The sequence below is a fragment of the Agelaius phoeniceus genome, unplaced genomic scaffold (assembly GCF_051311805.1).
Source record: "Agelaius phoeniceus isolate bAgePho1 unplaced genomic scaffold, bAgePho1.hap1 Scaffold_390, whole genome shotgun sequence".
Taxonomy (NCBI): Eukaryota; Metazoa; Chordata; class Aves; order Passeriformes; family Icteridae; genus Agelaius; species Agelaius phoeniceus.
The window spans coordinates 2,011-71,187 of record NW_027509980.1 but is presented as its reverse complement, the minus strand read 5'-3'; the positions used below and the strand labels follow the sequence as shown (position 1 = coordinate 71,187).

Here is a 69,177-nt window from a genome sequence, read left to right as displayed (position 1 = left end):
GCTTGGCTTGGAAGGGACATTTAAAGGCCATCTAGTCCAATGCCCTGCAGTGAGCAGGGACACTTTCAAGTAGGTCAGGTTGTTCAGAGCATGAGCTTGAATGTCTGCAGGGATGGATGTTCACCTCTCCGGGCAACCTGTGCCAGGCTTTCAAAACCTCCAGTGAAAAAAATGGGTTTCTTTTGTCTGGTCTGAATCAACCGTCTTCTAGATTAAAGCCATTCGCCCTCGGTCTGCTCACAGAAGGGTCTATTAAAGTTCTGTCCCATCTCTTTTACAAGCCCCCTTAAGGTACTAAAGGCAGCAATCAGGTCTCCCTGGAGTCTGCTCTCTGCCAGGCTGAACACCGCCCGCTCTCCCAGCCTGTCTCCAAAGCAGAAGGGCTCCAGCCCTCAGAGCATTTTGTCCCTCCTCTGGACCAGATCCAACAGGACCATGTCCTTCCTGTGTGGGGAACCCAGGGCTGGATGCAGTACTCTGTCATGGTAGAGACGGAGACAAAACAAAGCAACACCCTCTGTTTCCAGAAGGCTTCAAACCCTGTTTTTATTCTAGCATGCATGCTTGTTCTACATTCTTACAAAGCTCATAAATTTACACTTTACTCACTGGTCACGAGAGACAAGCAAAGTGGTTCTTGGAATAGGCAGTTGCGAGTTTCACTTATTTATCCTGCTTTCCTTCTTGGTTTCTATGTCAACAACCTTGGTAGGGAATTTCAGGGGTAAACATGGATCCTCTTGTCAAACTTCTCAATGGCTCCCAGAGGTCTCTGTAAAACCTCTTCCACAGTACTCCAGGTGGGGTCTCACCAGAGCAGAGGGGTGGAATCACCTCCTTCAAGCTGCTGGGCACTCTCCTTTGGATGCACATGGCTGGCTCATGGAAAATCCGCGTCATCAACAAGTGGCTAAAGGGTTGGTGTCATTGGCAAAATTTTGGGTTCTTTGATCATGGGGAAACTTTTACAGCATCTGCTCTGCTAGAACCAGATGGGGTACATCTCTCTGTTAAGGGCAAAAGGTTTTTAGCTCATGAACTGGCAGACCTCATTGAGAGGGCTTTAAACTAGGTTTGAAGGGGGAAGGAGAAGCAGCGGAGCTATCTGGAAGCAGGCCCAAGGGTTGCAAGGCTAAGTCAGGGGTGAAGTCAGTAGCCCAGCTGAGGTGCATGTATACCAATGTACACCACTTGGGCAACAAACAAGAAGAGCTGGAGGCCATGGTGCAGCTGCAGAGCTATGATGTAGTTGCCATCACGGATACATGGTGGGATGACTCACATAGCTGGAGTACTGCACTGGATGGATACAAGCTCCTCAGAAGAGACAGGAAAGGAAAAAGAGGAGGAGGGGTGCCCCTTTACATTAAGCAGACTTTCGCTGCCATAGAAATTGAAACTAAGGAAGATGGAGTTGAATGTCTATGGGTAAGAATTAAGGGGAAGGCCAACAAGGCTGACACCCTACTGGGAGTCTGTTATCGTCCACCCAACCAGGAAGAAGAGGTAGATGACTTATTCTGTAAGCAGCTAGGTAATGTTTCAAGATCATCAGCCCTTGTTCTTGTGGGTGACTTCAACCTGCCAGACATCTGCTGGGAACTTAATGCAGCAGTAAAGAGGCAGTCCAGGAAATTCTTAGAATGTATGGAGGACAACTTTCTGTTGCAGCTGGTGGGTGAACCCACCAGGGGAGGGGCTATGTTAGATCTGCTGTTTGCAAATAGAGATGGGCTGGTGGGAGATGTGGTAGTTGGAGGTGGCTTGGGGCAGAGTGATCATGAAATAATAGAGTTCTCAATATTTGGTGAAGTCAGGAGGAGCACCAGTAAGACTCTCACACTGAACTTCCGGAGGGCAGACTTTGGCCTGTTTAGGAGACTTATTCAGAGCGTCCCTTGGGAAACAGCCCTTAAAAACAAAGGAGTTCAGGAAAGGTGGGCATGCCTCAAAACAGAGATCATGAGGGCACAGGAACAGACTGTCCCTGTGTGCCGAAAGATCAGTCAACGGGGTAAACTTGTCCAGCCTGGCTGGGCAAGGAGGTTTTGGAGGTACTTAGGAATAAAAAGAGGATGTATCAGCGTTGGAAGGAGGGTCAGGTCTCTAAGGAAGTATTCAAGAAGGCTGCTGGAGCATGTAGAAAAAAAAATTAGGGAGGCCAAAGCTCATTTTGAACTTAGAATGGCGACTTCTGTAAAGGATAATAAAAAATGTTTTTACAAATACCTGAATGCTAGAAGGAAGGGTAAGACCAGCCTTTGTTCTTTATTGGACAAGGGAGGGAAGTTAGCATCTGCAGATGAGGAGAAGGCAGAAGTGCTTAATGCCTACTTTACCTGAGTTTTTAGTGGGAAGATGACTTGCCCTCAAGACACCTGCCCGCCTGGAATGGTTGATGGTGTCAGGGAGCAGAATGGTCCCCCCATTATCCAAGAAGAGGCAGTCAAAGAACTACTGAAATGCTTGGATGTTCATAAATCTATGGGACCAGACGGGATCCACCCCAGGGTAATGAGAGAGCTGGCAAATGAGCTTGCCAAGCCACTCTCCATCATTTACCAGCAGCCCTGGCTCACTGGTGAGGTTCCGGATGACTGGAAGCTGGCCAGTGTGATACCCATTCACAACAAGGGTGCAAAGGAGGATCCTGGTAATTATAGACCAGTCAGCCTGACCTCAGTACCTGGCAAGATAATGGAACAGTTTATATTAAGTGCCATCAGACAGAATTTACAGGATGGCCAGGGTATCAGACCCAGCCAGCATGGGTTTAGGAGGGGTAGGTCATGTTTGACCAACCTGGTCACCTTTTATGACCAGGTAACCCGCCTAGTGGATGCAGGCAAGGCTGTAGATGTTGTTTATTTGGATTTCAGCAAGGCCTTTGACACTGTCTCCCACAGCATACTCCTAGACAAGCTGGCAGCCCGTGGCTTGGACAGGAGCACTCTTTGCTGGGTTAGGAACTGCCTGGATGGCCAGGCCCAGAGAGTGGCGGTGAATGGTGCTGCATCCAGCTGGCGGCCGGTCACCAGTGGTGTCCCTCAGGGGTCTGTGCTGGGGCCAGCTCTGTTTAATATATTTATTGATGACATGGATGAGGGTTTAGAGTCTTTTATTAGCAAATTTGCAGATGACACTAAGCTGGGAGCGTGTGTCGATCTGTCAGAGGGACAGAGGGCTTTGCAGAGGGACTTGGAACGGTTGGATGGATGGGCGGAATCCAATGGGATGAAGTTCAATAAGTCCAAGTGCCCAGTCCTGCACTTTGGCCACAATAACCCCCTGCAATGTTAGAGGCTGGGGACAGTGTGGCTGGACAGTGCCCAGGAGGAAAGGGACCTGGGGGTGCTGCTCGACAGCCAGCTGAACGTGAGCCAGCAGCGTGCCCTGCTGGCCAAGAAGGCCAATGGCATCCTGGCCTGAATCAGGATTAGTGTGGCCAGCAGGAGCAGGGAGGTCATTCTTCCCCTGTACTTCGCACTGGTGAGGCCACACCTTGAGTATTGCGTCCAGTTCTGGGCCCCTCAGTTTAGGAGGGACGTTGAGATGCTTGAGCTTGTCCAAAGGAGAGCAACAAGGCTGGTGAGGGGCTTGGAACACAAGCCGTATGAAGAACAACTAAGGGAGCTGGGGTTGTTCAGCCTGGAGAAAAGGAGACTCAGAGGTGACCTTCTCACTCTCTTCAACTTCCTGAAGGGTGACTGTGGTGAGCTGGGGGTCGGTCTCTTTCTCCGGGCAACAATAGACAGAACAAGAGGACACAGTCTCAAGCTGTGCCAAGAGAGATACAGGCTAGAATTAAGGAGGAAGTTTTTCACAGAAAGAGTGGTCAAATACTGGAATCATGGAATCATCTACCCAGGGAGGTGGTGGAGTCACCATCACTTGATGTGTTTAAAAAAAGACTGGATGTGGCACTTGGTGCCATGATCTAGTTGAGGTGTTAGAACATGGGTTGGACTAGATGATCTTGAAGGTCTCTTCCAACCTAGAAATTCTGTGATTCTGTGATTCATCTAGCAGCACCCCCAAGTCCTTCTTGGCAGGGCTGCTCTCCATCCCTTCATGGCCCAGCCTGTGAGATCAGCAGGGCTGGGACTGTGTCACAGCCCTTGGACACAGCAGCTGGGCAGGATGAGCTCCCTCCCAAAGAAGGCAGATCCCACTCCCCACACAACTCCACCCTGGCCATGAGGTCCCACCAGGCTCTGAGGTCACAGAGGTGCCACAGCCCCATGATTGCACAGCAGCACGAGGAGCGAGCAGTCAGTCCTTGAGCACAACTGTTGCGGCAGCAGCGGCGGTGGCAGCAGTGGTGCTGGCATTGGGACAGTGGTGTCAGGACAGCAGTGGCAGCAAGAGCTGCGGGACTGGCAGAGGGCAAGGCACCATGGCCCTTGCTCTGCGCCTCTTCCTCCTGCTCCTCCTGGCCGTGGCCCTGCCTGCCAGGGCTGCCCAGGCTGCTCCGCTGCAAGCGCGGCGAGCAGGTGAGCCGGCAGCCTGGCTCCCCTTTGCCGGGACAGCGCTCCCTGCTCCCCGGGAAGCGCTGGGGATGGTTTTCCCCAGGCCTTTAGGGAGGGTTTCCTCTGGGGGAGGGAGAGAGCCCCCATGGGCCCTGGGCAGCCCCTGTTTCCTCTCCAGGGATGTGTCACACGGCTGCCAAAGAGTGGCCAGGAGCCAGCCCAGAGCTCCCCAGGCCCCTGTGCAGCTTTGGCCTCCTCCATTGACATCTGGCTCCCATGGCCTTACCCAACCCCCTTGCAGTGCCCAGTTCCTATAGGCAGAGGGGGATCCCAGCACAACATGGAAAAGTTCTGATCTTTGTTCTCTTCTAGACTGGGACCATGACATGGCTTATATGGAAAAGCTGGTGAATGACAGTATGAAGATTCTAGGGCATGTTGGAGGCAAGTTCTCTGTGTGCCTATCCTGACAAAATAATGTATGTTCCTGAGGAAAGAGGTCGCTCGTGTGCCCTTTCCCGTAACATGATCTCAGTGTTTAAAGAAACTTCAAAACTTGCTCTGTTCCCTTCTGGAGCCCCTCTATGATCCCACAGGGTCGCTGACAGTGGGAGGAAGGAGCATTTAGCTGTCCATCCTCCTCCCATGGGCAATGGCAGTGTGTCCTTCCCTGTGCTCTCTGCAGCCACGGAGAAGAGCAGAGAGGGAAGGGGCCAGGCCCAGGGCTGTGCCCCGAGGCTGAGCCTTTCTCAGCTCCTTTGCCAGCCCCAGGGAGCCTGAGCTGCTCCTGCTGCCACTGCCAAGCCCTGGCCCTGCCTGGGGCTGGGTTTGGAGCTGCTGGCAGCTCCAGGGAGTCCTTTCTGCCCCGACTGCCCCACAAGGGGCTCCTTCCATCCCAGTGTGGGGCCACTGCAGGCACGTGGTCCCCCTGGCTCTGCCCCTGAGTTGAAGGCAGAGCTGAGGGAGTGCCTTGGAGGGCACCAATCACCCAGGTGCCCTCACTGCCACTCGGGCCTGAAGGAGAAATGGAACAACTTTCCATTAAGGTCCTCCTAAATGGAAGAACCAAGACATAGACAAGAAATCCCTGGAGGCAGCCAAACATCTGGACCAGATGCTGAATGACCTGGAGAGACGCCGTGGTGGGTGCATTTCCCTCAGTTTTCCCCTGGGGCTCAGCAGCCGGGGGCTTTGGCTGCACATCTGGACACGCCGTGCCCGGCACAGCGGGAAGGGATCCATGGCAGCCTGGCTGCCCCGCTGCTGCTTCCACGCCCTGCAGGGCTGTTTCCCAGCCTGGCCTGGCTGCAGCTTCTGCCCAGACTCTGCAGGAAGGCATTTGGGATCAGCTCACAGGCAGCCCAAAGAGCACCATGGGCAGCCATACATGCCCTGAGATCCCCTGCAATTTCCCAATCTTCAGGCAGATCAGGCTTAGGGGCTTTTCCGATGAGGGAGGGCCCTGGCCCAGCCCCTATAACCTGGCCATTTTCTTGATCCTTATCCATGACTTGACAATTCTTGTCTTTTGAAGCTGCCACATCCTGGAATGCTGAATTGTTCCATTTGAAGCATTTGTCCTTTTTCCTTTCTCAAGCGATGGAGCAAAAATCCATGCAGATGGGGCCATATCCTATAGGAAGCATTGGCTTTGGGCCAGCCTCTGATGCAGAAAAGGAGGAGATGCCAGACATGGGCACAGGTACAGGAGATAATTGCGGTGCCATTCTCATCCCTTGACAGGGCTGTGTGGCAGCAGCTCTTCCCCCAGGGCCTGCCCTTGCACGGCCCGGCAGCAGCCAAAGCTGGAGGAGCCGCTGGAGGCTTGGAGGCCTCTGGAGCTCGTTCACAGCCCCGGGGAAAGGGGACTCGTGCACCAACGTCCCTCCCGCTGCAGCTGCTCCGGAGCCGGCCCTGAGTGCCCAGAGGCCCAAGGCACAGGAGCAGCCCCGAGCAGGAGCCCTGCCGCGAGCCCAGGGCCAGAGCCAGCCTTGGCTCCCGACTGGGCAGGGGCTGCACTGGGTCCTGACAGGGCCTGACTCTGTGCCCTGGAGCTGGGGGAGCTGTCACGGGGCAGGGAGGGCCAGGGCTGGCAGTGGCTGCTCAGGGATGGGTTTGGTCCATGTCCCTCCAAGCAGTGACTGCCCAAGCAGCTGTGCTGGCCCCGGGCTCCCCTCCTGGCCTGCTGGGCTTTGTTGGGGGCACAGCCTGTGCCCAGGGGCGGCAAGGTGCCTGCAGGCCCCAGCTCTGGGGGAAAGGGAGAACGTCCTGCCCGCATGCACCGTGCTGCCAGCTCAGCAGTGCAGCACAGCACGGGCTCACGCTCCCCTTTGCTCCCACAGAAGCGCTTGGCAAGTCAGACAATGCCCAGAATCCATGGAACACCCCAAGACTTTTCTGCCCCCAGGATGTGCGCAGGTCCTGCATGATAGGCACGGTAGTGACACTGTTCACTGTGCCAATTTCCATGGTGCTGTGCTGTGTTGGGTTCCAGTGGTGGAAGGGAAAGAAACGGTAAGTTGTGCTTATCTCTACACTCCAGCTTCTTTGAAGGCTGCTCAGAGGCAGAGAATATTCCTAGTGAAGCGGAGTTGTTGCCGGTCCATGGTTGTCCAAAGAACTCTGCTGAGGGTTCTGCTGCTGCCCAGAGCTTTTTTTGGCCTCTTAATTGCTGGGCCTTGTCCTGGGGGCCCCGCTGGGGCTGCAGCCAGTGCTGGCTCCCACTGAGGCTGCCTGGCCCAGAGCAGCGCCAGGGGCACAGGGCAGAGGCACAGCAAGTTGGGGAGAAGAAAGAGCAGGGACGAGATTGCCCATGGAAGGCAGAGGCGCTCTGGGGCCCGCTCCTGGCCAGGGAGCCTGCCCAGAGCCGTCCCCTGCTGGCCGGGGCCTTGAGGGACAGCTGTGCAGCTGGGCCAAGCTGCGCCAGCAGCTCCAGCCGTGCTGGGGAGCCTTGCCAGCTCTGGGCCCTGCTGTGCATGAGGCTCCCTGTGTGCCACTGGCAGCTGGGGCCTCAGCCACCTCCTCTCTCCACAGTCGCGCTGCTGCCGCTCCAGCATCCCGGCCAAGAAGGCGTGCCTCTCCCTCGCCCCCAGAGAGCCCAGAGACCGTCGGCTTTGACAGCTCTCACGCGAGGCCTCGGCAGCAGCTGTTGCCCAAGAAAGCAGAGCACCAGCCCTCCGTGCCTCCCCCACGGCCCCCCAGCCCGGCCGTGAAGCGGAAGCCTTCCGAGATCCCCCCACCTCCTCCCCTCCCGAGCCCGCCGCCCTGGTCCAGCTTGGACTGCAACTGGGCCAGCCACGCAGGGCTTGGCCCACCAACAGCTTGGGCACCTGCTCTGCTCTACAATTAGCACGTGTTACCTATGGGCAACAGCCAGAGTCAGTTTTCATACTCTTGGGCCTTCAACAGGAAGGGCTAAAGATTCTTCCCATGCCCTTTCTCATCCTTTGATGAGATTTGATTTTCATACAGTTGGGAGCTGGTTGCATCTCTTAAAGACTTTATCAGCACTGCATGCTTTAGCTTACCTGTCAGGGAAAAAAAAATAAAAAAAATTCTTCAGTTTAGATTTCATTTTTAGTGTGGTTTGGCCTCTCACATTTTGAACAATTAATTTTCCATGGTACTTCTTCCCTTTTCCTTACTATCCAGAAAAAGTTCATCTGGACATAAAAATCACCAGAATTACTGAGATTTACCTCAAAGCCCAGAGGGGAATCTAGCACAAAATATTCTCCCTGTGTACTGCACAACAAGAAAGATTCAGAGGAAAATACAGTGGCAGCTGAGGCTCGTGGCCCTCCCAGAATACTGAGCCTGCAGAGGAGGCAGACAGCCCTGGCAGTGGCTGAGGGGACTTTTCCTCACAGACTCCTCTGAAAGTGTGTCACTCCAGGAGGGGAAAGCCTTTAAACCTGTGCCTTACCTTCCTCCTGTGCTAAAATGTAAGGCTCCTCCTGAGCTACAAACAATTCTCCAGTCCTCAACAAAGTTACTCATGTTCTTGACTTCTCTTAAAGAGCAAAAGCAAATGTGCTCATCAGAAATTTCTCATCAAAGCCTGTTTGCAGAGAAACCCCACCATATGTGAGAAAATAGTTCTTAGCATCAGTTCACTCAAAAGAAAGGCAACCCTGAATTGAGCAGCGCTTTAAATCAACTGGAATTCTCTTTCCTCACCTATCAGTTGGATTTGCTCCTTTTTTGTCCTAGAGAGAACATTAGAACAATTTGCTCTTGACAGGATTCCTTGGATGGCTCCCAAACTGGTGGCTGCTCACCACGCCTTGCCTGGGCTCTCAAAGCAGCCTGTTAGCAGCACCTGACTTTGCCACCCTGTTCAGCCCTTGGGCAAGGCTGGTGCCACAGTCCCCTCTGGTGCCACGGTCCCCTCCTGGCTCGTGGCATGTCCCTGCTGGTGGAGGAGCCCTGCTCGGTGCTGCTGCCTGTGTTCAGCAACGCCTGCGGGAGCTGGTGGAGGACATGCGCGCCGCCCTGCAGAGCAGCGATGCGCGGTGCCTGGTGCTGCAGGTGAGTCCGGGCCGGCCTCTGCACCGGCCTCCCGGGGGCGGCTCGGCTGCCCCGAGTGCTTCAGGAGAGATGCTGCTCCCGGAGAGTCTGTGTTTATAACCCCTCCACTGCCAGACTGAGACCGAAGCTGCTCCTTCATCCTCGGCATTAACTTTTTAACAAACCTTAGTTACAGGGAGGCCTTAAGGAGAAATGTATGGCACCGGTCTACCATTAAATATAGCTGTGATGAGCACTCTTGTTAAAAGTGTAGGGGAGTTCACCTTAACAAACCCACGCGTACAATGCTGCTGCTTCTACTGCATGTGCAGTCAGCATGTGCTGATACCGCATGCTGGATGTGCACCAGTGCAGGGTTTTTCCTGAAGTGAGAAAGAACTTTTGGATTGCCACCTGCACAAGCACAAGCAGTGTCTCAGTCAGAAGTGCCTATAGGAAATATTAGAAGGATGTTTTCCTCAGAGTGTGGTCACGAGAGTTCAGAGTTGGAGCCAGTTCTGCAGGCAGGCTGATGAATAGTCTGGGGCTCCTCTGCACAGCCCCATTAATTCCAGGGCTGGATTCTGCTGGTTCTGCCGTACTGGCTCGAGTGACACACATACACACTTAACAGCAGTTCAATTCCTCTGGCATGAAATAGCTTGGAACAGGCAGAGCAGGGAAGGGCAGCATGGACCCATTGTGCTGGCAGGGCTCACCAGTTGTGATTTGATACTAACACAGCACTCCCAGAACTCTGCTCCACCTGTGACACTTCCACCTGCAGTAGATGACTGTTGCCTTCACAATGTCCAGCAAGGTAGGTCAGAGACATTTTTACCATTTTCATCTAAAAAAGGCAAAGGAAATCAGCAGCAAACACAAAGTCACCACTCAGAGGTCCCAGGAAGAATGAAAATGACAAAGAGGAGAGCTCCAGAACACCCCCAGCTGCTCCCTGCTCTCTTCCCCTGAACACAACTTCATTGGAAATATCTTTTGCAGCACACTGCCTGACTCCTGAGTACAGACCCATAGTAATGACATGAAAGCTACACAGAAACTTGTGCAATAACATAAGAAGGGTGTAGTTTGAAAATTAAATGCATAGCTAGGTATTAAAAACAACTTTCCAGAGATTGTTTCCTTCTCTCTGTATTTGGCAAAGGTCAAGTAGCTTTAGTTGCTGATCAACTCTATGGGATTGAAAAAAAACCAAACCAACAAAGCACAATCCAACCACTTTCAGTCTTCATTAAAACCCATCATTTTCTCCCTGCTTTGTGCTCCTGGTCATTACAGGTGGGACTGCGGAAGAGCCATGCCAGCCATACAGGAGAAGGACCCTGCTTCATAGGGAGGAAGAGACCATTAACACAGAAGCACTCCCAGACCAAGTGCCTCCAAGATGTCCTGGAGGAAATGGAGCTCATGCGGAGCTCCAGGGATGGGCAGATTGAAGAAGCCATCAGGTTCAGCCAGGAGCTGGAGAAGGAGCTGAAGAGCTCTCAGGAAGCTCTGGTCAGCCTGGAAGATTGCAACTGTAACCTGAAGAGGGAGCAGGCAGAGATGCGGAGGAAGGTGGAAGAGGCCAGACACGCTGTCCTGAACAGTCTTGGCAAAGTGAGGGAGCTGGAAGTGAGAGCTAAGGAGGTGCCACATCTGCAGATACACATCCAGCAGCTGGAATCACAACTGCAGCACTACAGGTAGGTTGGAGTCTGACAAAAAGTGCCTATAAAATCACAGTCTTGGGGCACAAGTGAGTTTGAGAATCTCTGGTTGGGGCTTATTAGATGTCTCCAAAACTCCTTGTAAAATCTGGCCAGAGGGAAATTAGAAGCTGCTCATCCATTTTCTTGGTAGGGGTCTTTAGGAGATCTGGGAGTCTTCCAGGCCAAAGTCAGGGTGCTGATCTACAGAGAGCTGAAGATACTCCTCAGACACACAACAGCTGAACTCAGCATAGTAATGCTTCAGGAAAGCCCCAGCACAAATTGCTGACAGTCCTTCAAAAACCATTTCCAACACACTTTTTTTGCTGCCTTTCCTGGTCCTTCGGTCCCATCCCAAGCCAGCTGTAATCAGATGGCTGACTCTCCATTCTGTATAAAAGCTCTTCAGCCTGTCCTAGGAATTGGGGGAAAGCACATAAGGACAACTTCTGGCCAGTGGTTTGAAACTTGCTGTGACTTCATTGCTTCTCCACTGAGAGAACAGGTAATAGAGGAGAAAAGCTGAAACATTCCTAAATCCACAAAATAACAGAGTGGGAATCTCAAACAAAAAACATCAGCCAACTAAACCCCACTTTTGTAATAGCATAAACAAATCCCTCCAGAAGTCAGAGAGTTGGTCACAAATTTAATAGTCCACTGCTTTTGTTGCTTCTTATCTCAGACCAAACGTGGACTCACCGGTGGGTATTAAGTGTTAGTCATTTCTGCCCAACTTTCAGACTGACCTATGGAATAAAATCTAGTTTACATTTTCACTGACCCAAAGCAAAACCAGTATTTCTAGACATATTTTTGCTTAGACTACTAAATCTAGTATTTTAATAAATTGCATCTTCTGAAGTCCTTGCCTCTTCCTAAACTCACACTTCCTCTGTTTGCTTTTAAGAAGAATTCATAGTGAGTTATTTGAGGCATCCTAGCTATTGTAGTGTTTTATGAAGTGAGGAAATTCTAAAATTAACCATTTTATCCAGTGTCTTTCTGTCAGCATTGTGTATGTTAATACATGCATAGTTGCAGAAGATCAAAGAAAATAGAAGCATTTCTAAACATCTATAGGATATAAAAAGCACTGCGAGGGCACGTAACATTCAAGGTGACTGTCAGGGGTCTCTGGATGAATGACACAACTCCTGGTGCTAAAAGGGATCACACAGCTTGTCAGGGCTGTCACCTTCTCCTTGGCATGAGCCCCAAAGATTTAAGATGGATTTTTGTCCTATGGAATTGCTTTTCCAAAGTATGATGAAGGATAAAAAAGATCACCTTGAAACAGGTTAAAGGCAATAAACAATGTCCACTGGCCTTGCAGAGCAGGAACTTCATGGGTTGCATCAAAACAAAGACTGTGAGCTTAGAAATGTAAATTATATCTTCCTTGTAAGATAACGTTCATTTGTAATACTTCTTTTTAAGTTGCATGCTAATTTAAAGTGAGTGTCAAGCTCAGGAATGGTGCTGGACTGACCATTTGGGAACTACACCCCTTTTTTAGCCCTGTAGCACATTTAGCAGAGGCCCAGGCCAGCTTCCACCCTTTGAGATTCTCTGTTGGCCACAAAGCACCTGCACCTCCCCATCCAGTGAAACAGCTCTCGGTGTAAAGAGTTTAACTTAGAGGTGCATAATGATAATTGGGACTTGCATGCCTGGGCTCATATTCCATAACACATGGAATCCCATCACTCCACGTGTTCCCAGAGTGGCACAGAGGTGGTGAATAAGCAGTGCAGAGCTGTGTGTTAGGCTGGGGAAAGGGTTCAGCAGCAGCTCTGCCCCACACAGCCTTGGCTGTCCCAGCTTGTCCCACTCCCTCTGCTGGCTCACACTGGTGCTCAGGCAGCCCAAAGGCCTCCTGCTCCGAGAGAATCACCTTCTCCTGACGTGCAGGAGCCCCCATCCATGGGTGTGGCTCGGGTGAGCTGCTGCGAGTGCTTGGCGAGGGGAAGAGATGGGTTGGCTGAGGCGTGGAGAGGGAGGGACAGCTGGGAATCCACAGGGTTCTGTCTGTCACTTGGCAAGAGCGTCACTTGTCCTGTGGCTTAAGTCAGGTTGTGTTTCAGTTTGTGTCACTTGCCCTGTTGGTTTAAGCCTGGCTGTGTTTCAGTTGCTGTTACCTGTACTGTTTAAGTCTGCCTGTGTTTCAGTCACCTTTCCAGTGAGCAGTTTTCTCCCCTGCCAGCTGCCACCCAGAGTTTGTCAGCAGGGTCTGCATTTGGCAAGAGCTAATGCTGCAAGGTAGTGCTAGAGAGGAATGGGGAGAATTTGAGTGTTTTGCAGAAGGCACTGACAATTGCAGATATCTCTCCTGAGAATTCACCCTAACTGGCTTGCTGAGCCACAGGTTTCCTCCAGCTAAAGTCCAGTTTCTTCCAGAGAGGATCATGTTCAAGAATGAGTCCAATCTATGAGCTTTGCACACTGCTCCTGTTTATAGCTTCATATTTATCAAGGAAATGCTTTCTTCTTTTAGGTTCAGATTTTAAAAGCTCTTTTAGCATCTAAATCCCTCTTCTAGACCTTCATCTGAGACCTACTTGCAATCACTTAGATCTGAAATCCCAACCATGACTAATTTGGCCTCCTGCTGGGTGCAGATTTGCTCCCGAGCAGGCTGCACGGGCCGGATAGCTCAGTCCTTTATGGGGACAGACTGCCCGAAAATCCAAGCTCTTAGTCTCTGGCAACGTTAGCAAGCTTAAGGGATATCAGCTCTTTTAGTGATTATCAGCTCTTTGTGATTCCAGCTCTTAGCTTGCAAGGTGCAGAGGCACCCTGGCAGACGCAGGGCGAGAGAGGAGAAGGCCATACCAATAATCCGCAGCGATGTCCTTATTGGGTGTTCTGCAAAGGGTTCCAGCAACAGCTCTTCTGCAGAAACAGGCTAAAGCAGCCCATTACATAGGGTATAGGGGGATCAGAAATTGTCCAATAGCAGGGGTTAAGGAGAAGTGACCTATGGGCTTACAGAGAGATAAGCAGGGTCCAAAAGGCAGAACACATGGGCTTCTAGCTAATCACCGTGACTTGGCATTTCCTATCTTTCGGTCTCTGCTCTCCACGGGGCCTTTGCAATCCCTGTGCCTCTACACATGACCTTAAGTTATGATCCCTAATTCAGGAAACAACAGTTTGCATTTAGTCAAGAAAGTGTTTAAGTACCTGCAAGTGATTAAATGTTGTCCTAAACTGGAGTGTGTAATTATAATCACCTATTCCTGATTTCATATTCCAGATTCATATTCCTGCAACCTGTATGACTTGAACATGAACTTTTTCTGCATGCACAGGTTCCTGTGCCAGGGTTTGAACTGCCCCTGTCACATCACTGGCTTCCTAAACCAGCCTAGTTGACCAAATAGTTCATAATTCTTTTCTTCAGGTGCCCATCCTGATCTTCCTACTCTGATGAATGTCTCAGGTTTCTGTCTGGACTATCTTTCAGCTTTTCTTTTTGAATCCCTGTCAAGTTAGTGAGTCAGCTCAACTTTAAGGGTAAATCTCAATAAATTCCTTCCTGGAAAGCTTGAGTTCAGTTCAATTCAGAGGAAAAAGCCATCACAAGAAATTGTATACTTACCATTGGTATTGTATCAAAAGGGTGTAATTGCCAGTGCCTGATGACAGGAGAGTTTAGGAAGTCAGGCAAGTCCCATTTGTATGCAGTGCCCAGGGAGCTATTCCCAGAGGACAAATCATTAACCACTATTCCCTAAACTCCCTTTTTTCCCCCACTAAGTTCAGATGCAGCAGAAGGTGACACCATCCATGTATTCTAATAAAATCTCATGATTTCTAAGCATTATTTCTAAAAATACCGCACATTAAAATATTACTACAGTAAAAATGTCACATCTACTGCTTCTTTCAGCCATTGAGCCATTTGCCCTGTCAGAAAAGGAAATTGGATTGGTTTGACATGAAATTGTTCTTGCCAAATATGAGTTGGCTTTGTTTTCTATACTAGATTGGAGGTGGCTTAGAAATTGATTACCTAATAAAGTGTCCATATTCTTTTTAAGAGCACTGGAGGTGTCTTGGTTTGAAAAGACAGGTGTTTGCTAAGGGAAGCAGGAGCCTTCCTTGAAATGGAAATGTCGACCCCTCCCTTTGAATTATTATAATTTTGAAATTAAAAGGCTCTCAGGTAAAAATATGGGAATAGGAATAACAGTTCTTTACCGGGAAAAATAAAAATTCAAATGTAATAGTACATTAAAAAAACCCAAAACCCACTGCCAGAGTCAGACCATGCCCTGACCCCTGTGTGTCAGGGAGGTGGCACAGCCCCATCCCATGGGGGCTCAGCCCTCCTGCAGTGCCAGCTGTGGCTCTGCTGGAGCAGGGATCCTGCACAAGGGGGGAGTTTTCCTCTGCAGCTCCAGGGCTGCTGGAGATGGGCCTGGGCTCCCTCTGGCAATGCAGTGGAGAAGAAAGCTGCTCCTCTGGGAATGCAGTTGGAAAAAGGCTGCTATGCTGTTCCTAATCTCTGATTCTATATGGATAGGAATGCTTGGCTCCTCCCCTGGGCAGAGCTTCTCCCTATGGGATGATGGAATTTGATCAGCCATGAAGGGACACTCACTGGCCCATGAACAGAAAATATCTCCTGGAAGAGATAAAGAAAACTGCCCCATGAACAGCAGATACCTGCCCCACCTCTGACAGATGGCAAATAGAATACCCACTTATCTTACAACCAGGACAGGGAGGCACCTCCAGCTCTCTTGTCCAGCAGCACCATCAGGACACTGAGTTGCCAGTGTCCAAGGAGGTTTTGCTGTCACCCTGAGGGACACCACTGGTCACTGACGTCCATCGGGCCTCTGAGCCATTGACCACAACCCCCTGGATGTGACCAGCCAGGCAATCCCTCATTCTCCAAACTGTGCCTCCATCAGATCCACAGCTCACCAAAGGAGGGACAAGGATGCTGGGCAGGGCTGATGTGTCCAGGGCATTACACAAGTCCAGAGTGGTGGCATTTCCAGCTCTCACCTTGTGCACTGAGGCAGCCGCTCCATCATGGAAGGCCTCTGGCTTGGTCAGGCAGCACAGACCCACCCTGTGCTCCTCAAGGTTTCCTTTGGCATATCCAAACATTGAAGAGGTTGGGTGGTTTTACCCCCCTGTTTTATTGACTGTGTCCTTTGAGGACCACAAGAGGAAGCAGAGCCTTAAATTGCACAAGAAGAGCAAATGGTGAAGTAAAGGTTCCACCTTTCCTATGAAACCAAAGGGCTGTGTTAGCCATGGCCTCCCCAAGGTGCCAAACTTCCAGCTGGGAAGCTGCTGACAGGAGGGAATGTGGCACTTGTTTCCAGCCAGAGATCACTCACTCCCCAGCATCCTGGGCTGTGGCTGACTGTTGTGTTGTGTTATAATGCTCCCCCGGTTTAAGCTGGAATGTTCTGTTACCCCCTTTTTCTGTATAGTGGTTCTGTCTGGAATTCCCCCTCTTTCCCAGTTATCTGTCCATCACTGGTTACCCTGGAAACCCGTGCCCTTTCTGTCACCCCCAAATACCCCCCTTTTATCCAGAATCTTCGATGCTATACATGGAATTATTGGGTCGGGGACCGGGGTCCCACCTTTGAGCTCTCTCGCTTGGCTACCGGTTCTGTCACTCTGATAAAACCCGCGCTCACGGTGGGCCCCCATTCGCTGCCTGTCTGAGCTCTCCCCATCCCGTTTCTCCTATGTAACACGTGTATTCCCTCCCCCCGGGCCCTTCTGTCCGGCGGCTTCCCCTGGGTGTTACCCTGCGTTCTGGAATAAAACTTGGACTGGCCCCGGTGAGGGGAGGCTCTCCCCATCCCTGTCTGTGGTCCCGTGCCTTTTTGTCCACCTCTGGCAGAGCGAGCCGCCGAGCCAGCGCGCCACTGTCGACGGAGCGGCTCCCGCGCGCCGAGGCGAAGAGAAACCACGCACTCCTCCCGCTCCGTCTGCTGGCTGGCGGGGACGGCGGCTCAGGCGGGACTTTTAAAGCCACGGCTACCACAGCTGACAGTGCCTGAGGAGCCCAGAAATCCTTGGATGTGATCTCCTGTGCCAGTGCCCAGAACACAGAGCAGTGAGCTCAACTTGGGGACGCAGGCCCAGCCCTTGGGCACAACTACCAGGCAGGACGAGCTCACTCCGCAAGAAGGAAAATTCCAGCCATGAGGTCACAGCAGGATTGTGAGGTCATAGCAAGCTCTGGGGTCACAGCAGGATTGTGAGGTCAAAGGAGGCTCTGGGGTCACAGAGCCCTGTGGTTCTACAGCATCACAATGTCCAGCCCCTAAGTCCTGTCGCTGGCATTGGGACAGCGGTGTCAGGACAGCGGTGGCAGCAAGAGCTGTGGGACTGGCAGAGGGCAAGGCACCATGGCCCTTGCTCTGCGCCTCTTCCTCCTGCTCCTCCTGGCCGTGGCCCTGCCTGCCAGGGCTGCCCAGGCTGCTCTGCTGCAAGTGCGGCGAGCAGGTGAGCCGGCAGCCTGGCTCCCCTTTGCTGGGACAGCGCTCCCTGCTCCCCGGGAAGCGCTGGGGATGGTTTTCCCCAGGCCTTTAGGGAGGGTTTCCTCTGGGGGAGGGAGAGAGCCTCCTTGGGCCCTGGGCAGCCCCTGTTTCCTCTCCAGGGATGTGTCACAGGGCGTGCAAAGAGGGTGGAGAGTGACCAGGAGCCAGCCCAGAGCTCTCCAGGCCCCTGTGCAGCTTTGGCCTTTTCCATTCACATCTGGCCCCAACGGTCTTATCTGAACCAGTCTCATTAAGAGAACTACCTTGCTTTAAGGTCCTCTAAGAGCTAGTGTCACGATCCATCCTTACGAACAGGGCTCGTCATGGTTCGTGGATTTGATCTCAGGAAGCAAAAATCCGACACGGCACAGGGGGTTTGCAGTAGTAATCAAAAGAAATGCACCTTTATTGAGTGACCGCAGCAAAATGCGATAGAGGGGTTAAGGGAGAGAAAAATATAGAGAAAGAGAGAGAAAAGAGAGAGAGAAAGAGGAGGATATATAGCTACCAAACCTAGAGACAAAGTCCTTTGGTCCAGTGCAGTCGAGGATCCGCCTGTTACTTTGGGGAATCTCTAGCTAACTCAGAGGTTTTTATTATGATAATTCTATTGAAAATTGTGAGGCGGGGGGGAAGAAATACATTAAGGAATAGATGTAACAGGTAGTCCATGTTCTCAGCAGTAAAGGAGAACCATTGTTTTCGTGGTTCAGTGGTCACAACCTGCAGGCAAACATCTCGCTTTGGTCAGCTTGCCTCCCCCACACACCTCCCCCAGACTGGGGGTTTCTGTCCCAGTCCTTGGAAGGAGGAGAGGGGACTTTTCACATAGAGGTTTCATGTCTCAGTCCTTGATGGAGAGGCTTCTTACATCTCAGTCTGTCTGTCACGGTGGTTGTAAAACAGGTGAGGGTCTTCTGTGGGAGACCACCCGAAACTCAGGAGAAGTCCAGCCAGGCCGAGAGGTGGGAGAGCTTCCAAAGCTATTGTTGCAAAAAGGGCACGGTGCCCCCTTCTTTGGGCTCAGTGTAGCATACAGCAAACAACACCTGTCAAAACAGTAACTTAGCACTGTGCTCTCAGGTCTCAGGGCCTTTGGTGTGTGACATTCTCCTACACCGCTAGACAAGGGGGGGTCTTCTCTTCAGTGGTCCTCAAATGACGATCGTGAGGCAGATGAGGGAAAATTCAGACAGACTTGCACACCTAGAAGGAAGTCACAGAAGACAAGAAATCCTTGGAGGCAGCCAAACCCATGGACAGGATGCTGAGTGGCCTGGAGAGGCGCCGTGGTGGGTGCATTCCCTCAGCCTTGTCCTGGGGCTCAGCAGCCGGGGGCTTTGGCTGCACATCTGGACACGCCGTGCCCGGCACAGCGGGAAGGGATCCATGGCAGCCTGGCTGCCCCGCTGCTGCTTCCACGCCCTGCAGGGCTGTTTCCCAGCCTGGCCTGGCTGCAGCTTCTGCCCAGCCTCTGCAGGAAGGCATTGGGCATCAGCTGACAGGGAGTCCAAACTGCACCACGGGCCTGAGATCCCCTGCAATTTCCCCTGCAATTTTCTCTGGGTAGATCAGGAGTGGTGGCGGTTTGGAGAAGGGAGGGGACTGGCCAATCCCAAAAGCTCCTCTGATTTCCTGATCCTTGTCCATGATTTTCACCAGTATTAGCTTCTGAAGGTGGCACCTCTATGATGGGGAATGCGGAAATCCATTAAATTCGAGGGTTTTGGGAAAGCTGCAAAAGGCAGGCCTCAGAGACAGCAGAACTGTGATTCGAGCTAAGCAGTAGCCATAAGATTGGTCAGCAGAAAAATTATGTAAAGTAGAAAAGTAAGGACAAATAGAACAATGGTTTGTGTATTAACGCTTGTCTAGAATAACTCCCTAAGATGCTGAAAAGTATATCTAACAAAATAGTAGGAAGTTCTAAGCATCATAATGGAGCTCTGTGCATTGTGTTTTCAGGCTTACAAGTGGTTATTGCATTAGAAATAAGCAAGTATTGTTTTAACCAAAGGTACGTGTGCTTATAGTGGCTGGATGGAACTACTGTCAGTATGCTTTTGCTTTGTGTGATTGGTCAAAAAGCTTTTAAAGTAAGTTTGTGGGAATCCATAAAATCAGAGGGTTTTAGGAAGGTGATAAAAAGACAGGCCTCAGATACAGTGGAATTGTCAACAGTGCTAAAACAGCAGAAAAAATATCTAAGCTGTAGAGAAGACATGAGAAATAGAACAATAGAGGTGTGTAGTTTGGCTTTCTAAGTTGCAAAAAGTTTATCTAATGGATACTAAGAAGGTTAAGTTTATGAATAGTGCTCTATGAGTTGTCTCTTATAAACAAGCATCGTATTCGAGAATAAGCAACCATTGTTTTAACCAAAGCTATGTGTGTTTAAGATGATTAGATAGAACTACTTGTCAGAATGCTTTTGCTCTATGGAATTGGCAAAGACGGCTATATTGTATGTTGTAACACTAAGATTTTTTGGCCTGCCGCCTGAACAGTGAGCTGTTAGCATCACTCCATTGCCATAACCATGTAATGAGACTGATGCTGAAAAATAAAGAGCTCAAGACACTTGTCACAGTAGCCCCGTCCATTCATGTCTGTATATAAATTGCTGGAGCACATAAGTTGTAACATTAAGTTCTTTCTCAGCAGCCTGGAATATGCAATGATGGCATCTTCCCACTGTCATAACCATGTAATGAGGCTGATGCTGGAAAATAAAACAGCTCAAGACACATTGCTAGCAGTCCCGTCTTGTTCATAATTTCTACATAGCCCCTGGCCAACGATGGGGAACAGTCCCATCTGATGCAGCTGTGGCTTTTCCTTCTTAAGCGATGAACCAAAAGTCTGTACAGAAGTTGGCTGTTCCAGGAAGAAGCAGTGGCTCTACTGCAGGAGGGCAGGCAGTTCCAGGCACTGGCACAGGAGGTGATCGCTCCAGTGTGTCCTGACAGGGCCTGACTCTGTCCCCTGGGGCTGGGGGAGCTGTCACGGGGCAGGGAGGGCCAGGGCTGGCAGTGGCTGCTCAGGGATGGGTTTGGCCCGTGTCCCTCCAAACAGCGACTGCCCAAGCAGCTGCGCTGGCCCCGGGCTCCCCTCCCGGCCTGCTGGGCTTTGTTGGGTGGCACAGCCTGTGCCCAGGGGCGGCAAGGTGCCTGCAGGCCCCAGCTCTTGGGGAAAGGAAGAACGTCCTGCCCACATGCACCGTGCTGCCAGCTCAGCAGTGCAGCACAGCACGGGCTCACGCTCCCCATTGCTCCCACAGGTGCAGCCGGCCCCACCACACGTGTTCCTGATTCCCAGATGGGCCTTGGAAGGGGTTTCTGTAAGGGAACAGGCTGCTGGCTAGGATTAATTGAGGGCCTGCTTGTTTTGGAGCTTATCTTCATCTTATGCTGTGTCCAAATTTGGACTTATTGGAAGAGAAAAGGGTGAGTGTTTGGTTCATCTTTCCCTCAAACAGCTTCTTTTAAAAGTCTAATGTTGTAGACAGGAAATGTTCCCAGAGAAGCTACAGTGGAGTTGTTGCCAGTCTGTGATTGTCCAGAGAACTCTGCTGAGGGTTCTGCTGCTGCCCAGAGCTTTCATTGGCCTCTTAATTGCTGGGCCTTGTCCTGGGGGCCCCGCTGGGGCTGCAGCCAGTGCTGGCTCCCACTGAGGCTGCCTGGCCCAGAGCAGCCCCAGGGGCACAGGGCAGAGGCACAGCAAGGTGGGGAGGAGAAAGAGCAGGGACGAGATTGCCCTTGGAAGGCAGAGGCGCTCTGGGGCCCGCTCCTGGCCAGGGAGCCTGCCCAGAGCCGTCCCCTGCTGGCCGGGGCCTTGAGGGACAGCTGTGCAGCTGGGCCAAGCTGTGCCAGCAGCTCCAGCCGTGCTGGGGAGCCTTGCCAGCTCTGGGCCCTGCTGTGCACGAGGCTCCCTGTGTGCCACTGCCAGCTGGGGCCTCAGCCACCTCCTCTCTCCACAGTCGCGCTGCTGCACCTCTGGAAAGCAGTTGAAGGACAGTGGCAGGAGCTCACACCCAGACAACTTGAACAGCTCCTCGAGCAGTGATGAGAACCTGGGTAGCCCCATCAGAAGCCCTCAGAGGACAACCACAGAACAGCTGCCATCTAGGAGGAAACAGCCTGTGGAAATCCCAGTGACACCTCCGCTCCCTGCAGGAATCCCTGAGCCTCCTCCGCTCCCCAGTGAGATCTTCAATATGACTCCACCCCCTCCCAGTCCATCCTAACCTGTGCCACGACCCTAAAACCAGTTCAGCACCTTCCATACCCAGCTGAGTCCACCACGTCCCACACCTCCCAAAATCATCTGACCTGTCCTCCAAATGACACTGAAGGTGCTTCCCTCTGCCACCTCCCGTCTCCATTCCAGAGCTTTGCCCAGGTCTTCTGTTGCAATAAAGAGATGGAGCTGTCAGCCCAGTGTCCGGGTGGTAGCAGCAGCAAAGCCCCCCCGGCAGCAGCACAGGCTGAGCTCCATGGCCAGGAGCAGCCGTGGATGGCCACGGTGTGGGCAGGCAGGAGCCAGGCAGGGGCTGCTGTGAGCAGCGGCGGGGCCCCGAGGGCTGGGGGAGCCCATGCTGAGTGTGCCTGGGCTGAGGGCACATTTCCTTGCCTGGCATCATCTGGGCCTGGAGCTCCTCCAGTGGCATGCCCAGGAAAAGAGGGAAGTCATCAAGAGCATCTCCAGTGACACAGTCTGACCAGCAATGCCAGCAGGCAAAACAAAGTTTTTACTGAGAAGTGGCTCTTTGATGAAGCAAAATATTTACAACCAGGTCAGTCACATTTGTTCAGATGGGGGTACACTCTTGGGAAACAGCTGAGGCCATGAGGTCACAGAAGGCTCAGGGGTCACAGCAGGCTGAGGTCACAGTTGGCTCTGAGGTCACAGAGGTCCCAGACCCGGTGGTTGCACAGCAGCACGAGGAGCGAGCAGTCAGTCCTTGAGCACAACTGTTGCGGCAGCAGTGGCGGTGGCAGCAGTGGTGCTGGCATTGGGACAGTGGTGTCAGGACAGCGGTGGCAGCAAGAGCTGTGGGACTGGCAGAGGGCAAGGCACCATGGCCCTTGCTCTGCGCCTCTTCCTCCTGCTCCTCCTGGCCGTGGCCCTGCCTGCCAGGGCTGCCCAGGCTGCTCCGCTGCAAGCGCGGCGAGCAGGTGAGCCGGCAGCCTGGCTCCCCTTTGCCGGGACAGCGCTCCCTGCTCCCCGGGAAGCGCTGGGGATGGTTTTCCCCAGGCCTTTAGGGAGGGTTTCCTCTGGGGGAGGGAGAGAGCCCCCATGGGCCCTGGGCAGCCCCTGTTTCCTCTCCAGGGATGTGTTACAGGGCCCTCAAAGAGGGTGGAGAGTGACCAGGAGCCAGCCCAGAGCTCTCCAGGCCCCTGTGCAGCTTTGGCCTTCTCCATTGACATCTGGCTCCCATGGCCTTCCCGACCCCCTTGCAGGGCCCATTTCCCAGAGGCAGAAGGGGATGCCAGCACATCATGGAAATAGCTTGGGTCTTTGCTCCCTTCTAGATTTGGATCATGACTTTGATGATTTGGAAGTCTTGTTGAATGATACTTTGAATGCCTTGAAGAATTCTGGAGGCAAGTTCTGAATTTCCCTTTTTACTGACATAATAATCACTGTCCAAGTGGCAAGAGCTCACTCATCTGCCATTTTCCTTAAGGTTAAGTCAGGACTGAAGAATTCTGAAAATCTTGCTCTGCTCCCTTTTGGAGCCCCTAGTGATCCCACAGGGTCGCTGTCAGTGGGAGGAAGGAGCATTTAGCTGTCCATCCTCCTCCCGTGTGCAATGGCCGTGTGTCCTTCCGTGTGCTCTGTGCAGCCATGGAGAAGAGCAGAGAGGGCAGGGGCCAGACCCAGAGCTGTGCCCCGGGGGTGAGCCTTGCCTGCAGCCTCAGGATCTCCCGCAGTGCCACAGGAGCTGTTTTGTCCTGCCTTTCTTTGCAGCTGAACCTGTTGGTGAAGGTGGTCTGGCTTCCCAAACCACGTTCAGGATTGAGCCTCTGGGACATGGTGAGGGTAGGTCAAGGCCTTTCCCCCTTTGAGAGCTGCCACCTCAGAGCCCAAAGCTGGGCCAGGGGGGCATGGCTGCAGGTGCCAGGAGAGAGCCATGCACGTGTGTGCCCTCGGCCTGCACGATCCCCTCACCGCTCCTGCGGCTCAGTGGTGCAGCTGAGCAGAGATGGCAGAAGCTTCTGTGGCTGTTGAGTTACAGGAGTGTCTGCAGGGAGGACTTTTCTTGCTCCTTTGCTGATTCCGACAGAGAAGCCGGTCTCCCATCAAAGGGGTGAGAAGTATGTCCCTGCTGACCCCACAGGCTGAGCCCAGCTTTTGTGAGATCCATTCATGGGAAATGGAAATATTTCTCTTAAGGTTCCCTGAGAAGGAAGAACAAACCTGGAGGAGCTAGTAAGTCCCTGAAGGAATCCCAACATCTGGAACGAAAAGGGAGTGATGTGGACAGGCAGCGTGGTAGGTGCATTTCCCTCAGCCTTGTCCTGGGGCTCAGCAGCCGGGGCCTTTGGCTGCACATCTGGACACGCCGTGCCCGGCACAGCAGGAAGGGATCCATGGCAGCCTGGCCGCTCCGCTGCTGCTTCCACGCCCTGCAGGGCTGTTTCCCAGCCTGGCCTGGCTGCAGCTTCTCCCCGGCCTCTGCAGGAAGGCATTTGGCATCAGCTGACAGGGAGCCCCAGCTGCAACATGGGCCTCAGATCCCCTGCGGTTTCCCTGTCCCCATGCATATCTGAATGGGAGCTGTTTGGAGTACCGAGGGCCCTGGCCTACCGAAAATGCTGATAGAGATTTCCTGATTGTTAACCATGTCTTTGACAAGCATTGACTCCTGAAGCTGCCACATCCCCAATGGGGAACAGCCCCACCTGATCCAGCTGTACCTCATCCTTTCTGCAGAGATAGAAAGAGAGGCTGTGCAGAAAGAAGTATTTCCCAGAGGAAGCAGTGGCTCATTGTCAGCCTCTGCTGCAGGAAGGGAGGCGATGCCCGGCCCAGTCCCAGGAGGTAATTGCTGTGCCTCTGGGCCTGAGCCCTGCTGAGGCTTGAGCTGCCCTCTCTGCTGCTTGGCACTGCGGGCACAGCCCGGACAAGACGGGCACAGCTCAGAGGAATTATCCCGAGCAGCCTCAGGGCACTCGGCTACTGAGCTGTCCTGCTGGGCTCCCTCTGTGGGAGACACGTCCCGAAACCTGGGAGCGGCTGCACGGGGTGCCCATGGTGGGGAAAAGGCAGAGGGGGAGAGCAAGGCTCCAGTGGGTCTTGAGAGGGTCTGGCTATGTGCCCTTGGGCTGGGGGATTTGTCCCAGGGCAAAGAGGGATGCAGAGATAGAAGAAGGTAGGCAAGGGGGGAGAAAGGGCAGGAGGGTCAGAGGGAAGGGGGGATTGCTGTGGCACTGCCTGCTGCAGTTTTCCCAGTGCTATAGCAAGAGTTGCAGCTGTGGGAGTGAGAGCACCCAGAGTCCAGGGCAGTTTCAGCTCCCCCAACCAGGGATGTCACCCAGGGCATGGAAAGAGGGTGGAGAGTGGCCAGGAGCCAGCCCAGAGCTCCCCAGGCCCCTGTGTAGCTTTGGCCTTGTCCACTGACATCTGGCTCCCTCAGCCTTACCCGACCCCCTTGCAATGCTCATTTTCCAGAGGCAGAAGGGGATCCCAGCACACCCTGAAATTATTCTCATCTGTGCTCTGTTCTAGATGAGCTTGCTGCAAAGGCTTCTCCATTAGATTGGTTGAATATAGTTTTGAAGCCGTTGGAGCCTCCTGCAGGTATGTTCTCACTGTCCCACCACGGAATAATTGTTGACAACCTGGCAGGAACCTGGTAACAGAAGCTTCTGTGGCTGTTGTGTTACAGATGTTTCTGCAGGGAGGACTCTTCCTGTTCCTTTGCTGATTCCTACACAGATGCCTGGCTCCTATCACAGGGGTGAGCAGTGTGTCCCTGCTGACCCCACAGGCTGAGTCCTGCTTTTGTGACATCCATTCATGGGAAATGGAAACGTGTTTTTCAAAGGTCCTCCAACAGAAAAGAACAAAGCCCCAGGACACAAGAAACCCCATGAGCCAAAGAACGTCCTGAAACAAATGGTGACGGAACTGCAGAAAGGGAATGGTGAGAGCATTTCCCTCAGCCTTGTCCTGGGGCTCAGCAGCCGGGGGCTTTGGCTGCACATCTGGACACGCCGTGCCCGGCACAGCGGGAAGGGATCCATGGCAGCCTGGCTGCCCCGCTGCTGCTTCCACACCCTGCAGGGCTGTTTCCCAGCCTGGCCTGGCTGCAGCTTCTCCCCGGCCTCTGCAGGAAGGCATTTGGCATCAGCTCACATGGAGTCCAAACTGCAGCATGGGCCTCAGATCCCCTGCGGTTTCCCTGTCCGCAGGCAAATCAGAAGGGGCAGCTGTTTAGAGTGTCGAGGGCCCTGGCCTACCCAAAATGTTGATAGGGATTTCCTGATTGTTAACCATGTCTTTGACAACCATTGACTCCTGAAGCTGCCACATCCCCAATGGGGAACAGCCCCACCTGATCCAGCTGTACCTCATCCTTTCTCCAGAAGCAGCTGGAGAGGCTTGGCAGAAGGAACAGTTTCCCAGAGGAAGCAGGGGCTCATTGACAGCCTCTGCTGCAGGAAGGGAGGCGATGCCAGGCCCAGTCCCAGGAGGTAACTGCTGTGCCTCTGGGCCTGAGCCCTGCTGAGGCTTGAGCTGCCCTCTCTGCTGCTTGGCACTGCAGGCACAGCCCGGACAAGACGGGCACAGCCCAGAGGAATTATCCCGAGCAGCCTCAGGGCACTCGGCTACTGAGCTGTCCTGCTGGGCTCCCTCTGTGGGAGACACGTCCCGAAACCTGGGAGCGGCTGCACGGGGTGCCCATGGTGGGGAAAGGGCAGAGGGGGAGAGCAATGCTCCAGTGGGTCTTGAGAGGGTCTGGCTATGTGCCCTTGGGCTGGGGGATTTGTCCCAGGGCAAAGAGGGATGCAGAGATAGAAGAAGGTAGGCAAGGGGGGAGAAAGGGCAGGAGGGTCAGAGGGACAGGGGGATTGCTGTGGCACTGCCTGCTGCAGTTTTCCCAGTGCTATAGCAAGAGTTGCAGCTGTGGGAGTGAGAGCACCCAGAGTCCAGGGCAGTTTCAGCTCCCCCAACCAGGGATGTCACCCAGGGCATGGAAAGAGGGTGGAGAGTGACCAGGAGCCAGCCCAGAGCTCCCCAGGCCCCTGTGTAGCTTTGGCCTTGTCCACTGACATCTGGCTCCCACAGCCTTACCCGACCCCCTTGCAGTGCTCATTTCCCAGAGGCAGAAGGGGATCCCAGCACACCCTGAAATTGTTCTCATCTGTGCTCTGTTCTAGATGAGCTTGCTGCAAAGGCTTCTCCATTAGATTGGTTGAATATAGTTTTGAAGCCGTTGGAGCCTCCTGCAGGTATGTTCTCACTGTCCCACCACGGAATAATTGTTGACAACCTGGCAGGAACCAGGTGACAGAAGCTTCTGTGGCTGTTGTGTTACAGATGTGTCTGCAGGCAGGACTTTTCCTGACCCTTTGCTGATTCCAACACAGAAGTCTGGCTCCCATCACAGGGGTGAGCAGTGTGTCCCTGCTGACCCCACAGGCTGAGCCCTGCTTTTGTGGCATCCATTCATGGGAAAGGGAACCACTTTCTGTTAAGGTCCTCTGAGAGGGAAGAACAAAGCCCCAGGACACAAGAAACCCCATGAGCCAAAGAACGTCCTGAAACAAATGGTGACGGAACTGCAGAAAGGGAATGGTGAGAGCATTTCCCTCAGCCTTGTCCTGGGGCTCAGCAGCCGGGGGCTTTGGCTGCACATCTGGACACGCCGTGCCCGGCACAGCAGGAAGGGATCCATGGCAGCCTGGCTGCCCTGCTGCTGCTTCCACTCCCTGCAGGGCTGTTTTCCAGCCTGGCCTGGCTGCAGCTTCTGCCCAGCCTCTGCAGGAAGGCATTGGGCATCAGCTGCCACGTAGCCCAAACTGCACCAGGAATCCCCTGCAATTTCCTGGTCCCCAGGCACATCCTGAGGTGTGGCTGCTTTGAGGAGGGAGGGCCACAGGCAGCCCCAAGGGCCTGGGGGATCAGGATTTCCCTTATCCTTATCCATGTCGTGGACAAGTATTGCCTCCTGAAAGGCCACGTCCTGGATGTGCAATGATTCCATTTGATCCCACTGAGCCTCTTCCTTTCTCAAGGGATGGACAGAGGGGCTCTATGGAAGGCGGCATTTCCTGCAGGAAGGGAGGCGATGCCAAGCACAGTCCCAGGAGGTAATTGCTGTGCCTCTGGGCCTGAGCCCTGCTGAGGCTTGAGCTGCCCTCTCTGCTGCTTGGCACTGCAGGCACAGCCCGGACAAGACGGGCACAGCCCAGAGGAATTATCCCAAGCAGGCTCAGGGCACTCGGCTACTGAGCTGTCCTGCTGGGCTCCCTCCGTGGGAGACACGTCCCGAAACCTGGGAGCGGCTGCACGGGGTGCCCATGGTGGGGAAAGGGCAGAGGGGGAGAGCAAGGCTCCAGTAGGTCCTGAGAGGGCTTGGCCATGTGCCCTTGGGCTGTGGGACCTGTTCCATGGGCAGGTGGGCAAGCAGGAGGGAGGGACAGAGGTTGGGAGCAATAGCTGTGGCACTGCAGATTTCCCCAAGCATTTAGTGAGGGTTTCCTGTGTGCGAGTGAGAGAGCCCCAGGGCTCTGGGCTGCTCCAGCTGCCCCCTCCAGGGATGTTGCACAGGGACTGCAAAGTGTCTGGAGAGTGACCAGGAGCCACAGGCTCCCACAGCCTTACCCACCCCCTTGCAGTGCCCAATTCCTCAAGGAAGAAGGGGATCCCCGCACACCATGGAAATGGTTCTGTAGGATCTGTGCTCCCTTCTCGATTGGGATCATGTCTTGGATTATTTGGAAATGCTGGTAAATGGTGGTTTGAAGACCTTGCCAGATGCTGGAGAGAAGTTCTCAATGTACCCTTCCTGACAGAATAATCAGTGTCTATGTGGCAAGAGCTCACTCATGTGGCATTTCATTTAAGTTCCTCTGAAGGTTGATCAGTTCTGGAAAACTTGGCCTGCTCCCTTCTGCAGCCCTGAATGATCCCACAGGATCGCTGTCAGTGGGAGGAAGGAGCATGTAGCTGTCCATCCTCCTTCTGTGTGCTCTGTGCAGCCATGGAGAAGAGCAGAGAGGGAAGGGGCCAGGGCCAGGGCTGTGCCCCGGGGCTGAGCCTTGCCTGCAGCCTGAGGATCTCCTGCAGTGCCACGGGAGCTGTTTTGTCCTGCCTTTCTTTGCAGCTGAACCTGTGGGTGAAGGTGATCTGAATTCCCAACCCACGTTCAGGATTGAGCCTCTGGGACATGGTGAGGGTAGGTCAAGGCCTTTCTCCTGGGAGAGCTGCCAGCTCAGAGCCCAAAGCTGGGTCAGGGGGGGATCACTGCAGGTGCCAGGACAGAGCCATGCACGTGTGTGCCCTCACCCTGTGCGATCCCCTCACACCTTCAGCTCAGGCCTGGCAGCTATGTGGAGGAGGGTGGGTCCTGGCCCAGCCCCAAAAGGCCAGATGGATTTTAAATCTTATCCACATTTTTGATAAGCATGATGTCCTGAAGATGCCACCAAAAGAAATCAGGAATTGTTCCATCTGATCCATCTGTCCCTTTTCCTTTCGCAAGTGATGGAGCAAAAGGGAGGACACAAGGAGGTGTTTCCCCAAGGAAGCAGAGGCCGATTGGCAGCCCCTGCTGCAGGAAAGGAGATGCCAGACATGGGCACAGGTACAGGAGATAATTGCTGTGCCAGGCTCATCCCTTGGTGGGGCATTGTGGCAGCAGCTCTTCCCACAGGGCCTGCCCTTGCACGGCCCGGCAGCAGCCAAAGCTGGAGGCGCCTCTGGAGGCTTGGAGGCGTCCGGAGCTCGTTCACAGCCCCGGGGAAAGGGGACTCGTGCACCAACGTCCCTCCCGCTGCAGCTGCTCCGGAGCCGGCCCTGAGTGCCCAGAGGCCCAAGGCACAGGAGCAGCCCCGAGCGGGAGCCCTGCCGCGAGCCCAGGGCCAGAGCCAGCCTTGGCTCCCGACTGGGCAGGGGCTGCACTGGGTCCTGACAGGGCCTGACTCTGTCCCCTGGGGCTGGGGGAGCTGTCACGGGGCAGGGAGGGCCAGGGCTGGCAGTGGCTGCTCAGGGATGGGTTTGCCCCGTGTCCCTTCCAAGCAGTGACTGCCCAAGCAGCTGCGCTCCCCCTGGGCTCCCCTCCCGGCCTGCTGGGCTTTGTTGGGTGGCACAGCCTGTGCCCAGGGGCGGCAAGGTGCCTGCAGGCCCCAGCTCTTGGGGAAAGGAAGAACGTCCTGCCCACATGCACCGTGCTGCCAGCTCAGCAGTGCAGCACAGCACAGCACGGGCTTACCCTCCCCATTGCTTGCACAGGTGCAGCCGGCCCCACCACACGTGTTCCTGATTCCCAGATGGGCCTTGGAAGGGGTTTCTGTAAGGGAACAGGCTGCTGGATAGGAGTAATTGCAGGCCTGCTTGTTTTGGAGCTTATCTTCATCTTATGCTGTGTCCAAATTTGGACTTATTGGAAGAGAAAAGGGTGAGTGTTTGGTTCATCTTTCCCTCAAAAAGCTAATTTTGAAAGTCTAATGTTGTAGACAGGAAATGTTCCCAGAGAAGCTGCAGTGGAGTTGTTGCCAGTCTGTGATTGTCCAGAGAACTCTGCTGAGGGTTCTGCTGCTGCCCAGAGCTTTCCTTGGGCTCTTAAATTGCTGGGCCTTGTCCTGGGGGGCCTGCTGGGGCTGCAGCTAGTGCTGGCTCCCACTGAGGCTCCCTTGCCCAGAGCAACCCCAGGGGCACAGGGCAGAGGCACAGCAAGTTGGGGAGGAGAAAGAGCAGGGACGAGATTGCCCTTGGAAGGCAGAGGCGCTCTGGGGCCCGCTCCTGGCCAGGGAGCCTGCCCAGAGCCGTCCCCTGCTGGCCGGGGCCTTGAGGGACAGCTGTGCAGCTGGGCCAAGCTGTGCCAGCAGCTCCAGCCGTGCTGGGGAGCCTTGCCAGCTCTGGGCCCTGCTGTGCACGAGGCTCCCTGTGTGCCACTGCCAGCTGGGGCCTCAGCCACCTCCTCTCTCCACAGGTGCAGCCATGCATCTTCAGAAGAGGAGCCTAAAAACTTAGACAAAGTGCTCCCTACCAGTTATTCCAGCTGTCCACGTCTGCCCCTATCTGCCCTGCCGTGGCTGCAGCACCGTTACGAGGCCTTCCCAAAACCCACGCCTCCTAAACGAGACCCTCCGCCCCTGAGCCCCCTGGTCCTGTTCCCTGGCCAGGAGTGAAGCTGAGCTGCCCCTGTCTGCCAGGGCAGGGCTTGGCCCACATTTTATTTTTCAATAAAGAAATGGAGTTGTCAACAGCTGTGTCTGGGTGGTAGCAGCAGCAAAGCCCACCCAGCAGCAGCACAGGCTGAGCTCCATGGCCAGGAGCAGCCGTGGATGGCCACGGTGTGGGCAGGCAGGAGCCAGGCAGGGGCTGCTGTGAGCAGCGGCGGGGCCCCGAGGGCTGGGGGAGCCCATGCTGAGAGTCCCTGGGCTGAGGGCACATTTCCTTCCCTGGGGTCATCTGGGCCTGGAGCTCATGAGACACACAGGGATATTTTGGGGTCCCTGCTGAGGGGTGCAGGGATCCCTCATGAAGCACAAAGGAGTATTGCTGGCCTCTCCTAAGGTGTGCAGGGATCCCTCATGAGCTGTGCAGCGGGGTTACATTTGATGCGGTGTTTTACTCTTGTGAGCAGAGCAAAGGGTCACTCGGTCGAGGTTTTGCAAAGCTGGCAGAAAGCCTCTTGCAAAGCCTTGGGCCCGGTCTGTGGGCACAGTGGGCGGGCGGAGCCCATCCCCTGGGGCCAGGCTGGGCTGCTCAGGCCGGGCCGGGCTGGGCCAGGCTCGGCCCCGGCAGGGAAGGGCCGCGGCCCTGGGCTCTGATGAGGCTGCTGAGCTCCACCCTGGCCCTGTGCTGCAGCCCAAGACATTTACAGCCAGGGCCGTGCCCTGGCCCACAGGAGGCACCCGGGGCTGCAACTGAGGCCGCGCCCTCTCCCACTCAACGGGGCTGGCTCTTGCATGAAATGGGCCCTCAGCAAGGAGCTGCTGGGCCTCCTGGCTGTGTCCCTTTGTGCTCCCAGTGCTTCTGGTCTGCTTGGGCTGGGAAACTTGTCCATCATGCCTCTGTGTCTGTTTCCTGTCATTCCAATGCACAGCCCTTTCCTGCTGCTTGGCATTTAAATACTCGGATTATTTTATTGGATAACTTACATCTTGCACTTCATGATGGTATCAGTAATAAATGAAAAGGCCAAATCAATAATAATAATGTAATTTTTTATTTTCGGGACTGAAATATGGTCTCAGCCACAATCAAAGGGACAGCGTCAAGCCCAGTATTGGTGATGGGTGAACCCTGATCCAACCTCTATTGCATGGGATCCCCTCCATTCACGAAGGTCATCTCTGTTGGGCAGGTTTTATACAGTTTTTTCTGCCTGAGGCAGAGGTTCCTCTATCCTTTCCCTTGCTACACATATGCATGCAGTCTCCTTTCTCTGTGCAGGGCTGGTCAATGCCTTTTCTGGGAAGAGATGAATGCTGATGCTGGGTTAGGGGAACCTGGATTGCTATCATGTTTGAAGATACTTATGGAGTATTCATTGCTTTTGGGTGTTTCCTGGATAGTCCAGGGAATGGCTCATCTCCATACTAGCAACATCCTTTCGCTTGCTAATTAGGCTCTCTACCCTTGCTGCCATCTGGGGTTTCACAATTTTTTGTGGCAGTCTATATCTTAACTGTCTGTGGTTTTAGGCTTTAAAGATTTTTGTTACAGGCACAACTTTATTCACAATTGTTTTTCATGTATATTTTATATAAGCATGAATTATCTTATACCACATATTACAATGACATTAAATTGTGCTAATTAGACTCTGTCCTATCATGAGTTTCTGGAACACATTTCCAAGCCTTCCAGCTGCAGAACAAGGGGAGTTGTCTCTGGCTTTCATGACAAAATTGGCAGGGTTTTTGCAATGCCAGCCCTTTAGAAACAACTTTTTGTGTGCATTAACATTCGAGGGGCTGCTTTCAAAGACAGATAAAAAACCCACAAAGAATCAGCAAACCTACCAAACAACATATTAAAAAAAAGTACTTTTTCCCCGCAGCTGGGAGAAGCTGCAGCCAGGCCAGGCTGGGAAACAGCCCTGCAGGGCGTGGAAGCAGCAGCAGGGCAGCCAGGCTGCCATGGATCCCTTCCCACTGTGCCGGGCACGGCGTGTCCAGATGTGCAGCCAAAGGCCCTGGCTGCTGAGCCCCAGGACAAGGCTGAGGGAAATGCTCCCACCAAGCCCCCCTCCAGGTCACTCAGCATCCTGTCCATGGGTTTGGATGCCTCTAGGGACTTATGTCTCCTCTATGTTTGTTCTTCCTGCTTAGGGGACCTTAAGAGAAATATTTCCATTTCCCATGAATGGATGCCACAAGAGCAGGGCTCAGCCTGTGGGGTCAGCAGGGACACACTTCTCACCCCTGCGATGGGAGCTCGGCTTGCGTGCAACATCCACCCAAGGGCCTGGGAAAGTCCTCCCTGCAGACACTCCTGTAACTCAACAGCCACAGAAGCTTCTGCCATCTCTGCTCAGCTGCACGGGCACCACTGAGCTGCAGGAGTGGTGAGGGGATCACGCAGGCCAAGGGCACACACGTGCATGGCTCTGTCCTGGCCCCTGCAGCCATGCCCCCCTGGCCGAGCTTTGGGCTCTGATGTGGCAGCTCTCAAAGGGGGAAAGGCCTTGACCTACCCTCACCATCTTCCAGAAGCCCAGTAATAGGTATGGGTTGGGAATCCAGATCATCTTCATCAACAGGATCATCTTCATCAACAGAATCATCTTCACCATAAGGTTCATCTGCAAAGAAAGGCAGGACAGAACAGCTCCTGTGACACTGCTGAAGATTCTCCTTCAGGCCCAAGTGGCAGTGAGGGCACCTGGGTGATTGGTGCCCTCCCAGGCACTCCCTCGGCTCTGCCTTCCACTCAGTATCTGCAGATGTGGCACCTCCTTAGTTCTCACTTCCAGCTCCTTCACTTTGCCAAGACTGTTCAGGACAGCGTGTCTGGCCTCTTCCACCTTCCTCCTCATCTCTGCCTGCTCCCTCTTCAGGTTACGGTTGCAATCTTCCAGGCTGACCAGAGCTTCCTGAGAGCTCTTCAGCTCCTTCTCCAGCTCCTGGCTGAACCTGATGGCTTCTTCAATCTGCCCATCCCTGGAGCTCCGCATGAGCTCCATTTCCTCCAGGACATCTTGGAGGCACTTGGTCTGGGAGTGCTTCTGTGTTAATGGTCTCTTCCTCCCTATGAAGCAGGGTCCTTCTCCTGTATGGCTGGCATGGCTCTTCCGCAGTCCCACTTGTAATGACCAGGAGCACAAAGCAGGGAGAAATTGATGGGTTTTAATGAAGACTGAAAGTGGTTGGATTGTGCTTTGTTGGTTTGGTTTTTTTTCAATCCCATAGAATTGATCAGCAACTAAAGCTACTTGACCTGTGCCAAATACAGAGAGAAGGAAACAATCTCTGGAAAGTTGTTTTTAATACCTAGCTATGCATTTAATTTTCAAACTACACCCTTCTCATGTTATTGCACAAGTTTCTGTGTAGCTTTCATGTCATTACTATGGGTCTGTACTCAGGAGTCAGGCAGTGTGCTGAAAAAGATATTTCCAATGAAGTTGTGTTCAGGGGAAGAGAGCAGGGAGCAGCTGGGGGTGTTCTGGAGCTCTACTCTTAGTCATCTTCATTCTTCCTGGGACCTTTGAGTGGTGACTTTGTGTTTGCTGCTGATTTCCTTTGCCTTTTTTAGATGAAAATGGTAAAAGTGTCTCTGACCTGCCTTGCTGGACATTGTGAAGACAACAGTCATCTACTGCAGGTGGAAGTGTCACAGGTGGAGCAGAGTTCTGGGAGTGCTGTGTTAGTATCAAATCACACCTGGTGAGCCCTGCCAGCACAATGGGTCCATGCTGCCCTTCCCTGCTCTGCCTGTTCCAAGCTATTTCATGCCAGAGGAATTGAACTGCTGTTAAGTGTGTATGTGAGTCACTCGAGCCAGTACGGCAGAACCAGCAGAATCCAGCCCTGGAATTAATGGGGCTGTGCAGAGGAGCCCCAGACTATTCATCAGCCTGCCTGCAGAACTGGCTCCAACTCTGAACTCTCGTGACCACACTCTGAGGAAAACATCCTTCTAATATTTCCTACAGGCACTTCTGACTGAGACACTGCTTGTGCTTGTGCAGGTGGCAATCCAAAAGTTCTTTCTCACTTCAGGAAAAACCCTGCACTGGTGCACATCCAGCATGTGGTATCAGCACATGCTGACTGCACATGCAGTAGAAGCAGCAGCATTGTACGCGTGGGTTTGTTAAGGTGAACTCCCCGACACTTTTAACAGGAGTGCTCATCACAGCTATATTTAATGGTAGACCGGTGCCATACATTTCTCCTTAAGGCCTCCCTGTAACTAAGCTTTGCTAAAAAGTTAATGCCAAGGATGAAGGAGCAGCTTCGGTCTCAGTCTGGCAGTGGAGGGGTTATAAACACAGACTCTCCGGGAGCAGCATCTCTCCTGAAGCACTCGGGGCAGCCAAGCCGCCCCCGGGAGGCCGGTGCAGAGGCCGGCCCGGACTCACCTGCAGCGCCAGGCACCGCGCATCGCTGCTCTGCAGGGCGGCGCGCATGTCCTCCACCAGCTCCCGCAGGCTGCCGTTCTCCTCCTCCAGCGTGGCGATGCGGTCCTCGGCCCGCTCCAGTGCCACGATCTCCTCGCAGCACTCTTGGGAGCAGGGCCCTGGCGGCCGTCGCTTGACGCTGCCCGCGGCTCCGCGGCCGGCGGGGTCGGTGCGGCGGCGGCGTCGGGGGCTGCGCAGGCGGATCTGGGTCTCGATGTGCTCGCTCTCCCGGCCCAGCGGCAGCCGCGGCCCCGCGCGGGTGCTGAAGTGGCCGCAGAGCCGCGCGTGGAACTGGCGGAAGGTGAGCTCGGCCGAGAGCCCGTCCCAAAGCCCCGTGCACTCCTCGGGCTCCGCCGCCTCCTCCAGCCCCAGCACCTGGCACAGCGTGCGGAAGTCCTCGCCGGGGATGCGGCCCGAACCGTCGCAGACCAAGTGGTGGAAGATCTCCTGCAGGTACTGGTCCAGGCCGGTGGCCAGCACGACGATCTCGTTCTCCACGCCGCGGTCCAGCCCGTAGTGGTAGGCGAGGGCGCTGACCAGCCACTGCGTGCGCCGGGCCGGCCGCCCGTAGGGGTCCCAGCCCTCAGCCGGCTCCATCGCGCCCGCCCGGCCCGCGGCGCTGCCCGAGCATCCTGAGCTCCCGCCCGGCCGAGCGCTCGGCCCCGGCCCGCGGCGGGGCGGGACGGGCGGGGCGGGGCCGCCGCCGCTCCAGCGCCGCTCGCCGAGCGCCCGGCTCGCCCCGCAGCGGAGCCGCGTCCGCCTTTGTCCCGCACGAAAAGGGATTCCGGCAAAGCGGCTGGGTGCCACCCTGCTCCGTTGGTCTGCCAAGCCTGCGCCCCAAGTGTGTTTCTCATTTCTTAACTCATTTCTCCCTTCCGCTTTCTCTTTAGCACAAGCAACACAATAACATCGTACAATCCACTTTGACAAGTCAGGCTTGTGAACCGAGTCCGTGCCTCCACTAAATTAAAACCCCAATGTGCGTGAAAGCCGACCTTCTGTTCGTTCAGACCTGCTCACCTCTGCAGATGAGGTGACTTTATGGTCTTGCTGGGTGGGTTTTAAGAGGTCTGGGATAGAGGTGAGTAAGCGTTAAACTCGTTCACATGAGCTGCCCAAAGCAGTGACTTTAGTCTCTCTTTGGCTGGGGAGTAGGACCGGCGTTGCTGAACACGCAGCAGCACCGAGCAGGGCTCCTCCACCAGCAGGGACATGCCACGAGCCAGGAGGGGACCGTGGCACCAGAGGGGACCGTGGCACCAGCCGTGTCCAAGGGCTGAACAGGGTGGCAAAGTCAGGTGCTGCTAACAGGCTGCTTTGAGAGCCCAGGCAAGGCATGGTGAGCAGCCACCAGTTTGGGAGCCATCCAAGGAGTCCTGTCAAGAGCAAATTGTTCTAATGTTCTCTCTAGGACAAAAAAGGAGCAAATCCAACTGATAGGTGAGGAAAGAGAATTCCAGTTGACTTAAAGCGCTGCTCAGTTCAGGGTTGCCTTTCGTTTGAGTGCACTGATGCTAAGAACTATTTTCTCACATATGGTGGGGTTTCTCTGCAAACAGGCTTTGATGAGAAATTTCTGATGAGCACATTTGCTTTTGCTCTTTAAGAGAAGTCAAGAACATGAGTAGCTTTGTTGAGGAATGGAGAATTGTTTGTAGCTCAGGAGGAGCTGTACATTTTAGCACAGGAGGAAGGTAAGGCACAGGTTTAAAGGCTTTCCCCTCCTGGAGTGACACACTTTCAGAGGAGTCTGTGAGGAAAAGTCCCCTCAGCCACTGCCAGGGCTGTCTGCCTCCTCTACAGGCTCAGTATTCTGGGAGGTCCACGAGCCTCAGCTGCCACTGTATTTTCCTCTGAATATTTCTTGTTGTGCAGTACACAGGGAGAATATTCTGTGCTAGATTCCCCTCTGGGCTTTGAGGTAAATCTCAGTAATTCTGGTGATTTTTATGTCCAGATGAACTTTTTATGGATAGTGAGGAAAAGGGAAGAAGTACTATGGAAAATTAATTGCTCAAAATGTGAGAGGCCAAGCCACACTAAAAAGGAAATCTAAACTGCAGAATTTTTTTTATTTTTTTTTCCCTGACAGGTAAGCTAAAGCATGCAGTGCTGATAAAGTCTTTAAGAGATGCAACCAGCTCCCAACTGTATGAAAATCAAATCTCATCAAAGGATGAGAAAGGGCATGGGAAGAATCTTCAGCCCTTCCTGTTGAAGGCCCAAGAGTATGAAAACTGACTCTGGCTGTTGCCCATAGGTAACACGTGCTAATTGTAGAGCAGAGCAGGTGCCCAAGCTGTTGGTGGGCCAAGCCCTACGTGGCTGGCCCAGTTGCAGTCCTAGCTGGACCAGGGCGGCGGGCTCGGGAGGGGAGGAGGTGGGGGGATCTCGGAAGGCTTCCGCTTCACGGCCGGGCTGGGGGGCCGTGGGGGAGGCACGGAGGGCTGGTGCTCTGCTTCCTTGGGCAACAGCTGCTGCCGAGGCCTCGCGTGAGAGCTGTCAAAGCCAACGGTCTCTGGGCTCTCTGGGGGCGAGGGAGAGGCACGCCTTCTTGGCCGGGATGCTGGAGCGGCAGCAGCGCGACTGTGGAGAGAGGAGGTGGCTGAGGCCCCAGCTGCCAGTGGCACACAGGGAGCCTCGTGCACAGCAGGGCCCAGAGCTGGCAAGGCTCCCCAGCACGGCTGGAGCTGCTGGCACAGCTTGGCCCAGCTGCACAGCTGTCCCTCAAGGCCCCGGCCAGCAGGGGACGGCTCTGGGCAGGCTCCCTGGCCAGGAGTGGGCCCCAGAGCGCCTCTGCCTTTCAAGGGCAATCTCGTCCCTGCTCTTTCTCCTCCCCACCTTGCTGTGCCTCTGCCCTGTGCCCCTGGCGCTGCTCTGGGCCAGGCAGCCTCAGTGGGAGCCAGCACTGGCTGCAGCCCCAGCGGGGCCCCCAGGACAAGGCCCAGCAATTGAGAGGCCAATGAAAGCACTGGGCAGCAGCAGAACCCTCAACAGAGTTCTCTGGACAACCATGGACTGGCCACAAGTCCACTGCAGCCTCTCTGTTTCCTGAATGTTGTCTGACTAAGTGCAGCCTTTAAAGAAGCTGGAGGGTAGAGATAAGTACAACTTACCGTTTCTTTCCCTTCCACCACTGGAACCCAACAAAGCACAGCACCATGGAAATTGGCACAGTGAACAGCGTCACTACCGTGCCTATCATGCAGGACCTGCGCACATCCTGGGGGCAGATAATTCTTGGGGTGTTCCGTGGATTCTGGGCGTTTGTGACTGACTTGCCAAGGGCTTCTGTGGGAGCAATGGGGATGGTGAGCCCGTGTTGTGCTGCACTGCTGAGCTGGCAGCACGGTGCATGCGGGCAGGACGTTCTCCCTTTCCCCCAGAGCTGGGGCCTGCAGGCACCTTGCCGCCCCTTGGCACAGGCTGTGCCACCCAACAAAGCCCAGCAGGCCGGGAGGGGAGCCCGGGGCCAGCACAGCTGCTTGGGCAGTCGCTGCTTGGAGGGACACGGGCCAAACCCATCCCTGAGCAGCCACTGCCAGCCCTGGCCCTCCCTGCCCCGTGACAGCTCCCCCAGCCCCAGGGGACAGAGTCAGGCCCTGTCAGGACCCAGTGCAGCCCCTGCCCAGTCGGGAGCCAAGGCTGCCTCTGGCCCTGGGCTCGCGGCAGGGCTCCCGCTCGGGGCTGCTCCTGTGCCTTGCGCCTCTGGGCACTCAGGGCCGGCTCCGGAGCAGCTGCAGCGGGAGGGACGTTGGTGCACGAGTCCCCTTTCCCCGGGGCTGTGAACGAGCTCCAGAGGCCTCCAAGCCTCCAGAGGCATCTCCAGCTTTGGCTGCTGCCGGGCCATGCAAGGGCAGGCCCTGGGGGAAGAGCTGCTGCCACACAGCCCCGCCAAGGGATGAGAATGGCACAGCAATTGCCTCCTGTACCTGTGCCCATGTCTGGCATCTCTGGCTTTCCTGCATCAGAGTCTGGCACAAAGCCATTGCTTCCTATAGGATATGGCCCCATCTGCATGGATTTTTGCTCCATCGCTTGAGAAAGGAAAAGGGACAAATGCTTCAAATGGAAACACTCCAGGAGGTGGCAACTTCAGGAGACAATACCTGTCAAGTCATGGATAAGGATAAGGATAAGGCCAGGTTATAGGGGCTGGGCCAGGGCCCTCCCTCACCAAAAAAGCCCCTACATCTGATCTGCCTGGAGACTGGGAAATTGCAGGGGATCTCAGGGTGTGCATGGCCTGTGGTGCAGTTTGGGCTGCCTGTGAGCTGATGCCAAATGCCTTCCTGCAGAGGCTGGGGAGAAGCTGCAGCCAGGCCAGGCTGGGAAACAGCCCTGCAGGGCGTGGAAGCAGCAGCGGGGCAGCCAGGCTGCCATGGATCCCTTCCCGCTGTGCCGGGCACGGCGTGTCCAGATGTGCAGCCAAAGGCCCCGGCTGCTGAGCCCCAGGACAAGGCTGAGGGAAATGCACCCACCACGGCGCCTCTCCAGGTCACTCAGCATCTGGTCCAGATGTTTGGCTGCCTCCAAGGATTTCTTCTGTGATCTGTCTTGGCTGTTCCATCTAAAAGGACCTGAATGGAAAGTTCCATTTCTTCTTCAGGCCCAAGTGGCAGTGAGGGCACCTGGGTGATTGGTGCCCTCCAAGGCACTCTCTCAGCTCTGCCTTCCACTCAGGAGCAGAGCCAGGGCGACCTTGTGCCTGCAGTGGCCCCACACTGGGAGGGAAGGAGCCCCTTGTGGGGCAGTCGGGGCAGAAAGGACTCCCTGGAGCTGCCAGCAGCTCTAAACCCAGCCCCAGGCAGGGCCAGGGCTTGGCAGTGTCAACAGGAGCAGCTCAGGCTCCCTGGGGCCGGCAAAGGAGCTGAGAAAGGCTCAGCCTCGGGGCACAGCCCTGGGCCCGGCCCCTTCCCTCTCTGCTCTTCTCCGTGGCTGCACAGAGCAGACGGAAGGAGACACTGCCATTGCACACGGGAGGAGGATGGACAGCTAAATGCTCCTTCCTCCCACTGACAGTGATGCTGTGGGATCACAGAAGGGAGCAGGGCAAGATTTCCAAACCCTGAGATTATGTTAAGGGACAGGCCTCATGAGTGAGCCCTTGCCACATGGACACTGATTATTCTGGCAGGAAAAGTACACAGAGAACTTGCCTCCACCATGCCCTGGATTCTTCATACTGTCATTCACCAGCTTTTCCATATAAGCCATGTTCTGGTCCCAGTCTAGAAGAGAGCAAAGATCAGAACTTTTCCATGGTGTGCTGGGATCCCCCTCTGCCTATGGGAACTGGGCACTGCAATTGGGGCGGGTAAGGCCGTGGGAGCCAGATGTCAATGGACAAGGCCAAAGCTGTACAGGGGCCTGGGAAGCTCTGGGCTGGCTCCTGGTCACTCTCCACCCTCTTTGCAGGCCCTGTGACACATCCCTGGAGAGGAAACAGGGGCTGCCCAGGGCCCATGGGGGCTCTCTCCCTCCCCCAGAGGAAACTCTCCCTAAAGGCCCAGGGAAAACCATCCCCAGCGCTTCCCGGGGAGCAGGGAGCGCTGTCCCGGCAAAGGGGAGCCAGGCTGCCGGCTCACCTGCTCGCCGCGCTTGCAGCGGAGCAGCCTGGGCAGCCCTGGCAGGCAGGGCCACGGCCAGGAGGAGCAGGAGGAAGAGGCGCAGAGCAAGGGCCATGGTGCCTTGCCCTCTGCCAGTCCCGCAGCTCTTGCTGTCACCGCTGTCCTGACACCGCTGTTCCAATGCCAGCACCACTGCTGCCACCGCCGCTGCTGCCGCAACAGTTGTGCTCAAGGACTGACTGCTCGCTCCTCGTGCTGCTGTGCAACCATGGGGCTCTGGCACTTCTGTGACCTCAGAGCCTGCAGTGACCTCATGGCCGGGGTGGAGTTGTGTGGGGAGTGGGATCTGCCTTCTTTGGGAGGGAGCTCATCCTGCCCAGCTGCTGTGTCCATGGGCTGTGACACAGTCCCAGCCCTGCTGATCTCACAGGCTGGGCCATGAAGGATGGAGAGCAGCCCTGCCAAGAAGGACTTGGGGGTGCTGCTAGATGAGAGGCTGCACATGAGCCAGCCATGTGCATCCAAAGGAGAGTGCCCAGCAGCTTGAAGGAGGTGATTCCACCCCTCTGCTCTGGTGAGACCCCACCTGGAGTACTGTGGAAGAGGTTTTACAGAGACCTCTGGGAGCCATTGAGAAGTTTGACAAGAGGATCCATGTTTACCCCTGAAAGAATTCCCTACCAAGGTTGTTGACATAGAAACCAAGAAGGAAAGCAGGATAAATAAGTGAAATTTGCAACTGCCTATTCCAAGAAGCATTTTGCTTGTCTCTCGTGACCAGTGAGTAAAGTGTAAACTTATGAGCTTTGTAAGAATGTAGAACAAGCATGCATGCTAGAATAAAAACAGGGTTTGATGCCTTCTGGAAACGGAGTGTGTTGCTTTGTTTTGTCTCCGTCTCTACCATGACAGAGTACTGCATCCAGCCCTGGGTTCCCCACACAGAAAGGACATGGTCCTGTTGGATCTGGTCCAGAGGAGGGACAAAATGCTCTGAGGGCTGGAGCCCTTCTGCTTTGGAGACAGGCTGGGAGAGCGGGCGGTGTTCAGCCTGGCAGAGAGCAGACTCCAGGGAGACCTGATTGCTGCCTTTAGTATCTTAAGGGGGCTTGTAAAAGAGATGGGACAGAACTTTAATAGACCCTTCTGTGAGCAGACCGAGGGCGAATGGCTTTAATCTAAAAGACGGTTGATTCAGACCAGACAAAAGAAACCCATTTTTTTCACTGGAGGTTTTGAAAGCCTGGCACAGGTTGCCCAGAGAGGTGAACATCCATCCCTGCAGACATTCAAGCTCATGCTCTGAGCAGCCTGATCTACTTAAAGGTGTCCCTGCTCACTACAGGGCATTGGACTAGATGGCCTTTAAATGTCCCTTCCAAGCCAAGCCATTCTGTGCTCCTGTGCACCATCAAAGCAGTGCTGGATTAGTGCTGGGGTGATGATGTGGCACCTGTATTTTGGTAGTTGTGTCATTTAGCAATTGGCCCTGAGAGGATTCATGGGCTGGGCAGTGAAGTCTGCAAATAACAGACAGTGTGCTCTTGAAGAAAGAGGAGAGAAACACAGCTTACAGTTCAGATAAATGCCAGCATTTGGCTGCCCATTCCTGGTTAAGAAATAAAGGAATGTCCTGAAGATCCCTTCATGTGGGTGCATTTTTGGCTGTATCAGTACTTGTGTTCTGTAAAACAGGTAAGTTGTTAACGCTTCTTGCCCCATTTATCACCGGATGAAACCCAAATACTGCATTGCTCCTTTTCTGCTTGCTTCCAAGTCAAGGCAAATTTTGTTCATGGTTGAGTGGGACATATTCATCTGTTCACAAGCAAATTCTTCTTGCTATTCACACAGTGGCAAGATTGCTTTGTGGATTCGCTCTAATCGGACTGGAATTAAGGCCTACCTCTCACTAGAATTAAAGCTGATGCATTGAGAGGCAAAGTTTTGAGTAATTTGTCCTGGTGTCTGGCACTGTAGAGAGTTGTTCTGGAATTAAATGACACTTGAAGAGACACGTGTAGTCTACCATACTTCTGTCATACTAGAAGTGACAAAACAGCCTTTGAAACACGATTTTATCCTTTCTTCCTCCTCCTCCTCCTCCCAGGAATTTCAATGTCTGAGGTCTTAGCTCTTCAGCTGCCTCACAAACATTGTTTTAATTCAGACAGGCATCCATGCCTTGAGCCACAAATCAGGACTGTGGCTGTGAAGCTTGAAGCAATGTAGGTTTATAGCACTAAAAGTAATAATCCATTCCCAGGTTAAGCCAAGCATTTGCCAAGTAACTCTACCTATCCTCAGGGATGTTTCAAAAAGGATCACTGTAAAAGCTGGGAAGGGGGAGAAAGAGTGTCATCAAAATTAAAAAGACAGCTTTCTGAGATCTTTCTATTCCTATAAAAAGAGAGTCAAAATTGTTCGTATATGGAACATTGACTAAGATGTGAACGACAGATTGTCAAATAATTGGGGAACAAAAAAAACATAAATAAAAATAAGTTTTCATGTAGATAATAAGTAAACCATCATGCTAAGAAAAAAACCAGACCTGCCAAAACTAAAACAAATAAGGCTGTTTCATCTGTCTCAATACAAAAGAATTGCTGAAAAGAATCAGAAATCCTCAAGACCATTACTATATACAGGAACGTCCACGTATTGGGAAAAAATGGAGGAAACTGCAGTGTGCAATTCACAGAGGAAACCTGGAATTTACTGGTGGATTTGTTGCAAAATTTCTGAGAGCAGACTGGAAAAGCGTAGGGGCTGCTCAGCCCATGTGTGGGTATTTACAGCAGTGTGAGGGATGTTTCTGGGACCAACAGCAGGGAAGAAGAGCATCACACAATCACTGGGACAATGTCTTTGCTGGCTGTAGACTTTTTGTCAGTCAGTTCCCTGGGGCTGGGGGAGCTGTCATGGGGCAGGGAGGGCCAGGGCTGGCAGTGGCTGCTCAGGGATGGGTTTGGCCCGTGTCCCTCCAAGCAGCGACTGCCCAAGCAGCTGCGCTGCCCCTGGGCTCCCCTCCCGGCCTGCTGGGCTTTGTTGGGGGCACAGCCTGTGCCAAGGGGCGGCAAGGTGCCTGCAGGCCCCAGCTCTGGGGGAAACGGAGAACGTCCTGCCCGCATGCACCGTGCTGCCAGCTCAGCAGTGCAGCACAGCACGGGCTCACGCTCCCCATTGCTCGCACAGGTGCAGCTGGAACCACAGCACCTGCTCCTGATTCCCAGAAGGGGTGCGAAAAATGGCAATCACTTGTTTTTCATATTTTAAATATTTAAATAGTGAGACCATGGTTATAAAAATAGCGATATCATTAGAGTGATAAAAATTTTGGACAATTTGGATTAGGACAATAGGAGACAGTAGAAAGAAAGAGTTAGGGTCATCTGGGTACCTATTTTCTGGGCAGCATGAGCCCGAAAAAGAACATATGTTAACGGAGGATTAACCCTTAAAAGCAATAACCAGTTGCATATTCATACATCTCATACATGATGCATAAATTCCGTTCAAACTCAGGATTCTCTCTGGACATCGTCAACTTCTCCCTCTTAATCCTAACTGGCTTCGTGAGGGCTGAGCGAGGCAGGAAGAAGTTAGTTTCTTCTGATAGGTCAGCAATAAATTCTTTCTCTGTGAGAGATTTTGGTGTCCTGTGGCAACTATATTTGCAAAATGCCAATCATAAAATACGCATTTTTCAGAGGAGCTCAGAATGGGTTGCTGTTGGGGAACACTCTGTTTGCTTGTGTGATAAGGGCAAGTTTGGCCTTCTACTGATGCCAGGAAAGGATTTGGAAGTGCTCAAAAGAGCCCTGACTGCGAGCTTCCCTGTTGCATTGCCTGTTTTTGACTGTATTTTGGTCCTAATAGTCAGTTTGATAACTCCCCCTTATTTGGTATTGTTATACTATATTTTATTAGCAATGGGTTGCTCCTATTCCCCCTGCATTGTTGGTTTGCCCTAGTTGTCCATCTCCCCAAAGACCTGCCCTTTTGTTCCCGGTTCCGCCTCCCATTGAATGTCAATCCCTCCCCAAGCCTGCCCTTTTCTCTAGAAACTTCCCTATCCATTGGGTATCCTTTGTAACCCTATTGGTTTAAATTGACCTCCTCCCCTGTAATCCTCTATTGGTTTAAACATTGTATTCCCCGCCTTGTGTTCCACCCTCAGTTTGTCCCAATTGGCTAAAGATTGTATCCTCCCCAGGGACCTCTTCAGTTTAGGAATCGGTGTATGCCTTTAATTCAGTGTCTTTGTGTCGCTGACTCTGCAGGGACTAAACCTACAGAATATGTCTCCCTGTTCCTTGTCCCTACCCCCAAGGCAGTCCACCCGTGCTGTCAAGCAGCTGTGCCCTACAGCCAAAGCCCAGAGCTGACAGTTTGCTGGGGGCGGCCCACTCTGGGTGTTGGTGTTGGCAGCCAGTCGGGCTGAAGAAATCGGCACTGCAGCACTTCCCGAATCAGCTCTTGTGTTGCAATAAAGAGATGGAGCTGTCAGCCCAGTGTCCAGGTGGTAGCAGCAGCAAAGCCCCCCCGGCAGCAGCACAGGCTGAGCTCCATGGCCAGGAGCAGCCGTGGATGGCCACGGTGTGGGCAGGCAGGAGCCAGGCAGGGGCTGCTGTGAGCAGCGGCGGGGCCCCGAGGGCTGGGGGAGCCCATGCTGAGCGTCCCTGGGCTGAGGGCACATTCCCTTCCCTGGCATCATCTGGCCCTGGAGCTCCTCCAGTGGCATGCCCAGGAAAAGGGGGAAGCCATCAGTAGGTGCTTGCCTTGAGAGCAATGGAAAGAGGCTGGACTCTGAAGGAATTCCTTCATAGCCTGAGGGATGAGCTCAGAGCCCGACAGAGACTGGGCCTGTGGCAGCCCAGGATCTCTTATGAGCAGAGTGGGGTTTTCCCCCCAGGCCTCATCTGTTCACCCAGGGACACATGGTGAACTCACACACACAGAAGATGGCTCAGCACTGTTGCTGCTCCCTGAATGTTAGGTTTGCATCCCTCTAAAGGCATGCAGAGGCCTTGGGTAACCTCTGTGCTGTGCAGGGGACTGGGGACACCAAGAAGTTGTGCAAGGAATTTAATGGATGTCCAAAGGTGTGCAGGGGCATCTGTAAATTGAGCAGGGCTTGGGGGGGTCTCTTGTGAGGCACACAGGGGGATTTTAGGGTGGCTGAGGACACCCATATGATGTGCAGTGGGTTTGGGTGTCCCCTAAAGCCTGCAGCTATCCTGATGTCCTGTGTTGCATTATTTTTGTAAGTTTTGGAATCAAGGTCTTCACTTTTTAAAAATGGACCAAGGGGCAGCATAGTGCACAGCAGGGACTCGATGTCAGCGTGGCAGGGCAGCTGCTGCCTGCAATAGTGGGAATCACCAACGTGAGTTGAATTTTTAACTTGACATTGCTGTTCTATGTATTACCATGAAAAGTCTCCCTTATCCAATATCGTATAATTCACTTCTTGTGAATAAAAAATACCAAGATTGCAAAGAGGTACAGGGAGGGACATCCTCTCCTCGCTGGAAGGGCAACTCTTGAGATCCATTCCAAAAAATCCTGCCCCAGCCGTGAGGTCACAGCAGGCTCTGAGGTCACAGAGGTGCCAGAGCCCCACGGTTGCACAGCAGCACGAGGAGCGAGCAGTCAGTCCTTGAGCACAACTGTTGCAGCAGCAGTGGCGGTGGCAGCAGTGGTGCTGGCATTGGGACAGCGGTGGCAGGACAGCGGTGACAGCAAGAGCTGCAGGACTGGCAGAGGGCAAGGCACCATGGCCCTTGCTCTGCGCCTCTTCCTCCTGCTCCTCCTGGCCGTGGCCCTGCCTGCCAGGGCTGCCCAGGCTGCTCCGCTGCAAGCGCGGCGAGCAGGTGAGCCGGCAGCCTGGCTCCCCTTTGCCGGGACAGCGCTCCCTGCTCCCCGGGAAGCGCTGGGGATGGTTTTCCCCAGGCCTTTAGGGAGGGTTTTCCTCTGGGGGAGGGAGAGAGCCCCCTTGGGCCCTGGGCAGCCCCTGTTTCCTCTCCAGGGATGTGTCACAGGGCCTGCAAAGAGGGTGGAGAATGACCAGGAGCCAGCCCAGAGCTCCCCAGGCCCCTGTGCAGCTTTGGCCTTGTCCATTCACATCTGGCTCCCATAGCCTTACCCGACCCCCTTGCAGGGCCCAGTTCCCTGAGTCAGAAGGGGATCCCAGCACACCATGGAAATGGGTTTGAGTGTTTGCTTCCCTCTAGATGATCTTGCTTGGAAGGTTTCTCCAGCAGCATGGATCCATGAAGATTTGCAGTCCCATAAGCCTCCTGCAGGTATGTTGTCAATGTTGCCCTCAGAGAATAATCATTGACAACCTGGCAGGAACCAGGTGACAGAAGCTTCTGTGGCTGTTGGGTTACAGGTGTGTCTGCAGGAAGGCCTTTTCAGGCTCCTTTCCTGGTTGCTGCTCACAAGCCCAGCTCCCATCACAGTGGTGAGTAGTGTGTCCTTGCTGACCCCACAGGCTGAGCCCTGCTTCTGTGGGATCCACTCTTCTGACATGCAAACACTTCTCTTAAGGTCCTCCAAGAGGGAGGAACAAGCCTGGAGGAGACAGTAAGTCTCTAGAGGCGTCCAAACCCATGGACAGGATGCTGAGTGACCTGAAGAGACACCATGGTGGGTGCATTCCCTCAGCCTTGTCCTGGGGCTCAGCAGCCGGGGGCTTTGGCTGCACATCTGGACACGCCGTGCCCGGCACAACGGGAAGGGATCCATGGCAGCCTGGCTGCCCCGCTGCTGCTTCCACGCCCAGCAGGGCTGTTTCCCAGCCTGGCCTGGCTGCAGCTTCTGCCCAGCCTCTGCAGGAAGGCATTTGGCATCAGCTGACAGAGAGCCCCAACAGCACCATGGGCCTGAGATCTCCTGCAATTTCCCGGTCTCTTAGCACATCTGGAGGGGCAGCTATTTGGAGGGGGGAAGGCCCTTGAGCAGCCCCAATAACCTGATCTTTGTGCTGCATCTTATCCATTACTATGACAAGTATTGCCTCCTGAAGATGCTACCTTCTCATTGGGAATAGCCCCACCTGATCCAGCTGTCCCTTTTCCTTTCTGCAGAGATGGAAGGACAGGCTGTGCTGAAGCCTCAGTTTCCCAGAAGAAGCAGGGGCTCATTGGCAGCCTCTGCTGCAGGAAGGGAGGCGATGCCAGGCCCAGTGCCAGGAGGTAATTGCTGTGCCTCTGGGCCTGAGCCCTGCTGAGGCTTGAGCTACCCTCTCTGCTGCTTGGCACTCCTGGCACACAGCATTACCTGAACCCCTCTCAGTGCTGGGTTCCCTATAGAAGGGGATCCCAGCGCAGCATGGAACCGTTCCCATCTGTGCTCCTTTCTAGACTGGGATCGTGACTTGCATCATTTGGAAAGGCTGGTAAAGCACGGCTTAAGGATATTGGAGCTTGGTGAAGGTAGGCTATCAGCAACCCTTTCCTAACAGAGTAATCACTGTCCAAGTAATATTACTGCATCATTTCCCTTAAGATCCTCTGAAGTTTGATGGATTCTGGAAATCCTGGCCTCCAAATTTCTGCTCTTGTGCCCATCAGTGGGAGGAATCCATCCTCCTCCCGTGTGCAATGGCAGTGTGTCCTTCCGTGTGCTCTGTGCAGCCACGGAGAAGAGCAGAGAGGGAAGGGGCTGGGCCCAGGGCTGTGCCCCGGGGCTGAGCCTTTCTCAGCTCCTTTGCCAGCCCCAGGGAGCCTGAGCTACTCCTGCTGCCACTGCCAAGCCCTGGCCCTGCCTGGGGCTGGGTTTGGAGCTGCTGGCAGCTCCAGGGAGTCCTTTCTGCCCCGACTGCGCAAGGGGCTCCTTCCCTCCCAGTGTGGGGCCACTGCAGGCACAAGGTCGCCCTGGCTCTGCTCCTGAGTGGAAGGCAGAGCCGAGGGAGTGCCTTGGAGGGAACCAATCACCCAGGTGCCCTCACTACCACTCAGGCCTGAAGGAGAATCTTCAGCAGTGTCACAGGAGCTGTTCTGTCCTGCCTTTCTTTGCAGATAATCCTGTTGATGAAGATAATCCTGTTGATGAAGATGATCCTGTTGATGAAGATGATCTGGATTCCCAACCCATACCCATTAGTGTGTATCTCGGAGATGGTGAGGGTAGGTCAAGGCCTTTCCCCTGGGAGAGCTGCCAGCTCAGAGCCCAAAGCTGGGCTAGGGGGGCATGGCTGCAGGTGCCAGGACAGAGCCATGCACGTGTGTGCCCTCGCCCTGCGTGATCCCCTCACGGCTCCTGCGGCTCAGTGGTGCCCGTGCAGCTGAGCAGAGATGGCAGAAGCTTCTGTGGCTGTTGAGTTACAGGGGTGTCTGCAGGCAGGACTTTCCCAGGCCCTTTGGTGGATGTTGCACGCAAGCCCAGCTCCCATCGCAGGGGTGAGTAGTGTGTCCCTGCTGACCCCACAGGCTGAGCCCTGCTTTTGTGGCATCCATTCATGGGAAATGGAAATATTTCTCTTAAGGTCCCCTGAGAAAGAAGGAGAAACCTGGAAGAGCTAGTAAGTCCCTGAAGGAATCCCAACATCTGGAACAAAAACGGAGTGATGTGGACAGCCAGTGTGGTGGGTGCATTTCCCTCAGCCTTGTCCTGGGGCTCAGCAGCCGGGGCCTTTGGCTGCACATCTGGATACGCCGTGCCCGGCACAGCGGGAAGGGATCCATGGCAGCCTGGCTGCCCCGCTGCTGCTTCCACGCCCTGCAGGGCTGTTTCCCAGCCTGGCCTGGCTGCAGCTTCTGCCCAGCCTCTGCAGGAAGGCATTGGGCAGCAGCTGACAGGCAGCCCAAACTGCACCACGGGCCTGAGATCCCCTGGGATTTCCCGGTCTCTGGGTAGATGCAGAGAGGCAGCTGTTTGCAGGAGGGAGGGCCCTGGAGCTGGTCCAAACCCAGGGCATTTTCCTTGTCCTTTTCCATGTCTTTGTCAAGTATTGCCTGGAGCAGAAGGGCACAGCCCAGAGGAATTCTGGCATGCAGGCTCAGGGCTTCGGGTACTGAGCAGTCCTGTACCAAGAGGCAGCAAGTTGCCTGCAGGCCCCAGCTCAGGGGGAAAGAGGATGCGAGAACGTCCTGGCCATATCCACCGTGCTGCCAGCTCAGCAGTGCAGCACAGCACGGGCTCACGCTCCCCATTGCTCCCACAGATGCAGCTGGCACCTCAACACGTACTGATAACATCTGGAGAAGAGTTTTCTGCTGGGAAAGAGCTTGTTTGATTAAGTTGATGGCCATTGTGGCTGGTGCAGCACTTTGCGTGGTGATTTGCTGTGCAGGAATCTGGTATTGCTGGAAGAGAAAATGGTGAGTGTTTTGTGATTCTCTACCTGAAACAGCTTCCTTTAAAGGCTGCTCATAGGCAGGGAACATTCCCAGTGAGTCTGCTGTGGATTTGTGGTCAGGCCATGGTTGTCCAAAGAACTCTGCTAAGGGTTCTGCTGCTGCCCAGTGCTTTCATTGGCCTCTTAATTGCTGGGCCTTGTTCTGGAGGCCCCGCTGGGGCTGCAGCCAGTGCTGGCGCCCACTGAGGCTGCCTGGCCCAGAGCAGCCCCAGGGGCACAGGGCAGAGGCACAGCAAGGTGGGGAGGAGAAAGAGCAGGGACGAGATTGCCCTTGGAAGGCAGAGGCGCTCTGGGGCCCGCTCCTGGCCAGGGAGCCTGCCCAGAGCCGTCCCCTGCTGGCCGGGGCCTTGAGGGACAGCTGTGCAGCTGGGCCAAGCTGTGCCAGCAGCTCCAGCCGTGCTGGGGAGCCTTGCCAGCTCTGGGCCCTGCTGTGCACGAGGCTCCCTGTGTGCCACTGGCAGCTGGGGCCTCAGCCACCTCCTCTCTCCACAGGAGCACCTCTGCAGCTTCAGAAGAGGAGCCTAAAAACTCAGACAAAGTGCTCCCTACCAGTTATTCCAGCTGTCCACGTCTGCCCCTATCTGCCCTGCCGTGGCTGCAGCACCGTTACGAGGCCTTCCCAAAACCCACCCCTCCTAAACGAGACCCTCTGCCCCTGAGCCCCCTGGTCCTGTTCCCAGGCCAGGAGTGAAGCTGGGCAGCCCCTGTCTGTGCCAGGGCAGAACTTGGCCCATATTTTATTTTTCAATAAAGAACTGGAGTCGTCAACAGATGTGTCTGGGTGGTAGCAGCAGCAAAGCCCACCCAGCAGCAGCACAGGCTGAGCACCGTGGCCAGGAGCAGCTGTGGATGGCCACGGTGTGGGCAGGCAGGAGCCAGGCAGGGGCTGCTGTGAGCAGCGGCGGGGCCCTGAGGGCTGGGGTAGCCCATGTTGAGCGTGCCTGGGCTGAGGGCACATTTCCTTCCCTGGAATCATCTGGGACTGGAGCTCATGAGACACACAGGGATATTTTGGGGTCCCTGCTGAGGGGTGCAGGGATCCCTCATGAAACACAAGGAGTATTGCTGGCCTCTCCTAAGGTGTTCAGGGATCCCTCATGAGCTGTGCAGCGGGGTTACATTTGATGGGGTGTTTTACTCTTCTCAGCACAGCAAAGGGTCACTCGGTCGAGGTTTTGCAAAGCTGGCAGAAAGCCTCTTGCAAAGCCTTGGGCCTGGTCTGTGGGCACAGTGGGCGGGCGGAGCCCATCCCCTGGGGCCAGGCTGGGCTGCTCAGGCCGGGTCGGGCTGGGCCAGGCTCGGCCCTGGCAGGGAAGGGCCGCGGCCCTGGGCTCTGATGAGGCTGCTGAGCTCCACCCTGGCCCTGTGCTGCAGCCCAAGACATTTACAGCCAGGGCCGTGCCCTGGCCCACAGGAGGCACCCGGGGCTGCAACTGAGGCCGCGCCCTCTCCCACTCAACGGGGCTGGCTCTTGCATGAAATGGGCCCTCAGCAAGGAGCTGCTGGGCCTCCTGGCTGTGTCCCTTTGTGCTCCCAGTGCTTCTGGTCTGCTTGGGCTGGGAAACTTGTCCATCATGCCTCTGTGTCTGTTTCCTGTCATTCCAATGCACAGCCCTTTCCCGCTGCTTGGCATTTAAATACTCGGATTATTTTATTGGATAACTTACATCTTGCACTTCATGATGGTATCAGTAATAAATGAAAAGGCCAAATCAATAATAATAATAATGTAATTTTTTATTTTCGGGACTGAAATATGGTCTCAGCCACAATCAAAGGGACAGCGTCAAGCCCGGTATTGGTGATGGGTGAACCCTGATCCAACCTCTATCGCATGGGATCCCCTCCATTCACGAATGTCATCTCTGTTGGGCAGGTTTTATACAGTTTTTTCCACCTGAGGCAGAGGTTCCTCTATCCTTTCCCTTGCTTCACATATGCATGCAGTCTCCTTTTTCTGTGCAGGGCTGGTCAATGCTTTTTCTGGGAAGTGATGAATGCTGATGCTGGGTTAGGGGTACCTGGATTGCTATCATGTTTGAAGATACTTACCAAGTATTCATCACTTTTTGGTGTTTTCTGGATAGTCCAGGGAATGGCTCATCTCCATACTAGCAACATCCTTTCGCTTGCTAATTAGGCTCTCTTCCCTTGCTGCCATCTGGAGTTTCGCAACTTTTTGTAGCAGTCTATACCTTAACTCTCTGTGGTTTTAGGCTTTAAACATTTTTGTTACAGACACAATTTTATTCACAACTTTTTTTAAATGTATATTTTATATAAGCATGAATTATCTTATACCACATATTACAATGACATTAAATTGTGCTAATTAGACTGTCCTATCATGAGTTTCTGGAACGCATTTCCAAGCCTTCCAGCTGCAGCCCAAGGGGAGCTGTCTCTGGCTTGCATGACAAAGTTGGCAGGTTTTTTGCAATGCCAGTCCTTAAGAAACAACTTTTTGTGTGCATTAACATTCGAGGGGCTGCTTTCAAAGACAGATAAAAAACCCACAAAGAACCAGCAAACCTACCAAACAACATATTAAAAAAAAGTACTTTTTCTTGCAGCTGGGAGAAGCTGCAGCCAGGCCAGGCTGGGAAACAGCCCTGCAGGGCGTGTCCAGATGTGCAGCCAAAGCCCCCAGCTGCTGAGCCCCAGGACAAGGCTGAGGGAAATGCACCCACCTTGTCCTGCCTGAGGCATTTCCTTCAGTATTTGCTGCATGATTTTGCATGGCTCATGGGGTTTCTTGTTTCCTGTAGCTTTGTTCTTTCCCATTGGAGGAACTTAGAGCAACATGGTTCCATTTCCCATGAATGGAGCCACAAAAGCAGGGCTCAGCCTGTGGAGTCAGCAGGGACACACTACTCACCCCTGCGATGGGAGCTGGGCCTGTATGCAACATCCAACAACGGGCCTGGGAAAGTCCTCCCTGCAGACACTCCTGTAACACAACAGCCACAGAAGCTTCTGTCATCTCTGCTGATCTGCACGGGCGCCACTGAGCCGCAGGAGCATTGAGGGCATCGCGCAGAGCGAGGGCACACACGTGCATGGCTCTGTCCTGGCACCTGCAGCGATGCTAGGATATTGACACTGTTAGGAAAGGCACAAGGAGAACTTGCCTCCAGCATTCTCCAAGAGTTTCAAGCCATCATCCAGCATGGCATCCAGAAAATGCAATTTGCGATCCCAATCTAGAAGGGAGCACATATCAGACCCAGTTCCATGGTGTGCTGGAGTCCCCCTGTACCTCTGGGAACTGGGCATTGAAGGGGGTTGGGTAAGGCCAGGGGAGCCAGATGTCAATGGACAAGGCCAAAGCTGCACAGGGGCCTGGGGAGCTCTGGGCTGGCTCCTGGTCCCCCCATTCTCTTTGTAGGTCCTGTACAACAACCCCGGAGAGGTGCCTGAACCAGCCCAGGTTGCACTGGGGCTCTCTCACTGCCAGAGCTGCAACTCTTTCTAAAGCACTAGGGGAAAAATGCAGCAGGCAGTGCCACAATCATCCCTCCCTTCGTCCTGCCCTCTCTTCCTCCCTTCCTGTCATCCTCTCTCTCTCTATACCTTTTTCTTCTGGATTTGCTCTCCCAACAGAAGAGGACATAGCCAAGGCCTCTCAGGATCCACTGGAGCCTTGCTCTCTCCCTCTGCCCTTTCCCCACCATGGGCACCCCGTGCAGCCGCTCCCAGATTTCGGGACATGTCTCCCACAGAGGGAGCCCAGCAGGACAGCTCAGTACCCGAGTGCCCTGAGCCTGCTCGGGATAATTCCTCTGGGCTGTGCCCATCTTGTCCGGCTGTGCCCGCAGTGCCAAGCAGCAGAGAGGGCAGCTCAAGCCTCAGCAGGGCTCAGGCCCAGAGGCACAGCAATTACCTCCTGGCACTGGGCCTGGCATGGCCTCCCTTCCTGCAGCAGAGGCTGCCAATGAGCCCCTGCTTCCTCTGGGAAATGCTTCCTTCACTGTAGCCTCTACATCCACTTCTGGAGAAAGGAGGAGGCACAGCTGGATCAGGTGGGGCTGTTCCCCAATGGGAAGGCGGCAGCTTCAGGAGGCAATGCTTGACAAAGACACAAACTTGCTGGGTAGGCCAGGGCCCACTTTCATCAAAACACCCACCCTTACTGATCAGCCTGGAGACTGGGAAATTGCAGGGGATCTCAGGGTGTGCATGGCCTGTGGTGCAGTTTGGGCTGCCTGTGAGCTGATGCCCAATGCCTTCCTGCAGAGGCTGGGCAGAAGCTGCAACCAGGCCAGGCTGGGAAACAGCCCTGCAGGGAGTGGAAGCAGCAGCGGGGCAGCCAGGCTGCCATGGATCCCTTCCCGCTGTGCCGGGCACGGCGTATCCAGATGTGCAGCCAAAGCCCCCGGCTGCTGAGCCCCAGGACAAGGCTGAGGGAAATGCACCCACCACGCTGGCTGTCCACATCACTCCGTTTTTGTTCCAGATGTTGGGATTCCTTCAGGAACTTACTAGCTCCTCCAGGTTTCTTCTTCCTTCTCAGGGGACCTTAAGAGAAATATTTCCATTTCCCATGAATGGATGCCACAAGAGCAGGGCTCAGCCTGTGGGGTCAGCAGGGACACACTACTCACCCCTGCGATGGGAGCTGGGCTTGCGTGCAACATCCACCAAAGGGCCTGGGAAAGTCCTGCCTGAAGACACTCCTGTAACACAACAGCCACAGATGCTTCTGCCATCTCTGCTCAGCTCCACGGGCGCCACTGAGCCGCAGGAGCCGTGAGGGGATCACACAGGCTGAGGGCACACACGTGCATGGCTCTGTCCTGGCACCTGCAGCCATGCCCCCCTGGCCGAGTTTTGGGCTCTGAGCTGGCAGCTCTCCCAGGGGAAAGGCCTTGACCTACCCTCACCATCTCCTAGATACCCACTAATGGGTATGGGTTGGGAATCCAGATCATCTTCATCAACAGGATCATCTTCATCAACAGGATTATCTTCATCATCAGGTTCATCTGCAAAGAAAGGCAGGACAGAACAGCTCCTGTGACACTGCTGAAGATTCTCCTTCAGGACCAAATGGCAGTGAGGGCACCTGGGTGATTGGTGCCCTCCCAGGCATCCCTTGGCTCTGCCTTCCACTCAGTATCTGCAGATTTGGCACCTCCTTAGCTCTCACTTCCAGCTCCCTCACTTTGCCACGACTGTTCAGGACAGCGTGTCTGGCCTCTTCCACCTTCCTCCTCATCTCTGCCTGCTCCCTCTTCAGGTTACGGTTGCAATCTTCCAGGCTGACCAGAGCTTCCTGAGAGCTCTTCAGCTCCTTCTCCAGCTCCTGGCTGAACCTGATGGCTTCTTCAATCTGCCCATCCCTGGAGCTCCGCATGAGCTCCATTTCCTCCAGGACATCTTGGAGGCACTTGGTCTGGGAGTGCTTCTGTGTTAATGGTCTCTTCCTCCCTATGAAGCAGGGTCCTTCTCCTGTATGGCTGGCATGGCTCTTCCGCAGTCCCACTTGTAATGACCAGGAGCACAAAGCAGGGAGAAATTGATGGGTTTTAATGAAGACTGAAAGTGGTTGGATTGTGCTTTGTTGGTTTGGTTTTTTTTCAATCCCATAGAGTTGATCAGCAACTAAAGCTACTTGACCTTTGCCAAATACAGAGAGAAGGAAACAATCTCTGGAAAGTTGTTTTTAATACCTAGCTATGCATTTAATTTTCAAACTACACCCTTCTCATGTTATTGCACAAGTTTCTGTGTAGCTTTCATGTCATTACTATGGGTCTGTACTCAGGAGTCAGGCAGTGTGCTGAAAAAGATATTTCCAATGAAGTTGTGTTCAGGGGAAGAGAGCAGGGAGCAGCTGGGGGTGTTCTGGAGCTTTCCTCTTAGTCATCTTCATTCTTCCTTGTAGTAGTAAGGGACAGGCGTTCGGAAGATTTGGGGCTGTGACGGAAAATTACAGGAATCCTTCTGCCCCCCTCCCCATAGATAAGGATCACCCTTAGAATGTAGCCAAACAGGTAGCCCCCCTAACCTATGGATGCCAGTAACTTTCCACTCCATACTAACCCTAGAAAATATAGCCAAACCCCTGTCTGACGTAGAGAAACCCCTTAGTCCATAAATACCCTTGAGACCCCTCAATAAACGCCTTTAACCGTCCACCAAATTGGTGTTAGCGTTCGTTTTTGGCCCCGAAGGATCTCAAGGAGGAGATCGCCGTGCTGGACTCTGAAACCAGGTCATCGCGGCCTTCGCAAGAAGGCAACACTTCCTGGGACCTTTGAGTGGTGACTTTGTGTTTGCTGCTGATTTCCTTTGCCTTTTTTAGATGAAAATGGTAAAAGTGTCTCTGACCTGCCTTGCTGGACATTGTGAAGACAACAGTCATCTACTGCAGGTGGAAGTGTCACAGGTGGAGCAGAGTTCTGGGAGTGCTGTGTTAGTATCAAATCACACCTGGTGAGCCCTGCCAGCACAATGGGTCCATGCTGCCCTTCCCTGCTCTGCCTGTTCCAAGCTATTTCATGCCAGAGGAATTGAACTGCTGTTAAGTGTGTATGTGAGTCACTCGAGCCAGTACGGCAGAACCAGCAGAATCCAGCCCTGGAATTAATGGGGCTGTGCAGAGGAGCCCCAGACTATTCATCAGCCTGCCTGCAGAACTGGCTCCAACTCTGAACTCTCGTGACCACACTCTGAGGAAAACATCCTTCTAATATTTCCTACAGGCACTTCTGACTGAGACACTGCTTGTGCTTGTGCAGGTGGCAATCCAAAAGTTCTTTCTCACTTCAGGAAAAACCCTGCACTGGTGCACATCCAGCATGTGGTATCAGCACATGCTGACTGCACATGCAGTAGAAGCAGCAGCATTGTACGCGTGGGTTTGTTAAGGTGAACTCCCCTACACTTTTAACAAGAATGCTCATCACAGCTATATTTAATGGTAGACCGGTGCCATACATTTCTCCTTAAAGCCTCCCTGTAACTAAGCTTTGCTAAAAAGTTAATGCCGAGGATGAAGGAGCAGCTTCGGTCTCAGTCTGGCAGTGGAGGGGTTATAAACACAGACTCTCCGGGAGCAGCATCTCTCCTGAAGCACTCGGGGCAGCCGAGCCGCCCCCGGGAGGCCGGTGCAGAGGCCGGCCCGGCCCGGACTCACCTGCAGCACCAGGCACCGCGCATCGCTGCTCTGCAGGGCGGCGCACATGTCCTCCACCAGCTCCCGCAGGCTGCCGTTCTCCTCCTCCAGTGTGGCGATGCGGTCCTCGGCCCGCTCCAGTGCCACGATCTCCTCGCAGCACTCTTGGGAGCAGGGCCCCGGCGGCCGTCGCTTGACGCTGCCCGCGGCTCCGCGGCCGGCGGGGTCGGTGCGGCGGCGGCGTCGGGGGCTGCGCAGGCGGATCTGGGTCTCGATGTGCTCGCTCTCCCGGCCCAGCGGCAGCCGCGGCCCCGCGCAGGTGCTGAAGTGGCCGCAGAGCCGCGCGTGGAACTGGCGGAAGGTGAGCTCGGCCGAGAGCCCGTCCCACAGCCCCGCGCACTCCTCGGGCTCCGCCGCCTCCTCCAGCCCCAGCACCTGGCACAGCGTGCGGAAGTCCTCGCCGGGGATGCGGCCCGAACTGTCGCAGTCCAAGTGGTGGAAGATCTCCTGCAGGTACTGGTCCAGGCCGGTGGCCAGCACGACGATCTCGTTCTCCACGCCGCGGTCCAGCCCGTAGTGGTAGGCGAGGGCGCTGACCAGCCACTGCGTGCGCCGGGCCGGCCACCCGTAGGGGTCCCAGCCCTCAGCCGGCTCCATCGCGCCCGCCCGGCCCGCGGCGCTGCCCGAGCATCCTGAGCTCCCGCCCGGCCGAGCGCTCGGCCCCGGCCCGTGACGGGGCGGGATGGGCGGGGCGGGGCCGCCGCCGCTCCAGCGCCCGCTCGCCGAGCGCCCGGCTCGCCCCGCAGCGGAGCCGCGTCCGCCTTTGTCCCGCACGAAAAGGGATTCCGGCAAAGCGGCTGGGTGCCACCCTGCTCCGTTGGTCTGCCAAGCCTGCGCCCCAAGTGTGTTTCTCATTTCTTAACTCATTTCTCCCTTCCGCTTTCTCTTTAGCACAAGCAACACAATAACATCGTACAATCCACTTTGACAAGTCAGGCTTGTGAACCGAGTCTGTGCCTCCACTAAATTAAAACCCCAATGTGCGTGAAAGCCGACCTTCTGTTCGTTCAGACCTGCTCACCTCTGCAGATGAGGTGACTTTATGGTCTTGCTGGGTGGGTTTTAAGAGGTCTGGGATAGAGGTGAGTAAGCGTTAAACTCGTTCACATGAGCTGCCCAAAGCAGTGACTTTAGTCGCTCTTTGGCTAGGGAGTAGGATCGGCGTTGCTGAACGCAGGCAGCAGCACCGAGCAGGGCTCCTCCACCAGCAGGGACATGCCACAAGCCAGGAGGGGACCGTGGCACCAGAGGGGACCGTAGCACCAGCCGTGTCCAAGGGCTGAACAGGGTGGCAAAGTCAGGTGCTGCTAACAGGCTGCTTTGAGAGCCCAGGCAAGGCGTGGTGAGCAGCCACCAGTTTGGGAGCCATCCAAGGAGTCCTGTCAAGAGCAAATTGTTCTAATGTTCTCTCTAGGACAAAAAAGGAGCAAATCCAACTGATAGGTGAGGAAAGAGAATTCCAGTTGATTTAAAGCGCTGCTCAGTTCAGGGTTGCCTTTCTTTTGAGTGCACTGATGCTAAGAACTATTTTCTCACATATGGTGGGGTTTCTCTGCAAACAGGCTTTGATGAGAAATTTCTGATGAGCACATTTGCTTTTGCTCTTTAAGAGAAGTCAAGAACATGAGTAGCTTTGTTGAGGAATGGAGAATTGTTTGTAGCTCAGCAGAGCAGGTGCCCAAGCTGTTGGTGGGCCAAGCCCTGCGTGGCTGGCCCAGTTGCAGTCCTAGCTGGACCTGGGCGGCGCGCTCGGGAGGGGAGCAGGTGGGGGGATCTCGGAAGGCTTCCGCTTCACGGCCGGGCTGGGGGGCCGTGGGGGAGGCACGGAGGGCTGGTGCTCTGCTTTCTTGGGCAACTGCTGCTGTCGAGGCCTCGCGTGAGAGCTGTCAAAGCCGACGGTCTCTGGGCTCTCTGGGGGCGAGGGAGAGGCACGCCTTCTTGGCCGGGATGCTGGAGCGGCAGCAGCGCGACTGTGGAGAGAGGAGGTGGCTGAGGCCCCAGCTGCCAGTGGCACACAGGGAGCCTCGTGTACAGCAGGGCCCAGAGCTGGCAAGGCTCCCCAGCACGGCTGGAGCTGCTGGCACAGCTTGGCCCAGCTGCACAGCTGTCCCTCAAGGCCCCGGCCAGCAGGGGCTCTGGGCAGGCTCCCTGGCCCGGAGCGGGCCCCAGAGAGCCGCTGCCTTTCAAGGGCAATCTCGTCCCTGCTCTTTCTCCTCCCAACCTTGCTGTGCCTCTGCCCTGTGCCCCGGGGCTGCTCTGGGCCAGGCAGCCTCATTGGGAGCCAGCACTGGCTGCAGCCCCAGCAGGTCCTCCAGGACAAGGCCCAGCAATTAAGAGGCCAATGAAAGCTCTGGGCAGCAGCAGAACCCTCAGCAGAGTTCTTTGGACAACCATGGACTGACCACAAATCCATAACAGACTCACTGTTCTCTGAATGTTGTCTGACTAAGTGCAACCTTTAAAGAAGCTGGACTGTAGAGATCAGCAACAACTTAGCGTTTCTTTCCCTTCCACCACTGGAACCCAACAAAGCACAGCACCCTGGCAATGGGCACAGTGAACAGCGTCACTACCATGCCTATCATGCAGGACCTGCGCACATCCTGGGGGCAGATAATTCGTGGGGTGTTCCGAGGGTTCTGGGCGTTTGTGTCTTACTTGCCTAGCACTTCTGTGGGAGCAAAGGGGAGCGTGAGCCCGTGCTGTGCTGCACTGCTGAGCTGGCAGCACGGTGCATGCGGGCAGAACATTCGCCCTTTCCCCCAGAGCTGGGGCCTGCAGGCACCTTGCCGCCCCTTGGCACAGGCTGTGCCACCCAACAAAGCCCAGCAGGCCGGGAGGGGAGCCCGGGGGCAGCGCAGCTGCTTTGGCAGTCGCTGCTTGGAGGGACATGGACCAAACCCATCCCTGAGCAGCCACTGCCAGCCCTGGCCCTCCCTGCCCCGTGACAGCTCCCCCAGCCCCAGGGGACAGAGTCAGGCCCTGTCAGGACCCAGTGCAGCCCCTGCCCAGTCGGGAGCCAAGGCTGCCTCTGGCCCTGGGCTCGCGGCAGGGCTCCCGCTCAGGGCTGCTCCTGTGCCTTGGGCCTCTGGGCACTCAGGGCCGGCTCCGGAGCAGCTGCAGCGGGAGGGACGTTGGTGCACAAGTCCCCTTTCCCCGGGGCTGTGAACGAGCTCCAGAGGCCTCCAAGCCTCCAGAGGCACCTCCAGCTTTGGCTGCTGCTGTGCCATGCAAGGGCAGGCCATGGGGGAAGAGCTGCTGCCACACAGCCCTGCCAAGGGATGAGAATGGCACAGCAATTGCCTCCTGTACCTGTGCCCATGTCTGGCATCTCTGGCTTTCCTGCATCAGAGTCTGGCACAAAGCCATTGCTTCCTATAGGATATGGCCCCATCTGCATGGATTTTTGCTCCATCGCTTGAGAAAGGAAAAAGGACAAATGGATCAAATGGAACCATTCCAAGAGGTGGCAACTTAAGAGACAATACTTGTCAAGTCATGGATAAGGATCAGGAAAATGGCCAGGCTTCTGGGGGTGGGCCAGGGCCCTCCCTCACCGAAAAAGCCCCTACACCTGATCTGCCTGGAGACTGGGAAATTGCAGGGGATCTCAGGGTGTGCATGGCCTGTGGTGCAGTTTGGGCTCCCTGTGAGCTGATGCCCAATGCCTTCCTGCAGAGGCTGGGGAGAAGCTGCAGCCAGGCCAGGCTGGGAAACGGCCCTGCAGGGCGTGGAAGCAGCAGCGGGGCAGCCAGGCTGCCATGGATCCCTTCCCGCTGTGCCAGGCACGGCGTGTCCAGATGTGCAGCCAAAGGCCCTGGCTGCTGAGCCCCAGGACAAGGCTGAGGGAAATGCACCCACCACGGCGCCTCTCCAGGTCACTCAGCATCTGCTCCAGATCTTTGGCTTCCTCCAAGGATTTCTTGTATCCTCTGTCTTGGTTGTTCCATCTAAAAGGACCTGAATGGAAAGTTGTTCCATTTCTCCTTCAGGCCCAAGTGGCAGTGAGCGCACCTGGGTGATTGGTGCCCTCCAAGGCACTCCCTCGGCTCTGCCTTCCACTCAGGAGCAGGGCCAGGGGGACCTCGTGCCTGCAGTGGCCCCAAACTGGGATGGAAGGAGCCCCTTGTGGGGCAGTCGGGGCAGAAAGGACTCCCTGGAGCTGCCAGCAGCTCCAAACCCAGCCCCAGGCAGGGCCAGGGTTTGGCAGTGTCAACAGGAGCAGCTCAGGCTCCCTGGGGCTGGCAAAGAAAGCCCCGGGCCCAGTCCCTTCCCTCTCTGCTCTTCTCCGTGGCTGCACAGAGCACAGGGAAGGACACACTGCCATTGCACACGGGAGGAGGATGGACAGCTAAATGCTCCTTCCTCCCACTGACAGCGACCCTGTGCGATCAAAGAAGGGAGCAGGGCAAGAAATCCAGATTCTTTAAACCCTAAGATTATGTTAAGGGAAAGGGCTCATGAGTGAGCCCTTGCCACATGGACACTGATTATTTTGGCAGGAAAGACACACAGAGAACTTGCCTCCACCATGCCCTAGATTCTTCATATTGTCATTCACCAGCTTTTCCATATAAGCCATGTCATGGTCCCAGTCTAGAAGAGAGCAAAGATCAGAACTTTTCCATGGTGTGCTGGGATCCCCCTCTGCCTATGGGAACTGGGCACTGCAATGGGGTTGGGTAAGGCTGTGGGAGCCAGATGTCAATGGACAAGGCCAAACTGCACAGGGGCCTGGAGAGCTCTGGGCTGGCTCCTGGTCACTCTCCACCCTCTTTGCAGGCCCTGTGACACATCCCTGGAGAGGAAACAGGGGCTGCCCAGGGCCCAAGGGGGCTCTCTCCCTCCCCCAGAGGAAATTCTCCCTAAAGGCCTGGGGAAAACCATCCCCAGCGCTTCCCGGGGAGCAGGGAGCGCTGTCCCGGCAAAGGGGAGCCAGGCTGCCGGCTCACCTGCTCGCCGCGCTTGCAGCGGAGCAGCCTGGGCAGCCCTGGCAGGCAGGGCCACGGCCAGGAGGAGCAGGAGGAAGAGGCGCAGAGCAAGGGCCATGGTGCCTTGCCCTCTGCCAGTCCCACAGCTCTTGCTGCCACCGCTGTCCTGACACCGCTGTCCCAATGTCAGTACGTGGACATCCATCCCTACAGACATTCAAGCTCATGCTCTGAGCAGCCTGACCTACTTAAAGGTCTCCCTGCTCACTGCAGGGCATTGGACTAGATGGCCTTTAAATGTCCCTTCCAAGCCAAGCTATTCTGTGCTCCTGTGCAGAATCAAAGCAGTGCTGGATTAGTGCTGGGGTGATGATGTGGCACCTGTATTTTGGTAGTTGTGTCATTTAGCAATTGGCCACAAGAGGATTCAATGGCTGGGCAGTGAAATCTGGAAATAACAGACAGTGTGCTCTTGAAGAAAGAGGAGAGAAACACAGCTTACAGTTCAGATAAATGCCAGAATTTGGCTGCCCATTCCTGGTTAAGAAATGAAGGAATGTCCTGAGGATCCCTTCATGTGGGTGCATTATTGGCTGTATCAGTACTTGTGTTCTGTAAAACAGGTAAGTTCTTAATGCTTCTTGCCCCATTTATCACCGGATGAAACCCAAATACTGCATTGCTCCTTGTCTACTTTCTTCCAAGTCAAGGCAAATTTTGTTCATGATTGAATGGGACATATTCATGTGTTCACAGGCAAATTCTTCTTGCCATTCACACAGTGGCAAGATCGCTTTGTGGATTCGCTCTAAAAGGACTGGAATTAAGGCCTACCTCTCACTAGAATTAAAGCTGATGTATTGAGAGGCAAAGTTTTGCGTAATTTGTCCTGGTGTCTGGCACTGTAGAGAGTTGTTCTGGAATTAAATGACACTTGAAGAGACACATGTAGTCTACCATACTTCTGTCATACTAGAAGTGAAATAACAGCATTTGAAACATGATTTTATCCTTTCTTCCTCCTCCTCCTCCCGGGAATTTCCATGTCTGAGGTCTTAGCTCTTCAGCTGCCTCACAAACATTGTTTTAATTCAGACAGGCATCCATGCCTTGAGCCACAAATCAGGACTGTGGCTGTGAAGCTTGAAGCAATGTAGGTTTATAGCACTAAAAGTAATAATCCATTCCCAGGTTAAGCCAAGCATTTGCGAAGTAACTCTACCTATCCTCAGGGATGTTTCAAAAAGGATCACTGTAAAAGCTGGGAAGGGGGAGAAAGAGTGTCATCAAAATTAAAAAGACAGCTTTCTGAGATCTTTCTATTCCTATAAAAAGAGATTCAAAATTGTTCATATATGGAACATTCACTAGGAAGTGAATGACAGATTGTTGAAATAATTGGTGAACAAAAAACCATAAATAAAAACCAGTTTACATGTAGATAATAAGTAAACCATCATGCTAAGAAAAAAACCAGACCTGCCAATACTAAAACAAATAAGGCTGTTTCATCTGTCTCAATACAAAAAAAAAGAGACTTAAAAGAATCAGAGGTCATTAGGACAATTAGTATATACAGGAAATTCCAGGCATTGGGAAAAAATGAAGGAAACTGTTGTGTGCAATTCACAGAGGTAACCTGGAATTTATTGGTGGATTTGTTGCAAAATTTCTGAGAGCAGACTGGAAAAGTGTAGGGGCTGCTCAGCCCATGTGTGGGTATTTGCAGCAGTATGAGGGATGTTTCTGGGACCAACAGCAGGGAAGAAGAGCATCACACAATCACTGGGACAATGTCTTTGCTGGCTGTAGACTTTTTGTCAGTCAGTTCCCTGGGGCTGGGGGAGCTGTCACGGGGCAGGGAGGGCCAGGGCTGGCACTGGCTGCTCAGGGATGGGTTTGGCCCGTGTCCCTCCAAGCAGCGACTGCCCAAGCAGCTGCGCTGCCCCCGGGCTCCCCTCCCGGCCTGCTGGGCTTTGTTGGGTGGCACAGCCTGTGCCCAGGGGCGGCAAGGTGCCTGCAGGCCCCAGCTCTGGGGGAAAGGGAGAACGTCCTGCCCGCATGCACCGTGCTGCCAGCTCAGCAGTGCAGCACAGCACGGGCTCACCCTCCCCATTGCTCCCACAGGTGCAGCTGGAACCACAGCACATGCTCCTGATTCCCAGAAGGGGTGCGAAAAATGGCAATCACATGGTTTTAATATTTTAAAAGTTTATTAGTAATACAATGGTTGTAAAAATAGCAATGTCATTAGAATGATAAAAATTTTGGACAATTTGGATTAGGAGAGTAGGAGACAAAAGAAACAAAGAGTTACGGACATCTGGGTACCTATTTTCTGGGCAGCATAAGCCCTAAAAAAGAACACATGTTAATGGAGGATTAACCCTTAAAAACAATAACCTGTTGCATATTCATACATCTCATACATGATGCATAAATTCCATTCAAACACAGGATTCTATCTGGTCATCGTCAACTTCTCCCTCTTAATCCTAACCGGCTTCGTGAGGGCTGAGCGAGGCAGGAAGAAGTTAGTTTCTTCTGATAGGAGAGCAATAAATTCCTCCTCTGTGAAAGATTTCGGTGTCCTGTGGCTACTATATTTGCAAAAAGCCAATCATAAAATATGCATTTTTCAGAGGAGCTCACAATGGGTTGCTGTTGGGGAACACTCTGTTTGCTTGTGATAAGGGCAAGTTTGGCCTTCTATTGATGCCAGGAAAGGATTTGGAAGTGCTCAACAGAGCCCTGACTGAGAGCTTTCCTGTTGCATTGCATGTTTTTGACTGTGTTTTGGTCCTAGTAATCAGTATTACAACGCCCCCTTATTTAGTATTGTTATAGCATATTTTATTAGCAATGGGTTGCTCCTATCCCCCCTGTGTTGTTGGTTTTGCCCTAGTTGTCCATCTCCCCAAAGACCTGCCCATTTGTTCCCTGTTCCGCCTCCCATTGAATGTCAATCCCTCCCCAAGCCTGCCCTTTTCTCTAGAAACTTCCCTATCCATTTGGTATCCTTTGTAACCCTATTGGATTGTTTAAGTTGTCCTCCTCCCCTGTAATCCTCTATTGGTTTAAACATTGTATTCCCCGCCTTGTGTTCCACCCTCAGTTTGTCCCAATTGGCTAAAGACTGTATCCTCCCCAGGGACCTCTTCAGTTTAGGAATCGGTGTATGCCTTTAATTCAGTGTCTTTGTGTCGCTGACTCTGCAGGGACTAAACCTACAGAATACGTCTCCCTGTTCCTTGTCCCTACCCCCAAGGCAGTCCACCCGTGCTGTCAAGCAGCTGTGCCCTACAGCCAAAGCCCAGAGCTGACAGTTTGCTGGGGGCGGCCCACTCTGGGTGTTGGTGTTGGCAGCCAGTCGGGCTGAAGAAATCGGCACTGCAGCACTTCCCGAATCAGCTCTTGTGTTGCAATAAAGAGATGGAGCTGTCAGCCCAGTGTCCGGGTGGTAGCAGCAGCAAAGCCCCCCCGGCAGCAGCACAGGCTGAGCTCCATGGCCAGGAGCAGCCGTGGATGGCCACGGTGTGGGCAGGCAGGAGCCAGGCAGGGGCTGCTGTGAGCAGCGGCGGGGCCCCGAGGGCTGGGGGAGCCCATGCTGAGCGTGCCTGGGCTGAGGGCACATTTCCTTCCCTGGCATCATCTGGGCCTGGAGCTCATGAGACACACAGGGATATTTTGGGGTCCCTGCTGAGGGGTGCAGGGATCCCACATGAAGCACAAAGGAGTATTGCTGGCCTCTCCTAAGGTGTGCAGGGATCCCTCATGAGGTGTGCAGCGGGGTTACATTTGAGGGGGTGTTTTACTCTTCTCAGCACAGCAAAGGGTCACTTGGCCGAGGTTTTGCAAAGCTGGCAGAAAGCCTCTTGCAAAGCCTTGGGCCTGGTCTGTGGGCACAGTGGGCGGGCGGAGCCCATCCCCTGGGGCCGGGCTGGGCTGCTCAGGCCGGGCCGGGCTGGGCCAGGCTCAGCCCCGGCAGGGAAGGGCCGCGGCCCTGGGCTCTGATGAGGCTGCTGAGCTCCGCCCTGGCCCTGTGCTGCAGCCCAAGACATTTACAGCCAGGGCCGTGCAACGGGGCTGGATCTTGTATGAAATGGGCCCTCAGCAAGGAGCTGCTGGGCCTCCTGGCTGTGTCCCTTTGTGCTCCCAGTGCTTCTGGTCTGCTTGGGCTGGGAAACTTGTCCATCATGCCTCTGTGTCTGTTTCCTGTCATTCCAATGCACAGCCCTTTCCCGCTGCTTGGCATTTAAATACTCGGATTATTTTATTGGATAACTTACATCTTGCACTTCATGATGGTATCGGTAATAAATGAAAAGGCCAAATCATGGATAATAACGTTAATTTTTATTTTCGGGACTGAAATATGGTCTCAGCCACAATCAAAGAGACAGCGTCAAGCCCGGTATTGGTGATGGGTGAACCCTGATCCAACCTCTATCGCATGGGATCCCCTCCATTCACGAATGTCATCTCTGTTGGGCAGGTTTTATACAGTTTTTTCCACCTGAGGCAGAGGTTCCTCTATCCTTTCCCTTGCTTCACATATGCATGCAGTCTCCTTTTTCTGTGCAGGGCTGGTCAATGCTTTTTCTGGGAAGTGATGAATGCTAATACTGAGTTAGGGGTACCTGGATTGCTATCATGTTTGAAGATACTTACCGAGTATTTGTTGCTTTTGGGTGTTTCCTGGATAGTCCAGGGAATGGCTCATCTCCATACTAGCAACATCCTTTCGCTTGCTAATTAGGCGCTCTACCGTTGCTGCCATCTGGGGTTTCACAACTTTGTGTGGCAGTCTATGCCTTAACTCTCTGTGGTTTTAGGCTTTAAACATTTTTGTTACAGACACAATTTTATTCACAACTTTTTTTAAATGTATATTTTATATAAGCATGAATTATCTTATACCACATATTACAATGACATTAAATTGTGCTAATTAGATTCTGTTCTATCATGCGTTTCTGGAACACATTTCCAAGCCTTCCAGCTGCAGAACAAGGGGAGTTGTCTCTGGCTTTCATGACAAAATTGGCAGGTTTTTTGCAATTCCAGTCCTTAAGAAACAACTTTTTGTGTGCATTAACATTCGAGGGGCTGCTTTCAAAGACAGATAAAAACCCACAAAGAACCAGCAAACCTACCAAACAACATACTAAAAAAAAGGACTTTTTCATGCAGCTGGGAGAAGCTGCAGCCAGGCCAGGCTGGGAAACAGCCCTGCAGGGCGTGGAAGCAGCAGCGGGGCAGCCAGGCTGCCATGGATCCCTTCCCGCTGTGCCGGGCACGGCGTGTCCAGATGTGCAGCCAAAGGCCCCGGCTGCTGAGCCCCAGGACAAGGCTGAGGGAAATGCACCCACCACGCTGCCTGTCCACATCACTCCATTTTCGTTCCAGATGTTGGGATTTCTTCAGGGGTTTACTAGCTCCTCCAGGTTTGTTCTTCCTTCTCAGGGGGCCTTAAGAGAAGTGTTATAAATGATCAAATCGAGAGCCAAACTTCTAAGAAAATTTAGCAATGATTTTTTTACTTTGTCAGTGAGACCGATTTTCGATAATCAAAAAACACCACAGCCAAGGGTCAGCGTCGGGCCCTGGTTCGGCGCTGGGTGAACACATAGATCTGACCCCCGAATGTCAGAGTCTCCCCTGTTCAGAAAAGCTTCCTCAAGCAGCAAGTTCATTCGCTTTCTCGGGTAAAACTGCCCATTGCCGAGTGCCCATTGCTATCCTGAGGGAAAGTTTGGAGGGGACCAGCTACTAGGTGGTTCGATGAGTCTTTCGCCCCCAGACCCGGGTGGGACAACCGATTTGCACGTCAGGGCCGCTACGGACCTCCACCAGAGTTTCCTCTGGCTTTGCCCTGCCCAGGCATAGTTCACCATCTTTCGGGTCCCAGCACGGACGCTCACACTCCACCTGCCCGGCCCCGCAAGGGGTCGGCGGGCGAGACGGGCCGGTGGTGCGCCCGGGGCTGCCAGGCGTGACCCGCGCCCCGGGATCCCACCTCAGCCGGCGCCGCCAGCCCTCACCTTCATTGCGCTGCAGGCTTTCGACAAGGGCCCGACTGGCACACGTGCTAGACTCCTTGGTCTCTGTTTCAAGACGGGTCGGGTGGGTAGCCGACATCGCCGCGGACCCTGGGCGCCCGGACCAGTTTTTTACGTTTGTTGTTGTCTCTAGGTAAAAATCTCCCGAGGGAAAAGAGCCTCTCCAGTAGGCTGGGTGTCTTGTGATGACTTAGTTCTTCTAAGAGTAAAGATTACCAATTAAACGCAGTTTTATGTTTTCTTCTAAATGTTTAAAATTGTTCTAAATTTTTCAGAATTCTAAGCCTACTTTGAGAAATCCTAAACAACAATGGGAAAAGGGACGAAATATTTGCGGATTCTTTCCTTCAAAAAATGTTTCTGAATATTTCTAAAAATTTCTATGGTGTGTAAATGTAAAGCGAAGACAAAATGAGCTTGCTTTTTCTCAGAAGCCCCATGTCTGGCTGCTGCCTGCCCAGCTGTGGCTGTGCCCCAACAAGCAGTTCCGCCAGCTCTGCTGGTAGCTGTCAGACACCTGAGCTGAAGGCCAAAGATATTGCCAGACTCAGGCCCTTTCCTGGCAGGAGGGTGGCACCTCCTGGCACAATTGGGGACAGAGGGCCCTGCTCTGGGTGGTGGTGGCAGCAGCATCTCCCCACCAATAAGCTGATAATGCAGCCTTGGAAGGGACAATGGACACAGGCACGGAGATTAGAGAGGACAGGTCCAGTTCCCCCTGCCTGAGTTATTTGGCCAGTCTTGTGAAGCTGCAGAGGCGCTCCTCTGAAGAGAGGAGGTGGCTTAGTCGATTAGTCATCGATTTCGCCCCCAGACCTGGGTGGGACGACTGATTTGCACGTCAGGGCCGCTACGGACCTCCACCAGAGTTTCCTCTGGCTTTGCCCTGCCCAGGCATAGTTCACCATCTTTCGGGTCCCAGCACGGACGCTCACGCTCCACCTGCCCGGCCCCGCGAGGGGTCGGCGGGCGAGACGGGCCGGTGGTGCGCCCGGGGCTGCCAGGCGTGACCCGCGCCCCGGGATCCCACCTCAGCCG

At 54.2% G+C, this 69,177-nt stretch overlaps 2 protein-coding genes across 2 annotated transcripts; both read right to left on the bottom strand.

The window, feature by feature from the left end:
• Positions 1 to 31,857: 31,857 nt before the first annotated feature.
• Positions 31,858 to 35,843, bottom strand: LOC129125123 (EF-hand and coiled-coil domain-containing protein 1-like). The gene is made up of 4 exons (XM_077173202.1): positions 34,988 to 35,843; positions 33,371 to 33,616; positions 33,098 to 33,205; positions 31,858 to 31,869 (listed from the first exon to the last, which is right to left on the bottom strand). Exons 1-4 carry the CDS (start codon positions 35,621 to 35,623, stop codon positions 31,858 to 31,860), a joined length of 1,002 nt encoding a protein of 333 aa, XP_077029317.1. The 5' UTR covers positions 35,624 to 35,843.
• A 19,012-nt stretch (positions 35,844 to 54,855) lies between these two features.
• On the bottom strand, positions 54,856 to 57,795 carry LOC129125083 (EF-hand and coiled-coil domain-containing protein 1-like). Its single transcript, XM_077173201.1, has 3 exons — positions 57,108 to 57,795; positions 55,116 to 55,361; positions 54,856 to 54,951 (listed from the first exon to the last, which is right to left on the bottom strand). Exons 1-3 carry the CDS (start codon positions 57,741 to 57,743, stop codon positions 54,856 to 54,858), a joined length of 978 nt encoding a protein of 325 aa, XP_077029316.1. The 5' UTR covers positions 57,744 to 57,795.
• Positions 57,796 to 69,177: the final 11,382 nt, after the last annotated feature.

Coding starts and splice junctions, on each gene's coding strand:
- LOC129125123 (XM_077173202.1), bottom strand. CDS start 35,623: ATGGAGCCGGCTGAGGGCTGGGACCCCTACGGGCGGCCGGCCCGGCGC. Junction 33,617..34,987: donor CGCGGTGCCTGGCGCTGCAG/GTGAGTCCGGGC, acceptor AAGCACTCCCAG/ACCAAGTGCCTCCAAGATGT. Junction 33,206..33,370: donor GCAAAGTGAAGGAGCTGGAA/GTGAGAACTAAG, acceptor CTTTCTTTGCAG/ATGAACCTTATGGTGAAGAT.
- LOC129125083 (XM_077173201.1), bottom strand. CDS start 57,743: ATGGAGCCGGCTGAGGGCTGGGACCCCTACGGGTGGCCGGCCCGGCGC. Junction 55,362..57,107: donor CGCGGTGCCTGGTGCTGCAG/GTGAGTCCGGGC, acceptor AAGCACTCCCAG/ACCAAGTGCCTCCAAGATGT. Junction 54,952..55,115: donor GCAAAGTGAGGGAGCTGGAA/GTGAGAGCTAAG, acceptor CTTTCTTTGCAG/ATGAACCTGATGATGAAGAT.